This window comes from Monodon monoceros, unplaced genomic scaffold (genome assembly GCF_005190385.1).
Source record: "Monodon monoceros isolate NGI ecotype Baffin Bay Population unplaced genomic scaffold, NGI_Narwhal_1 Super_Scaffold_18, whole genome shotgun sequence".
In the NCBI taxonomy this organism is placed as follows: domain Eukaryota; kingdom Metazoa; phylum Chordata; class Mammalia; order Artiodactyla; family Monodontidae; genus Monodon; species Monodon monoceros.
Window position 1 is genome coordinate 34,413,639 of NW_021703774.1, and position 70,745 is coordinate 34,484,383.

General features: G+C 36.6%; 1 protein-coding gene across 4 annotated transcripts; it reads left to right on the top strand.

The window, feature by feature from the left end:
• The first annotated feature begins 16,854 nt into the window (after nucleotides 1–16,854).
• Nucleotides 16,855–42,881, top strand: CD55 (CD55 molecule (Cromer blood group)). Of its 4 annotated transcripts, none has more exons than XR_003794497.1 (11): nucleotides 16,855–17,210; nucleotides 18,031–18,213; nucleotides 19,625–19,816; nucleotides 20,208–20,307; nucleotides 22,209–22,294; nucleotides 26,334–26,522; nucleotides 30,254–30,937; nucleotides 34,499–34,519; nucleotides 39,287–39,359; nucleotides 41,065–41,164; nucleotides 42,044–42,881. XR_003794497.1 is itself a non-coding variant. In XM_029229272.1 (11 exons), exons 2-11 carry the CDS (start codon nucleotides 17,111–17,113, stop codon nucleotides 42,117–42,119), a joined length of 1,704 nt encoding a protein of 567 aa, XP_029085105.1. In that variant the 5' UTR covers nucleotides 16,907–16,921; nucleotides 17,007–17,110; the 3' UTR covers nucleotides 42,120–42,881. The 4 variants fall into 4 exon arrangements, 3 of the variants coding, with proteins under 3 accessions (XP_029085106.1, XP_029085107.1, XP_029085105.1); XM_029229272.1 differs by lacking the exon at nucleotides 41,065–41,164 and having other exon boundaries at nucleotides 16,907–16,921; nucleotides 17,007–17,210; XM_029229273.1 differs by lacking the exon at nucleotides 39,287–39,359.
• Nucleotides 42,882–70,745: the final 27,864 nt, after the last annotated feature.

Here is a 70,745-nt window from a genome sequence, read left to right on the forward strand (position 1 = left end):
AACACACCATTGTAAAGCAATTACGCTCCAATAAAGATGTTAAAAAATAAATAAAAAAGAAAAAAAATACTACAGTACTACATGATGGTTGAGTCTGCGAATGGTTGAATCCATGAACCCTACAAGGTCTGTCTGGCCATCGTCAGGGTCTGAGCTGTTATCCTGGGAGAGACAGGAAACTGCTGGTACGTCTGAGCCGAGAGGGTCTGTGCTTGCTATGCTGAGAACATACTTCTACAGAGTCAGGACAGACCAGGAGACCTGAGCGGAAGCAGTCATCCAATCTAGAAATGAAGCCTACTCAGACAAGACTGTAAAGGGTGGAGGTGGGGAGATGGAGTCAGATTTGGGATGTATTTGGATGTAGAGACAACAAAATTTGCTGATAGATTCTACGCAGGATGTGCAAAAAAGTGAAGCATCAAATAAGACTCCCAGGATTTTTGGCCTGATCTGGAAGGATGTGGTTTTCATTAACTACGATGGGGAAAACTGATGTTGGAGGTGGGGTAAAAAATAGGAGCTCGGTTTTTTACCTGGTAGGTTTGAAATGCCCATTAGATCTCCAAGCAGAGTTGTCAATTAGACAATTGGGTAGATATGTTTAGAATTCATGGGAGTGATTCAGACTGGACATATAATTTTAGGAATCATACCAACCATTTAGACTAGATGTCATCAAGGAAGTACGTGTTGATAGAGAAGGGAACAGGTCAAAGGACTGAGCATTAAAGCACTGTCTTTAGGACTGGGGGAAATTCAAAGGAGGCAGCAAAGCCAACCGCGAAGACACAAACAGAGAAATAGAGGAAAAACCAAGAGAATGTGATATCCCAGAGAAGAAAGTGCATTAAGAAGAAACAAGTGGTCAACTGTGCCACGTGCTGCTGCCAGTCCCAAGAAATGACCATTAAGAAGTGTGAGCATCATTAATAACCTGGATAAAAGCAGTTAGTAAAGCGATGGGGGGAGGGGCAAAATCCTGATTGAAATAAGTTCAAGGAGGAGAAAAATTAGGCCCAGAAATTATTTACAAATCTTTTGAAGAGTCCTAAGGGAAATAAAAAATGAGGCAGGGGGACTTCCCTGGTGGCACAGTGGTTAAGAATCCACCAGCCAACGCAGGGGGACACAGGTTCGATCCCTGGTCTGGGAAGATCCCACATACCGTGGAGCAACTAAGCCCAAGTATGCCACAACTACTGAGCCTGCATGCTGCAACTACTGAGCCCGCATGCTGCAACTACTGAAGCCCACGCGCCTACAGCCCGTGCTCCGCAACAAGAGAATCCTCTGCAATGAGAAGCCCACACACTGCAATGAGGAGTAGCCCCTGCTCGACGCAACTACAGAAAGCCCGCACAGCCACAAAGACCTAACGCAGCCATAGATAAATAAATAAATAAATAAATAAAATGGGACAGTGGCTGAAGGGAGAAGTGGGTCCAGAGAGGACTTCTGTTTCTTTGAAAATCAGAGAAATAAGAGTATGTGTGTATGTTTGCAGGAAAGATCCAATTGAGAGAAAAAACTGATGATGCAGGTGAGAGGGGAGACAATTGCTGGAAGAATGTCCTAGAGTAGGAGCGGTAAAGATGGGATCCAGGGCCTGAGTGGAGGCTTGGAGCCTAGACAACAATACACACTGAGTCCTGGGTCCAGCATGCAGGCCGCAAGTTTGCAACATCGGCACATTATATCTGCTTATCCTGAAAATATACTAGACATTGTGGGCCCTTCACAGCAGAAAAAGCTTTCTTTGGAAACATCACCAACATTCAGATTTTCCTCGTTGTAAACATTGCCAAGATAAAGCTTCTGCCCATAATTGGTGGGACTTTGAGGGAATCATGTGCTCTGGAAATAGCTGAATTTGGGTTCGAAATGAAGAAATAAAGCTTGAAGTGATTTCAAATTGCATCATCCACACTAGAACTACTTACACTTCTTTTTAATATTTTGGCCTTAGTTCACCAGGAACAGATAGCCACATAATTTCAGCCCCTAGATTAATACCACTGACATCTCTCCAAGAATCTGATTTGCCTTTTAAGTGCATGTTGATATCATCACAGAAAAATTCTTAGTTTGGGGACCTCCTCTTGGAAGCTTGGACTTGTCACATATTTGAAATGATAAAAACTTTATTTCTGAAATAGTACTTCAGTTAGAAGTAAAAATATTAGTGCTCTGTGCACAGATTGAGCTCCTGTGATCCTTGGCAGCCCTTCTGTATTGGCTGCTTTAGAGAAGGAAGGCTCTCCTTGGGTCAACATGCCCCATTACTTTATCCATGGTGAATAGCACTTTGTCAAATGATTTTATTAAGAAACGTGACTAGAACCTGAAGATTTTCTTTAGTAACTCACAATTGGCTTAGGAGGACATGTATTGATGCACTTTGTTGCATTTGAGGTAATATTTTGGATAAGAAGAGCTTACTCTCTAAGCCATTTAAAAGGAAACAACTAATCCACAGTTTGCCTTACTTGCTGAATGTTTCTGTCCTAAGGACAAAGAAGATTTTTAAACTCTTGACTCTTTTCTCTATTTTTAATTGATATATCTAGTTTTCTCAAAGTTCCTACCCAGATGCTAAAATAAATATTGGCTGATAAAGATGTTTCTGTTCTTTAAGTGATAATAGCATCACACGAAATAGTTAAGTGGTAAATACATATATATATACACACACACACACACACACACACACTGACTTCTGGTTTAAAATGATGAAAAATGAACATTCATGTTTATTATACTCTTTCCCAAAATGCCACTAAAGTGATAGAAAAGGAATTTTTAAAAATAAATTTATTTATTTATGAATGATTTATTTTTGGCTGCATCGGGTCTTCACTGCTGCGCGCGGGCTTTCTCTAGTTGCCGCGAGCAGGGTCTACTCTTCGTTGCAGTGCGTGGGCTTCTCATTGTGGTGGCTTCTCTTGTTGCGGAGCACGGGCTTTAGGCACGTGGGCTTCAGTAGTTGCAACACGCGGGCTCAGTAATTGTGGCTCACGGGCTCTAGAGCACAGGCTCAGTAGTTGTGGCACACGGGCTTAGTTGCTCCGCGGCATGTGGGATCTTCCCAGACCTCGGATTGAACCCGTGTCCCCTGCATTGGCAGGTGGAATCTTAACCACTGCACCACCAGGGAAGTCCAGGAAAGGAATTTTTTTAAGGCAGAAAAACACAAGAGAATGACCATGGGTGAGGATATGCACACAGGTGTCCGAACGGTAACTAATTTAGCAGAGAGTAGGAAGTTAAAACCTAACTGCCTGCAGAGGGAGAAGCTGGTCTGTTTATGCTGAAGAACCTCAGAAAAGCTGAGAAACTGGAGGCACCAAGAACCTCTGAAGATGGGGGAAAGAGGGTTTGAACTGAAATTAGGAGAATGGGTTGAAGATATACGTGAAGTATATAGACCTCGAAGGATCCTTCTCATATCCAGAGCATCCAGGTGACTACCTTGGCAGGAGGAAGCGGATATTAAGTGGAAAAATCAAGGCAGAATAATTCTCGACTCTAAGATAACAGAAAGCGAAAGAAGAGGGGTAGGAAAGACAAATATTAAGACCCCAGGATGTTAGTAGCCAGGCTTATACCTCTCTGTTCCATCCCAGGCAAGGCTTTGGAGGATTTCTTTCTAGAGAAACAGATAGACCTAAGAGAAAGTATTTTCAGACAATAACATATGGAGCTACTTCCTACTGTCAATAACTCTACAGTCAAGCCAACGAGGAAACCAACCTGGACCATACACACACAGAGAGATTTGTACCAACTTTTTGGAGCCTTACTTTTCAATATTAAAGGAAAATTACAAATCATAAGAGAGCTGAGAAGAGCCTCCAGCATGAGAAACAGAGGCCAAAACTAAAAAAAACAGAGAGAAAAAAAAAAAAAAAAGGAACTCAGAAGACACATGCAGACAGCGCAAACAGTGGAAGAGTTACCCACCACCAAAACCAAACCAAACCTGCATAATTAATATCATCATCTATAAAAAAAGATATCATATCTATGAAATGAGAAAAGGATGCTGGTAAAAGCAAAGGAATATTCAGAGACTAAGTAAGAGCTAATGGTAACTGAAAAGATCATAGCAGTAATAAAAGTTCAATAGAAGGACTGAATGATAAAATTGAGGACATCTTTAAGGAAATATAACAAAAGGACAAAGAGATAAAAGATAGAAAAAAAAAGATACAAAGTTTAGAGAACTAATAGGAATCTTAGGACTAATGGTCTAACTAATAGGAGTTTAAGGAAGAGAATACAGAAAAGAATTATCAAAAGAATAATATAAGAATACTTCCCAAAACTGGAGGATATGAATTTCTAAATTGACTTGTCCAGCAGAGTGAATGAAAAAGTCTAATACAAGGCGTATTGAGATAAAATTTCAGAGTTCCAAGCTCAAAGAGAAGAAAGTATAGCTTTATAGAGAATCAAACTGGGCCAAACATAAAGAATTTGGAGTCAGAATGACATCTAAATTCTGGAAGTTAGTAATCCTGAAAATAGATGACAATAGGGAAATGCCTTCAAAATTCTAAGGAAAAGAAATTTCAACTTAGATTTAAAAAACCTAGACAAACTTTCAGTCAAGTTTGTGGGTAAAACCAAGATTTTTCAAACATTCAAAAAATTTAGAAAGAGAAAATTACCTCCAATGCCCCCCCTCCTCCTTTCAGGAAGCTATCAAAATGAGGAGAAACTCAAGACAAGAAGACAGAGGTGCAGGAAGCAGGAAATCCAATAACAATAATAACAAAAGAGGCAAAGTTAATTCTCAGAATCATGATAAAAGGAAGTCCCAAGATGACAGAGGTATAGATTGGTATAAGATAATGAAAGACTACAAAAGTTTGTACTCCAAGAGGAAGAAAAAAATGGAACTCATAGTTTATTTAATGTCTGACCATATTTTAGGGAGTTTTACAGTTCTGTGTAAAGTTAGTGAGAGGTATATAGAAAAACTGAGCAAACAGTAGAGTGAGGCAATTATCAATGGAAAGAAATATTTTAAAAATTAATGCAAAAAGAAAAGTTAATAATAATGTACTACATACTAATCTGTTAATATTTATAGTACTAATATATAAATACAGAATATTACTTTAAGTAAAGATTGTTATATAACTATATTGAGAACATGAGGGAGAGAGACGGGAAGTATGTGGGGAGAGTAGGGGTGTAAGAGAGTTAAGTTCTAATCTTCCATAAGAAGAAGTCAACAGATAAGGTCTAAAATTGATAAAGAAATAGTAAGACATGAAGAATAGAGTTATGGAGGTATATACCTGAAGATATAGTTAAAAGTGCTGAAAATTGCTACCTTTTAGGAGGATGCTGGGTCAGGGAACTACTGCTTCATGCCCTTAAAAAGTACTGTTTGGATTTTTTTTTTTTTTTTTTGCGGTACGTGGGCCTCTCACTGTTGTGGCCTCTCCCGTTGCGGAGCACAGGCTCTGGACGCGCAGGCTCAGCGGCCATGGCTCACTGGCCCAGCCGCTCTGCGGCATGTGGGATCTTCCCGGACCGGGGCACGAACCTGAGTCCCCTGCATCGGCAGGCGGACCCTCAACCACTGCGCCACCAGGGAAGCCTGTTTGGATTTTTAAATTGCACATACACACACATATAATCTAAAATTTATATTAAAAGTCACATATAAAGCCATGTAGGGAAAAAGATTTATTGTGAATATTTAGTAAAATAATGGGTGTACAGCACATAATATAGTGTTGATACATCATAGATTATTAATAAATTCCTAAGATTTACCAGTTTGTAATATAAAGGTGGTCTCATTAACAGAATAATCAGCAAATACATGTACATCTTTACTCATCATTCTCTAGTAAAACATTTTTTTACTAAGAGTTGTGGAAGATATAAAGAACTATGAAACATAATCCTCACACTAAAATAAGCCATGACAGCTAATATTTAATTGGTGTAAAATGCACACCAAGCATGGTTCCAAGTACTTTAAATTAACTCACTTAATTCTATGAGTTAGATACTATTATTATCTCCATTTTATAGATGAGAAAACTGAGGCCCAGTAAAATGAAGTAACTTATCCGGGTCATGGAGCTCGTAAGAGATGGCGCCAGAATTCAAACCCAAGTAGAAGGCTTGAGAGTTGATGCTGTTATCCACTGTGTCAGACTGCTTTATATCCTAGTTGAGAAGAACAAACAGAACTAAATGACCTTATGAGATTTAAAAGAGTTCAACATAATGCTAGAAGAGATGTCTCAGATGCATGTAAGCATTATTTTAGGGAAAATAAGTGTATTACTGTAAGATTCAGAGGAGAGTGAGAATCCTTCAGGCTAATGGTCAAGGAAGAATTTACTTGGACCAAGCTGGGCAGGGAGGGCATTCCTTGTGAGTAAGTCAGGATGTGGAGGTGGGAACTGGATGCCAGAGGTCAGCAAGGAAGGTGATTTGACCAGGGCATTGCAAGTTTTGTTCATCCACACACGAGACCAGTGAGAACAAGGCAGGAAGGACCTAATGTCAAATTACAAAGGGCCTTGATGGCAGGCTAAGAAAACTGAACTTGATCCTGTGGAAATGGGAAGTCATCACTGAGCAGGTGGGAGTTTAATCTGGACACGGCACCCATAATCAATGGATAGGAGAAGAGAAAGTGGGAAGAACATGGAAGGGCTTATTGTGACAGTTTGGATGAGAGTTTTCAAGATCAGACTGGGGTTAGCGAGAGTGCAAATAAAGGGCTGGATTCTGGATGGGAAGAACCATCAAGACTTGCCAAAAAATGTTGGATTTTGTCTTCTCTACCAAGGAGAAATTTTTTTCAAACTAGAAAGGATGGAACTGATATGATCAAAATGGAATTAAATTGCAAGAAGTTCAAATAAATAAGTTCAGATCACTAGATTCAAACAAGTTATAACCCAACACAATCAAATACTGAGCAATTATGATCTTGAATCAGCAGATAGGATTTCTTTTAAAATGAGAGTAAGGATTTCTAGAATTAATAGTAATGTATGCTCAATAGAGAAAATAAATTAAAATAGAAAGAAGAAAAAAATCAGTAAGCATACTCCACAGATATATCCTTAGTTGACATTTGGGTTTATTTATTTATTTATTTATTTATTTAACATCTTTATTGGAGTATAATCGCTTTACAATGGTGTGTTAGTTTCTGCTTTACAACAAAATGAATCAGTTATATATCTACATATGTTCCCATATCTCTTCCCTCTTGCGTCTCCCTCCCTCCCACCCTCCCTATCCCACCACTCCAGGCAGTCACAAAGCACCGAGCTGATCTCCCTGTGCTATGCGGCTGCTTCCCACTAGCTATTTACCTTACGTTTGGTAGTGTATATATGTCCATGCCTCTCTCTCGCTTTGTCACAGCTTACCCTTCCCCCTCCCCGTGTCCTCAAGTCCATTCTCTAGTAGGTCTGTGTCTTTATTCCTGTCTTACCCCTAGGCTCTTCATGACATTTTTTTTTTCTTAAATTCCATATATATGTGTTAGCATACGGTATTTGTCTCTCTCTTTCTGACTTACTTCACTCTGTATGACAGACACTAGGTCTATCCACCTCATTACAAATTTTTTTTCAATCTCTTTTATATATAACTTTGTTTTTATGTTGATACATAGATTGATGATCATAATATGTATAGAATTTATAATTTTTACCTTGCTTGATAACATTGTAATAAAACATTTCATATTCTGTTACAAATTTATTTGTATATATAACTCAATCACTACATAACGTTCAGTATTGTGGGTATACATACCAAAAGGTATGTAACCAAATATCATTGGATATTTAAGTACTTTAAAAAAAATTTTTTTTTATATAAGTATAGTATCTTTTTGCTTAAAGTCTTTTTTTCTGAATTGTGAATTGCGTCCTTAGGCTAATTTTCCAGATAAACATCTTTAGGAGAAACAAGAGGGTATGAAATGAGCAGCCAGTTTAAACATAACTTCTATTTAGGTGGAGGTGAAAGAGTTAAACTGCAAAACCTTAGTGAGACAACAAAATGACCCTTTGTTTTAACCACACTGCTGCCCCTGAAGGACAACTGATAATGACACATGGGAAATAGCTCATAGAAAACATCCAAGTAGGCACAACTATGGTCTGATAAATGACATCAGAAGCACACTCTAGTTATATCTATATTTATGTGTTTTTATATTGCATTTACCTTTACAGGTATTTTCTAAGATAACTGGGAAAATGGACATAGTACGTTCTTAAGTGTGGGTACAGTTATTCTCCTAATTCATCCTACTGTTGTTTAAAAATCCTGAATTCATGGAAACAGTAAAGATTATGGGAAAGAGATATCTGATCCAGTTAGTATCCACTGACACTTAGAGTGAAAATCATGAGCTTGGAGTGGTGCCTGCAGGAGTTGCCGTTTCATTTTGCGGGACATATATTGTGAGGTGTGAGTGGTGTGATGGACCAAGTGAAAAATCTGTAGTCAGATGATTTGGGTTCAAGTTTCGCCCTGATCATTACCAGATGTATGACTCTGGCCTAGTTAGGTAATTCTTGAAACTCCCTTAGGGGAGGATCATAGCACCTATCTCAAGGAGACGATGGAGGACTAACTGAGATATCAGTGTAGGGCACCCTAGAGGCAACGAGACCCTCCAAGCATCTGAATTGTTGCTGTCATCACATCTGTCCCCCACATTATGCTGGCACAAGGTTTAGTGGGGATTCACTACATGGGAGAGGTCATTGGAGGAGAGCCAGAAACTCTCCTCGCTAGCTCTGAGAAATCAGATTAGTGGCTTGTTCTCACAGCTCCTCAGATGGAACAGTGAGAACAAGCAGGGGTCAAAACTATACAGTTAATGGAATCTTCCTGGTTTCGCTTTGATGGTAAGTCACGCTGGAAGTTCCCACGGATGTTCCGGTAATGGTGAGCCCTCTGATTTGACCCTGAGCCTCTCAGAATATAGTAAACAACCAGGATTATACTACCCAAATCAGAAGATTGATCCAACATGCTTATAATTTTTTGTCATGTTGTCAATTTTCTCATATATAATAACTCAGTTTTTTGGAAGTCAGCAAAGGCCACTACTGTTGTTCCTTATAGGCTAAGATTATTGCACAACCAAGGCTAACACTACTTAATTAAAACTGATCTACTAAATTAGGGGGCAAAAAGGGAAGAGGTACGTTTGATTGTGCTGTCCTCGACATAATGATTTACTTGGTCCTTGTTGCTAAAGTCCACCAACTCCAGAACTGAAAACTTTGATCTCATTTTATGGTTCTTAATCAACTTTATGGAGGTGCAGTTTACATAAGCCAAATGGAAACATTTAAAGTATTCAGTTTGATGAGTTTTGACAAATGCATACATGCATAACCACCACCCTGATCGATATACAGAGCATTTTTGTTGCCCTCAGAAGTTCCCTGTTGCCCTTTTACCAGTCCTCCTACCCCTTTGCAGTGCCCACTCTAGACAGCCACTAATTTGATTTCTTTCACAGTAAATTGATTTTGTGTGTTCCAGAACCTCACACAAATGGAATCATATAGTATGTACTCTTAGGTGTCTAGCTTCTCTTGGCTCACCGTGTTTTTGAGATTCATTCATGTTGTTGTTTGTATCACTAATTTGTTCCTTTTCAATATTGAGTAGATATGGAAGTACCAGTGTATGCAGGCACTACAATTTGTTTATCCATTCAGCTGTTGATGGACATTTGAACTGTTTCCAGTTGTGGCTAATTAGGAATAAAGCTGCTAAGAACATTTATGTGCAAGTCTTTTGTAGACAAGTTTATATTTTCCCTGGGTCAATACTTAGAATTGGAATTGCAGGGTCATAAGGTATCTGTTTTACTTTATAAGAAGTGACCAAAGTGTTTCCCAAAGTGGTTGTACTATTTTACGTACTCAGTAACAGTGTATGAGAATTCCAGGTGTTCTTATCCTCACCAATAAAAGGTCTTTTTAAACTTTAGTCATTCTAATGGGTGTTTAGTAGTAGCTTATTGCCTTGTTGCTTTTCATTTCCTTGATGAATAATGATGTTGAGCTTTTCTTCCCCCTGTGCTTATTTTGGCCATTCCAATACCTTTTTTTTTTTTTGTAAAATGTCTTCAAGTGATGAAAGCAATAGATGGCGAGGCACCTAAATCTGGGTGGATAAAGATACCATTCTTTGAATGAAGCAGGTTTGAAGTAGAAAGAGAGGTGATTGATCGAATATAAAACTGAGCTCACTTCCATATAGTTCTCAAATAAATTCAAAATCTTCTTTATAGTTCTTTTATCCTGGAAAATTCTTTCCTCTCTTTTCTACCTAGTGAAGTTCTAATCTGATACAGAGGTCAGGGAAGATTTACCTAAACTATGAATTACGAGGGAGGAATGGCCAAAGGTTGGAATAATGTTTTCAGTCCTTATCTTACTTAATATATCTGCAGTACTTATTAAACAAGTCAATAAATTCCAGGGTCATAAAGAAGATAGACTGGTAAATACAACTTAACGACAATTTATTCAGTGCCTACTCTGTGCATGGAATTGCACTAGGGAATAAAAGATAAAATGATAAATTAGATCTTATACTTGCCATCAGTAAGTTCAAATCTCCTTGCAGTTTAGACTTGTCCTACAATTAGCCCATATGTGGCAGAACAGACTAAGGAAGTACCAGCAGGGAGAGGCCAAGTGCTTCGAACCACAAGGATTAATGTGTAGGAGAGGGGAAGAAAGGATACCATGGAAGTCTTAGAGGAGGTGGTAATAGATGGAGACCTTGAGGAAAGAGCATTTTCAACAGTGATTGCAGTTAATGCTTGTTTGAGGTAAATTGCCTTCTTTATAGCAAACTATTTGGCTTTATATGAGAAAATACAATTTATCCCAAGGAAATGCTCATCTTTAGGTAATTGGGTTTTATTTGACAACTAAAAGAGAAGTGGTAGGGAAATATTTACCCACTAATGAATACTTCTGAGAAATATCAAGGAACAGTTAGCTTTAATTATATAGCAACAAATATAAAGTAATGTGTAGTGGAAGTACCATTTTTAGTAGGCGGGCCTCTCACTGTTGTGGCCTCTCCCGTTGCAGAGCACAGGCTCCGCACGCGCAGGCTCAGCGGCCGTGGCTCACGGGCCCAGCCGCTCCGCGACATGTGGGATCTTCCGGGACCGGGGCACAAACCCATGTCCCCTGCATCGGCAGGCGGACTATCAACCACTGCGCCACCAGAGAAGCCCGGAAGCACTATAATTTTAAATCTACTTAGACCTGGATTCAAATCTTGGCTTTGCCATCTGTATCCTTTGGTCTGATCATTTTCTCCCCTGAGCCTCAGTTTTATCATGTGAAAATGGACATAATAGTAGTTTACTCATGGCACTGCTGTGATGGTTAAGCAGTTAGGTTAAGCCTCAAACGAAGAGTAGCACATGTTATGTGATCCTTAAATACAAATTTCTTTCTTCTCTTCTCACCCTTGTGCAATTCCAATGAGCTCAGATTGTAGTTCTGCTTTTTAATTTGCAAGATCATAAATTAAGGCAAACAAAACACAGATGGGACTACAGGGGAGGGAGGCAAGGAGGACAATGTTTAAACAAATCTGGATCTTTGTAAATGATGTCATCTTTGCCAAAGAAGAGATTCTACTGGGTGGGGAAAGAATAAGGAGAATAACTGAATGATCTCAACACTATTAGCATCTCCTTTATATTTCTTTTATAGATTTTTCAAATTCTCTGTCATGACATGCTCTTTTTATAAATTACATGAAAAGTGGGCACATCCTGGTACATGAAGTGTTCATTCATGCCTGTCATTGCCATCAATTGTTGCCAATATTTATTGAGTATTTATTGTGGGTCAAACAATATACCAAATGCTTTACATACATCATCTCACTTGTCCATCACAAAAACCCTATGAGGTAGGCAACATTATCACACCTGAGTTATAAATGAGCAATTTGTGTCACAGAGTGGTTGGATACCAGCCCACACAGAAAGTAAGGGAGCAATAGAGTCAGTATTTGAGACTAAGTCAGTATGACTTCCAAGCCTGCCCACTCAGTCTTTGTGCTATGTTGTCCCCCATCACACACTCATGCACACACGCTAATACACATACACATATACTCACACACACATGAACATACTTACATACCTACACATGGATGTACATACACACACCACACATCCACATCCACATCCTCTCAGATGCACAGCCACACACACATTAATGCACATAAATACATGCACATAGACATATACTCAAACACACGCACACACCACACACAAGTTTCTGGCTCCTGCCACCACCTCCACTTTGGCAAAAATTCATGCTGTCTCACAAAATTAGGGCTCAGCAAAGAAACATTTGTTTATGTGAGTCAAGCATCATGCTTCCATTTGGCTGCTGAGCCCTTCCTCATACACAAGGAAGCCAGAGGCAGGGCAGGATGCCATTGTGCCAGGTGACAATGTCTCACGGTATTAGGTCACTTTTACTGGGTATTGCTAAACTTGCACCCAGTGGAAAAAAAGAAAGCTGTATCTGATGTAGTAGACTGATGCCTTGATTAGTGAGTTCCTGGAGAATAAACTCACTTTATAAGAAACGGGAGTCTGCTCATTTGTTTTCACTTATTTTTTAAGAACACACTTTATTTATTCTGCACAGCACAGCTGCTCTGGTTTGCAGCTGCATGACAAAATACCTCAATAAAAAGGTTTTGTTGGCCATTTTAAGACTGATTGGAGATAATTCTAGGCTGAGTTATGAAGGCAAATATGAAACAGACTGATTTTCTAGAATTGAGGCACTGAAAGACATTGAAAGACCGGGGTACTTTGGTACTAGGTCTGACGTCATGGTCAGGGAGGTTTCCCAGAGGAGGTGATGCTGAGCAGTGTAACAGGAGTTAAGATCCTAAGCCCCAGCTCCACCCCTCATAAGCCAAGTGATTTGAGGCTAGTTACTTCCCTAAACACCAACTGTCTCACTTATAACTAGGGTGATAATATTTGGCTCATGGTTTTGTGTCTCTAAGCTTTCAGGAAATTACGTTCTCCTCTTCCCTTTCCACTATGGTCTCCTTCCACTTTATTATTTGTACTCTAATGTGGGGGGTGGCAGGGAGGGGGGGTAGCAAGGCTCACTCCTCTGGCCTTTGAGTTTCTGTTTACACTCCTTGCCTTGGTTACCTCGCCTTCAAGCCAGGTCTCATCCACGCTTCAGCCTAATCTCTCCTACATTTTCATCTCATGCTGTACATCTTCAAATGGACACCCTGCCCAGGCATTTTGTATTCAACAAGGGCTCAGCCAAATTTTTATTTCTTCCCTAAATTACCTCTTGACTTTGGAATAGAAAATTCTTTCAAATAGGGCCTCTAGTCTCACAGACACCAAACCACTGAGCCGGCTTTAATGCTTTTTTTCCTTGTTCCTTATCAGCCACCAAATTCTGAGTTCTTCCATTGAAATGTATTTGGTAGGAACAAACATAGAAACTCAAATGGCTATAATAATTGTGTCAGGGGATTTTAAGAGGAATAAGATTGCTTCCTTAATATAGATTTATTAATTTAAAATTAAAGACGTTTCTGTCCTCCAATCTGAAGTCACTGGACCATTACATAGTTAACTAAATTGAGTCTTTACTCACAGTCATTCCCACTGCAACATCTTACACACAACTGCCAAATTAACCTCATACTTCCTGCTTAAAATCTTCAACTGGCCTCCAATGCTTCTGAATAGCATAAAATGTGGAAGCCTTCTGTTTAAGGCTCTCTCAAGTCTGTTGCCAGCCTATCTTTCAGCCTTTTCTTCCATTAGTCCGATTCAGTTCCCCAAGCTCTCCCTAAAGGAAACTCCTTACTATTTGTGGAATCAAATGAGATTTTCCTGACCCCAAACCTTTGCTCATACCATTCTTATCTTTTCTCATATTTTCCCTATTGCATTGATATTCATTTTTCATATTTAGCTGAATCACTAGGCCGTTAGCCTCTTCCACCCCAATTGCCATGTTCCTTTTTCTCTTTTCTGAACCCCCATACTACATTGATTGTGGCATGCTCACAGTATTTATCATGTAAAACCTCTCTCCTAGGTTACAGATTCTGGAACACAAGTATTGGTACCTTTTTAGTGTGCTTCTGAGTACTAAGTGGCCCTCAATTTATTAAAAACCTTTGATGTAGTCATTGGATGGTTCCTGGGACAGCGGTGGGAGCCGTGTTTTCTAACCTCTGTCAAAATCATAGATCTATTTTCTATTTTGTTGAATGTTTTTCAATTTAGTTATATAAACACTGTTTGGGAATTGGAGAGCTCTATAGAGACTATTTTAGTCCCAAACTCTTTCTTAATCAATGGGTACATGAGTCCCTGAGAATACATAGCTGGTTTTTGGTAGATCAAGTATGAAGGCTCAGCACCACTGCTGACACCAGATGCAGCTGGGTCTCAGATCACCTTCCCAAATTGCCTAATTCAGTGTCCTCCACACAGAAGAAACCTTTGCTGACTGATTCCAACAAAAACGATGTAGTGTGGTAGGGTAAGATAGGTAAGTGTACTTTTGGGAATCAGACAAACTGGATTTAGATTCTGGCCTGGTCACTTAGTAGCTACACAGATGTGGGTAAATTGCTTGCCTACACAGCTTGTTTCCTCATCTATAAAATGTGGACAGTTGTCTCCACTTCATGAAGTTGTATTGGAAAAATTGTATATAATGTATATGAAGTGACTGGAACACAACAAATTGAGGCCAAAACAATCTTCAGTAAATTATGAGTTTGCATATTTAATTTTTCTTAATCATGTATAGATTTTTGTCATAGAACCTTTTTCTAAATTGAATAAATGGATAGTGGATTTCTTTTTTTTTCTTTTTGCAACATTCTGAGGAAATGTTGAAATTTCCTGGGAGTGGTATTACTAAGTGTTACTAAAGAGTCCACCCAGTTATTTCTCGTAAAAGTTCCTTTAAATAATGTATTATCAACTAAGTAGTTTGGAAGGTAAATGCTTAGAGCATTTAGTGTGGCTAAGCTGGGTGAGAGACTTTTTTTTTTTTTTTTTTTTGCAGAGCTCATTGTTTTCTTCGGATAAAAAGCTATTATATTCACTTAATAAAAACTTAGAGAGCTCTAAGTTAAGTCTTAAGCCTCAAAGTGAAGTCTTCTAACAGTTCCGTAACTGGACTTGACCTTCAACTATTTTTTATGATGCCACCTTGCCTTTCACACCGATTCTATGAGCTCAAGCAGGAATGTACATTACCTGCCTATGATGGTGTGGCAGAAGGGAGTGGTAGTTAAGGTCATGGGAGGCTCTTTGGAAGAATAAATGAAGACCTGGTATTACTTCTAAAACACTGCTGGGCCCTGATATACTTTGTGTTTTTATGTCAAATATGGGAGTAAAAATAAGGTGTTTTAATATCAAATATGAGGGTCATATTAGATGGTTTTAAAAGCACCTCCCCTACCCCCCTTCTAAACTCTAGAATGTTTTAATACTGATAGGTCATGAAAGCCTATAGGAGTTCCTTTCCTGGAATCTGTACAGGACTGGAATGCACTGGGTGACACAAGGTTCCATTCAGTACAGTAAGCATGAGTTAGAGAAAATGCTGTTGTCAAAACTGTTGTTTTCCTCTTTATAAAGCTCATACAAACCAATAAAGAGTGATCAGAAAGCACTTTGGAAAGGATAGGGGGCATGGATTCCACAGCTGGTCTGTGGAACAAGGCATAATTCCAAGTCAGGGATTCCATTTAATTAGGTAAAGCGTTTGAGGGCATAAGAAACCTAGGCTAGGACTCTGCTAACCAGATCAGGTAAATTACTTAAGGGAAACATGTACTTTGAGTTACTCTCCTTGAAGATGAGTAAGTGGCCTTCTCATCAGTGTCCTTTAGTGTTTTTGACAGAGACAGTCCTGGGCTGGGTGGATCTTCACTCTGACCAGCACCATATAGCTCTGTGGTTCTCAACCTGGCTGCAAAGTAGAATTACCTGGAGCGCTTTAAATAATCCTGATGCCTGGTCCTATCTCCAGAGATTGTAATTTAACTTGTCAGGTGTAGTTTGAACATCTGGATTTTAAAAACACCCCCCGCCCCCGACACACCCCATGCGATTCTAAGGTGTGGCCAGCCTGGCAAACCCCTGACATATACTTAAGGTCTTCTAACAAACCTTCCTCTTAAAATCCACCATACTACCATTTAGCTTTCTGGCGCTCAGTTTTTGTTTTGTCATCTTTCTCCCGGCCCGACACACACGCATACTCCACAGGATGGTGATTTTCTATCTGCAGTCACACTACAATAGTCCCTAAGTTGAATTCAAGAGGTGTCCTTGGTATATAAGGAAAACCCTGGAGACGAAAGCGATTCTCATGCAAACACGGTAAAAACAATGTTCACTCCCTGTTGTGTTTCTTGACCTGTTTTCTGGGGTGGTTTCCCACTTGCTGTTTTCATATTACAGAGTTTCCTAGGAGACAACACACTGTGGTTTTTATTCTCCCATCCTCTTGTTGGCATTTGACAGACCTCCTAGTTGAAGACACCACGTCCCTGGGTGGGCCCTATTTCTCAGCTCCGGGAGCAAAGCCTGCGCCACTTAACCATTCCGCTCTCTCTTCAGTTCCCCCATTATTTTGTTTACTTAAGAAAGCAAATATTTACATTTCCACTTGGCGACTCATTGCAGCCCCCCCGCCCCCCCCCCGCCCGCCCCACCAGCGTCCAGCGCCGGAGAGCTCCTCTCCTTGCCCAGGATCCCTCTTTCCTCTGCTTGGGTCCCCAGAGGCCAGTGACGATGGAGCCCCCGCCCTTACCCAGCCCAGCACCTGGTGTGAGCAAAGCCCTTCTCCACCCATCTCTTTTGGAGATTCAGAGCCCTGGCCCCGCCCAAGGCACTAATTTAACTCGAATTGCAGAACTACCGGGCGCTGCTCCTACTTCCAGCTCCTGGCTCGAGCCTGCTTGGTCTTAACCTCAGAGACCGCGGAGTCCCAACGCCGGATCCCCGTCCCCGCTCGCCATGAGTCCCGCGCGGCGGAGCGCCCCAGTTGTGCTGCGCCTACTGGGCGGGCTGGCCCCGCCGCTGCTGCTGCTGCTCCTGCGTCCTCCGGCTGCGTCGGGTGAGTGGGGGGTCGGGGACCCCCCAGGGACCCCCCACCCCACCCCTCAGGCTAAACCTTTAGGCAGTGTGGGAGGGGCAGGGCCCGTCTCTACAACAACCGGAAAGTCGGCGGACCAGGGTCGCTGAGGAATGTCGGCATCCCTAATTGTTCCCGTAATCCTCTACCTCTATCAGCGCTCCTACTGGCACGATCCCTGGGGACGGTAAGAGGCTCTCCGCTGCTAGCCGGCAGTTAGGAAGCTTGCTGTGCTGGACCTCAGCTGGCAGGGTTTTAGGAGTGAGGCGTGGAGGGTACAGGGAGCAAGCACCCGGAAGCCAAAAGGTAGGGCTCGAATAGAGTGAATCCTCAGCATCTCCTTAAGGGTGGAAGGCCAAATAGTTGACCACTCTCACCTCTCAACAGGGTCCAGTCGTGTACAGACGTGGCGCTACAAGTTTGCGCGTCATCTCCTCCAGGTGTAACGTTCCAAGGGGGCGTCTGTCTTTATTGTGTGCCTAGCAACAGTATGTATGTGAAAGTCTAAAGCACTATATATATATTATATATGTACATATGTGTATATATATGTGTGTGTGTGTGTATATATATATATGTATATATTAGATAACGAAGGGCAGGAATTTATTTTCGACTATTTTAGTTTTGAATTAACTGACACAGGAAGCCTAGCAAGTTCTCGGTATGTCAGCTGAGCATTGGATGGGAATGTTATGTGGGCATAGAAAGCCATTGCTGCTTCCCTTATTCGTCTTGGGAAGGGAATGCTGCAATGAATTGAAAAGTTGTATTTCCTTCAGTTCTGTTTTTTCCTCCCTAGGTGACTGCAGCCTTCCCCCAGATGTACCTAATGCCCAACCAGCTTTGGGAGCTCTTACAAGTTTTCCCAAACAAAGCACAGTAACATACAAATGCAACGAAGGCTTTGTAAAAGTTCCTGGCAAGGCAGACTCAGTGGTCTGTCTGAATAATAAATGGTCAGAGGTTGCAGAATTTTGTAATCGTAAGTTTTTCATTTCATTTTAGAAAAGTTATGGGAATGGAATGTTTCTTAAGTTTAATTTTATCCCTGTTTGGAGTGACTGGTAATAGATAGTTTTCTAGCATTATTAATCGCCAGGGTATACCTGTTGGCACTTCACAATCTAGCTAATTGACGGCATTGCTTTCTGGAATAGGTCCTGCCCTTCGTTAATGGTTTTTTTTCCCCCCTTAACACTGTAACTCTTGAACTGAGTAATAGCAAAAATAAACAATAGGTACTGTCTAGGGAGTAAATTATATATAACTACATTTGGCAATTACCTTGAGACACATAACAGAAATCCTCTGTTTTCTTAAATTTCATTTTGTAAAGTAGGACTTACCCAATACAACTCTGTAGTGATATTTTTAAAAATTCTCAATTTTTATCTCAAAATCTATCATTATAGGCATAGCCCTAGATTAGCTTTGACGTATACAAGTAAAGATAAAGGTAAGACTTGATTCCTGCCTTTGAACAACTTGGAGCAATGGAAGCTACAGTAAAGATAGAAACTGCCACAAGTATTTTCTGAAATCAGGTGTGAGATCAGCTTTAACTTTTTATCTATCCATGATACAAGGCAGGAGGTTGAAGTACATAAGTCTTTGCACATGTATCATGTTTTAGAGTTTATAACTCTTCTGCATATAGTACTTCATCTAATCCTTCCAACAACTCCCTGAGGTTAGTTAGGGACTTATCCACATTTTACAGTTGAGAAAGCAGCCCCCAGTTAAACAATTTCCTTGAGATCAGGAGCTCCCTTATGCAGGAGAGCCAGGGTGGAAACCTGAGTCTTTTGACTATAAATCCAGTGCCCTTTCCATTATACCGGGCCACTATAAATTCACATTTGCCTGGATGTTTACAGTTTGTAAATACTTTTAGGTCCACCATTGGCTCATCTGATCCTTGTCCCCATAGGTTGTTCTGAGGATTAAATGAGTTTATATGTGTAAAACATTTAGAAGCACTCAATAAATATTAACTATTATTAACTATTATCGTTGTCCAGGACACTAGCCCAGGGATCTGGAAATACCAGTTATCATCTACCCCTGTGCTACATGGGGCAGGATAAGGGAACTGGCATTGAGTCAGTTCCAGAACTATGCCAGGCAACTTAAATGAGTTATATTTTCTAAATTGTGGGCATAGTGACTTCTATGTGCCAAATCTACTTCACAGGCCTCTAGTAACTAGGAAATGAAAATTTATATGTGAATATGCTTGATACACTGTCAGTGCCATAGTGACATTAATATAAATACCAAATATGTACAAAGAAGTATAGAAAAAGGAGTGATATAGGACCAGATAATTAAACATAGGTTATAAAATAAAGTGATATTAATTTTTTTGTTGTTGCTTTTGTTAATACTTTTAGGTAGCTGTGATGTTCCAACCAGGCTACTTTTTGCGTCTCTCAAAAAGTCTTATACCAAACAGAATTATTTCCCAGAAGGTTCCACTGTAGAATATGATTGCCGTTTGGGCTACATAAGGGACCATTCTCTCTCAGGAAAACTAACTTGCCTTCAGAATTTTACGTGGTCCAAACCTGATGAATTTTGTAAAAGTGAGTATAATTTTTAAAGAGTATTCTTAATCATACGGTGTTTGGGGAAAATAGTGTTTCTTCCTTCACTCATAGTGGAAGTCTATGTGTACATGTTATTATTTAGAATGATTCTTAAATGAACCATTGGAGCCATTTTATTTTAAATTAGGGAAACTAAATACCTGTGAGCTAGAAATATTACTTTACTCACTGATTTCTCATTTAATTAGTTTAAGGTTACCTAAAATCAAATAGTGTATAGTCTAAATATGTTGCTTTCTTGAAACTGATAAAATGAAGGTACGATTTAAATAGTCTAAGGATAAGTAATATCAATGGTTCAGATGATGAATTTGCATAGATGTGCCTGATAATTTAATTTAAAAAATCAATTTGTATTCTCTTCTAGAAAAATCATGTGCTAACCCTAGAGAAATAAAAAATGGTTATGTCAGTATAACACATGACCTATTATTTGGATCGCCCATCCGTTTTTCATGTAATACAGGGTAAGTTTGGGTATATGAAACACTATATTTAACAAATGGAAAAACAAATTAGGATTTAAGATGGAAGCTTTTAGATTTGTAGCCAGTGTTTACAAGCTAGTAGCAATAAAACCACCCCTCTATTCAAAGATCCTTTATCATGAACTCATCACAGTTAAATTTAGTAAAATGGGGCAAGAAAGGAAGATTTCTTATACTACCACCAAAATTCTCTCAATGGTTAGATTTCAGTACATATGTGATTCATTATAAAATTTTAAGTGTGATATGTATAGGAAAATACTTGTGACAAGTTGATGATCCTTGGAGAAATTAAATCCTTTCAGTGTTAAATATGAAACCATTCTTTACCTAAATAATGAATTTGCATTTGTTTTTTCTATATACGAACAATCTGTTATAAAATATCATGGGTTAAAAACAATTATTCCTCGTGTGAAAATATCATTCTGACCTAAGATCTTTTATAAGTTCTCTATGCAGGGAAAAAGAACTTACTCACTGAGTATTGTCAGTGTCTCAGGTGCTGCTAAAAGCTTTATGCTCATTCTCTCAGTTTATATCTGCAAATTGAATTACGATATTTTATTCTGTGTGTGTATCCCTGTTCTTTATAAAACTATCATTATCACTTGTCTCCTGTACTAAACATAGATGTTTGGATCAATAATATCATTAACATTAAATCTGGGGGTACTTTGAACCCTTTAAATAGAAGTACATTCTATTATTCTATGGTGTCTGTAGTGATCTTTTAGAACTCAGAAATATAAAATATTTAAGCATCTGTATCTTTTAAAAATGTTTTAAAACACTTTACTATTTTCTAACATGTGCCCTACCCAAATCAAAAATATTTTGCCTGTCTTATACTTTTTTTTTCTTTTTTTCTTTTTTTCGGTGAATATTTTTATTAAACTCTACTATGTAAGAGAAGCCTGGGGAGAGCTGCTGGGAGGCAGGCCTGGAGACTCCTGGAAGCACATGGGTTTTCAGTTTCCTTCTGCTTGAGACGCTGCCTGGCAGCCCCAGGTTCCCAGGTTTTGTCCAGAATGAGTTTGTTCCTGCCACCTCCTCAGACAGAAATCTGGGTCTCTGGACCAGTCCTGAAAGGAGGTCCCTGAGTGGCTTTGGAACAGGTCCGCAACCTCCACTGAACTGATGGTCCATTTGCTTTGAAGTCACAGCTGGGTCTTTTCCTGCCACATTTTATTAGGAAGATAAAACTATGTACAGGACACATCAGTGTCGGGGGTGAGGGGCTCACTGGAATTTCTGCAAGAGGCCCACAGCTGGAAGAAGTTCTCTTGTCCACCTGGTGCCTGGAAAAGGGCCGGGTGCGGCCCAGTACTCAGTTCCTTCTTGCTTGTCATTGATGGCCACCCAGAATCGCTCTTCCAGCAGGGAGAGCTCACTAACGAGGCCTGTGATGGCATTGGTGAAGGCCTCCTGGGGGCTGTAGTCCCTCTGCATGCAGATGACGATCTTGTGTTCCAAGGTGGGGGGAGGGGTGTGCTTTGTAGCCAGCAAACAGCCCCTGTGGGTCCTTCAGCAGCTGCGAGTCCTAGAGCTGTTTCCTAGAGTGGTCTTCCTTGTTGATGGTGAACAAACAGGCATTGGGTACCTTGGTGTCCTTGTAGCGAGAAGGACTCAAAGGTGGGAGGGGCGTTCATCCTAGCGTCGCAGCCGCCTCCAAAGCGGCCCTTTTTTATTCTTTAATGTCACCCTTTTAGATATAATTTTTTCTTTTCCTTTAAACTGCCACATGGACTTTTATCAACCATTGTTTTGTCTCTATCTACTGGTGTCATAAATATTTTAAGATGATATTCTGGAGAATTTAAGGGAAGTCAAGTATGTGTGAATGGAACTTAACTTTTTTTCTTCCCTCATTGTTTTAGGTACAAATTAGTTGGTGCAACTTCTAGTTACTGTTCTCTTGCGGGAAATACTGTTGAGTGGAGTGATCCGTTTCCAGAATGCCAAGGTAAGACTGAAAAATTCTAAGCACTCAGGTGTGGGACTGAATAATTAATAATAAATTGCTTTCTGCTCTTTAAGAATAACCCACAGTATGTATCTGTAGTACCCTCACCTTCCAATGTGTGTGTGTTTTATGTAATTTAAAAATCTCTATTAGTAATGCTTCTTAATTTATTAACTGTGTGGATAAAGGATTAAAAACAAACTAAGGTTTATATTGTTCTTGGTCATCGTACCATTCCTTCTAAGAGTCAAGTAAAATAGATATGGGTTTTTTTCCCCCATAATTTTTAATTTTATGGATTAAAATGCTATTGATCAGAGGGTCTGTATGACTTGATCCTGTATGCCAAAATAAGTGGCAAAAGAAAGCATTTAACCCAGATTTCTTGATTTCAAACCCATAAGTCTTCTAACGCCGTGTTACCTATGTGTTCCTTTAAGGATTATTAACTGAGGTAGTTATGTAGAAGTGTTTTAAAGTGTGGTATATTGTTTTATCATTAGAGAAATAACCTTACATAATAAAGAAGAAGTATGGTTTCTGCACTTGAAAATCTTATCTTCTCAAGGGGGGAATAGGACACAGAGATAATTTCCTAAATGGGTATATCAAGTTAAATGTATGTGCATTAGAGACATATGTCCCCTGAAAATTGAGAGGAATAAATATATGTAATATTCTAAAAAGTAGGCTTTAGTTCTCTCATTGTCATTAAAATTATTGCTAAGTGCAAGTTTTGGAGGTTTTTAGGAGCAGGAGACTAGAGTAGATGCAGTGTAATTTATCAAGCATTTATTGACTGACACTCTATGGTAGGGAATGTGTGGGGTCAACTGATATGAAGACAAATAAAATGAAGCCTTGCCAACCAGGAGTTTACTCCAGCCACACCCATCTGGCACCCTGCCCTCCCATAGCTACTATTTCTCCCTTTTCCTCATTATTATTTTCAAATATCCATCATTACTACCCACCATCACCTTTCCTATTTCCACCATCCAGTAAGGGATGCTGTAAATGATACTGAACCAAATATGGAAAGCAAGCAGGGGCTGGACCATATCTTTTTCTAACACAGGCAACAACTTGTCACAAAGCCTGAACAAGTGGTTTCCCAGTTGAGGCCAATATCTTTACAAGCAATTGCTGTCACGGGTGTCACAAATGTGGACACCAAGCACATATTCCAGCATAGTAGAGCTTTTGCACTGCAAACCCACTCTCTTTTCGTGCTTGCCCGCGGCTAGGACAGGTCCTACTCTCTGTCTGGTATCTTCAACTCTGTGGTGAACATCCTGATGTTCATATTTTCCTCTTTGATTCTTTTATCTGTCTCTGCAACTCAGCAAGCACTGACATCTGAACCCTGCAGGAAAGAGCCCTTTTTCCTCAGCAACCCCAGTGTCTTCAATTATCCCTATTAAAGCCCTACTTCTCCTAGGGTTGATTTTCCACATAACTTTCCTGTTTTGACAGTACCAAAAACATCAAGTGGAAAGTATAAATTCTTAAGCAATGAGCTGTTTTACCTCAAGTATGCAGCCCTGGCCTCTATCAACACATAAGACAGCATTGATGTCCATGTGTGGATGTGGATATGGAGGTGTGGATATACAGAACGAATGAACAATGGGCATATTCAGAAATTATTCTTGGTTATAAATCAATCAAGAGTGATAGTTGTTCACCTCTGAACAAAGCCTCAGTATCAGAAAGATCTGTTTTCCTCTCTCTCTGCCAATATTTTCTTTTTCAAAAATAATTTTAGTAGACTGCTAGTACATGCTAGCCTGGAATCAATCCCTGCTATATAATATCTGTCGTCCCAGGCCCCTCTCTTTATCTTCTCACTTCTAATCACTAAATCATTTTCCTTTACTCCTTAATCTATTTCTCAAACCTGTCTTTTTTTTTTTTTTTGCGGTACGCGGGCCTCTCACTGTTGTGGCCTCTCCCATTGTGGAGCACAGGCCTCTGGACGCGCAGGCTCAGCGGCCATGGCTCACGGGCCCAGCCGCTCCACAGCATGTGGGATCTTCCCGGACCTGGACATGAACCCATGTCCCCTGCATCGGCAGGCAGACTCTCAACCACTGCGCCACCAGGGAAGTCCTCAAACTTGTCTTTTATCTTCCACCTATAACACTTTTAATACAGTTTATTATCCCTTGTCTGGACTATTGCAATAAGGGCCACGCCTAACATTTTCAGGATCCAGGACAAGGGTATAAATGGAAGTCGCTTGGCCTAAGACACAGACTTTCTCAAGTCAGCGCCCCCTTCTTGCACTGTGAGGGGTCTCTGATGCGTGTAAATGGATAGCTCAGCCTACACACCCAAGTCACGTCCCCTGTAACCCTTATCCCTACTCCATTGAACTTTGGCCTAAAGGTGAACACATCCACAGTATAGACCATCCTCAAGAATATGGACCAGGCGAAGACTTGAAAGGGGTGTTGGCACAGGGAGTTCTGGCTGCCAGTTCCTGGAGCATGATTTAGAATGGGGTGGGGGAGGAGCTCTCATTGAACATACCCCCTCAGCCCTGCAGATTCCCCATCTAGTAGAGAGAGGCACAGCCAGAGGAGGGCCAGAGCATGGCCTTTTAAGCTGTGGGAGTTAAGGCAGGAGTCCCATTTGCTCGAGTTCAAAAGTGATACTGATTGCAGTGGCCTCCAGCCTCCATTCTTACACTCCATTAATGTTTCATCTATACTCTACCTAGTGATCCATCTAAAACACGAATGTGACTTGTCTCTTTCCTTCTTAAAGCTTATTAGTGTCTCCTCATTGTGTACAAAGTCTAAACTCCTCCATACAGTGTTCAAGGCTAGACATGGTCTACCTGCTTCTCCATGCTTACGTCTTGCCCTCATCCTTTGCAAACTTCTGTAGTTGTCCAGATACCTCAGACTTCTTCATGCCCTCCCATCATTCCTTGTGACACTGCCTCTGCCTGGAATGTCCTTCAGCCCCTTTTTTGCTTAGTTTTTTTTTTTTTTTTTCTCTTAAGGGTCTGCTCTTGTAGTTCTCCTAGAAGCTTTCCCTGACCCCCCAGGCTGGTTAACTGTCCCTCTTCTCTCTTTCCACACCACTGTGCATGCTTTTGTGATAATCCTCACCATTTTGTATTGAAATGATCTCTTTGAATGTCTTTTTCCACTGTATTTTAAGACAGAGGAACTGTACCTTATTCGGTTTTTCGCTTCTATTTATAGAACAATGCCCGGTATGTATTAGGTGCTCAGAAAATGTTGGAACTGAACTGATGGTAATATGTGTTGTCATCGCCCACCCAGCCCAGTGTAAATCAGATTAACTTGTTCTTGTTCCTTGCTTTGATCAATGGCCTAAAAGTAATTCGTAAATTGCTAGTATTCTCTGGGTACTTAAGAGTATTTGTGTAATATAATTTGATGTTCACATGTGATCACATTGCTTTCCTGCTTAAAAAAAAAAAAAAAGAGAGAGAAAGAAAGAAAGAAAAACAACTTCATGGCTCCAGAGAATGTGGAACCATTGAATTTTTTATCAGGGCAACTGCGAGGGAGAGGCTTCTTTTTATAATATAACAAGCAATACTCTGCTTGTATTTGTCTTACAAATTCAGCTGCTCAGTAAGATTTACTTTAAATAAAAGGCCAAGAGTTAACACATGCTTAAAAAATTTTTATCCTGAAAGTCAAAGTCTAATCCTGACATTTAAAATCTTTTGCTCTATCCAAAATTCCTGTTTCCCAAACTTGCCACTTAACATTCCCAACTCCTTTCATTTGGCATCTTTTCTCCTTGGAATGAAAAGCAGAGCCCTCTTCTCTGCTTTAAGAAGAAGGGTACATCTTAGGTTTAAACTCAAGTCCATTTACTCCCTAAATGGAAATCTCTGCCCTGCTTCATCTCACTTCTGAGATGAAATGCTTAATTTAGAAGAATAAGTTTTTTTCTGTAAATAAAATCTTTAACAAATTTTAGTCTTACTTGTTTATAAAAATACTTTGCCAGTTTAATTAATTTAAAATATGTTGGAATTTTTTAAAAGAAATTTTATGTCCAGAACCACCAGAAATTGACCATGGAATGATTGAAAAGAAACAAAACAGTTACGCATATAGACAATCTGTAACATATAAATGTATGAAAGGCTTCGCCCTGCATGGAGAGAGCTCTATCAATTGTACTGTAAGAGATGACCAAGGAGAGTGGAGTGGCCCCCCACCTGAATGCAAAGGTAATCAGTTTGCAGAGTTATATTTCTGATTTATTCTTGCCTTTAGGTCTATATATGGGCATCTGAGAATCTATGAACTCCCTGAGAAATGAATGTAAAATGTTGTACATATGCGTATTTGCATCTTTCTGGGTGATACAGTTTTTCATCAGAATCTACAAGGGGTCTATGACTTCCAAAAAGGACGAACCACTGATGTGGAGAACATATGGTAACATATAAATAAATAAATACACACATGACCTTTATGAATACACACACACACACACACACACACACACACACACGTACACATACACATTATATGTCTCATGTTTTTAGTGAATTAGCTTAAATTTGCTGTTTCTTACCATGTTACTTTCAGTAAGCCAATATAGATATCTCTTTGTTTATACAAAGAGTGTATAAAGTGGTTTATTTTATTTAATTGGGAGAGAATCTTAGATTGAACTAAGGGATCTAGATAATGATTATATATGTTGTAACAACGAGAGAAACTCTTGCCTACTTGTTGACTTCATTGAATTATATTATATTTGTTTTCTGCCTCCAGAATTTCTCTCTTATTGAGAATGCTCTCTTCTTCATCTTTCTAGACCTCTTCTTCCCTCAGTGCTTTTTGATACTTAGGCTCTACTCTCAGAATCTTTAGAACTGCTTTTTAAGTATATTTTTGAAGAGATATTTAGAAGATCAATGAAGCTAGATTATAACATTGCACAGGACCAGGAGGTGGCATTTATTTAAGCAGTGTCATATTTGAATGCCAATATCATTCAAGCAAATACTACTTTTATAATTATACTTGAATTCTATTAGCATGAATTTTTAAATACTATTGCTTGTTAATAATAGTTTTTTCATATAAATGGTATACATAAATATAGTGAGGTAATATTAAAACCATGTCAATGATTGTATAAAATGAGAAGTAAAAGTCTCCTCCGATCTTACTCTCAGAAGTAGCCACTGTTTACAAATTTTTGTGTTTTATTCTAGAAAATAAATATACATACACATATTTCTTTTTTAAAATCATATTCATTGTATGGATATATTATTTATTTAACCAGTCTCCTATTGAAGGGAATTTAGTTTTTGTTCTAGTTTTTTAAAAAATTATTTTACAAAAGGTGCTACAGTGTTATTGTATATCTGTTCATTGTACATGTGTGCAAATACATTTTTTACAATAAATTCCTTGCAGTATAATTACTGTGTCAAAGGTATATGCATCTAAACTTTTGAAACATTAACAATATTGTTTCCAAAGAAACTGTACCAATTTACTGTCCCACCAATATTGTATTTTTGTTCTCTGCACCATTAATGAAAATGGTTATTAAGATATGGAGATGTGATAGTATAAGTGGTGAAAATTTCACTTAATTGTTGAATTCATTTAATTGTGAGTAAATTTTGATATTTTAAAATTTAGCCATTTGATCCACTTCATATTTACTTTCCCCTGTTTTATTAAATCATCAATTATTTAGAGCTTACAACTCTATGGCAATGCCCAAGGAAGTCATGGCAGGCCAGTGCTCCCATGACAATGACTGCAAAACCTGAGTAGATTTTTTTTTTTAATCATATTTTAAAGGCATAGGTTGTTCCCTCAGGGGAACAACTAGAGCTGAATGAACTAAAATTCCTGGGGGTAGGGAGTGAAGACAAACCATTCTGAGGCCCATCTGGGCTGAGGATCCATCTTGACACAGATAAAAGACCATTGCCAGGAAAGAGAGATTCTAGCAAAGCTTTCAATAGTTGTGGTGAGCTAGGATAATGAACTGGAAACTGGAAGTCCTCAAATGCTGACCCAGTTTTTCCCAAGAGCCATTTGCTGATTTCTGGGAGTGCAGGTGAGACTGGGGAGCTAGACCTCAAGCTTCCAAAGTACAAAATGAGATCTCCCTGAACCTTATGGTATTTGGACAACAAACCCATCACAGGAAGAGGCTTGTATCAAGCATAGAGCCAGTGTCCTCCTTACGACATTTAAGCTCATTTTGAAGCTGTGTGGGGAAGGAGGCTATGTTGCTGGACTGGGACACTGCTGAAGGACAGACCTGGCTCTCCTGCAGTCTCTCAGGGCTGAGGAAACAAAGATCCACCAGGCTGTCAAATCAAAAACCCAGAAGGTCCACTTCCAAGGAGCAGAGACAAGAGCAGAAGTAGACTGAGTCTTGCAGAATCAGTCCCTCATAGGCTGAGGATGTGATCACTTCAAACCAATCTGCCTATCAGAAAAGGAGACCCTCCCTGTGGTGGATCATATCATCTGAATTGTATGGCATATAATAAAAACAATTAGATATGGAAAGAAGCAAGAAATTATAACCAAATTAGGAGAAATGAAAATCAAATTAAAAAGATCTGGATAATTGAGTCAGCAGACAAGGACTTTAAAATAAGTGTTTAATATATTTAAGATACTAACGGAAAAGATAGAGAACTTCAACAGAGAATTGGAATCTATAAAAATGATGTAAAATAAACATTCTGCAATGGGAAAATATAATATCTGAAGTTAAGAGCACAATAGATAGGTTTAACAGTGATTTGGATGTAGCAGGAGACAGTATTGGGAACTGGAAGAAAGGTTAATTAAAACTGAAGAACAAAGAGAAAAATGAATGTAAAATATAGATCAAATTTAAGAGACATTTGAGACATGTTAAACTCTTCTAACATATGATAAAAAAGAGGGGAGAGAGAGAGAGAGCGAGGGAAGCAGAAGAAATACTCTAAGAAATAATGACTGAGAATTTTCCCAAACTGATGAAATACATCAACCAACAGATTCCAAAAGCTCTCAAGACTCTAAGCAGAATAAAACCAAAACCACTTCCAGGCACCTCATAGCAAAACTTTGGCAACTTAAAGCAATGGTAAAAGCACCAAGAGACATTGTTTTCAATTCTCATTTTACAAATGAGAAAACAAGCTTAGAGAAGTTGACAACAGTCTCTAGTATGTGGTCAAACAGGCTTAGGCACTGCTCAGTACTGCCTTATGATGGAGACTGCATAAGCAACCCAAAATCAAACAGGCACTGAAGGCCTAAAATTTTAATGTTAGATTTGTGACTCTCAGAATAGGACCTTCACATAATTTGCACTTGAGATATTTATTATCTCACCTAAAATCCAAAGAGGAACTAAACTAACCTATGTAAAGTTGGTAACCAACACAAGAGGAGAAAAAGGGAGTTATTTTATTCTAATTGAATTTATTGCTTTAAAAAAGAAGTGAAACAAAACAAGTTCCCAAGGTCACTAACATGTCCTGAAAGCTTTGGAAAAAGTAACTATGTTGTGATTATCTTTGTTGGTTCAAGGTTGCATCCTGCTGTTCTTTGGTCTTGGCATGAGGTAAAGAAGACAATTTATGAGAAAAACTATCTTTATTTGGGGTGTGTCACTGAATGAGATCACTGCCAACTCTGACTTTGGTTTCCTTTTTCACATAGAAAACAGTTTTAAGAACCTCAACACTACTTGGGTGTAAATTCACTTTAGTTGCCTAAAGGTATAATTTATTTCAAAGCAAAGACAATATAACATTTTAGTTCTTTGGGAAATACATGAGAATACTTGGTTTCCTAAAAATCATATTTAGTTGTTTGTGAGGAAAGAGAAGAGTCATAGAGCAAACAATTGGTTCCTAAATTTTAACTTGGACAACATTATTTAGCTAATTTTTTAAATAACATTTTTCCTCCACAGAAACCTTTCAAATTTACAAAGTCACACCAGCAGTTCAGAAACCCACCAGAGTACATGTTCCAGCTACCAAAGCCCCATCATTTCCTCAGAAATCCACCACTGTAAAAGTTTCAGCTACAGAAGCCCCACCAACTCCTCAGAAACCCACGACTGTAAAAGTATCAGCTACAGAAACCCCACCAACTCCTCAGAAACCCACCACTGTAAAAGTTTCAGCTACAGAAGCCCCACCACCTCCTCAGAAACTCATCAAAATAAATTCTTCAGCTACAAAGTCCCCACTAGTTTCTCAGAAACCCACCACTGTAAATGTTCCAGCTACAGAAGTCTCATCAGCTCCTCAGAAACCTTCCACAGGAAATGATTCAGCCACAACAGCCCAAAATTCCCCCATATCAAACACTGTCTCTACAGCAGCTCAGAATCCCATCATGGCAAATGCTTCTGCATCACAGGCCACACCAACAACCCAAAGATTCACCGCGGCAAAATCTTCACTTACACAGAATCTTAGAGCAACACAAAAGTCCACTGCTGTACATACCCCAGTGATCAAGAGTCTCCATGCAACACAAAGATTGACCTCTGCTCATGTTACAGCAACAAGGAGTCCAGCTGTTCACAGGGCAACCGCACATTTCCATGCAACAAGCACACCTAAAGGAGGAGGAAACTCTACTTCAGGTCAGTTGACTACTCTGTTCAGGTTTCCAAGTATGGATTTTATGTGCTATGGTGGAAATTTCAAATTGATTGGGATTATAAAATTAAATAGTCTCTGGTTTATTGTAGCAGAGTTTCTTCATACTGATGTTCTGACTTTCTTCAGAGGCAGACTTGGATTGTGCTAGGGCACACCTTTAGGAAAGAAACATTTTGCAGTAATATAGAAAAATGTTGTGGCTCCATAAAAGCAATGCTAAATTAAGGTCAGTGAAGAAATTCTGTTTTTGATGTTAGCTTTAGGGAGTCACTGAATTCCTCAAGACCCCTCAAAGATTCAAATATGTATAATCCTTAAGGTTTATTTCTGGGTCTGATTCATTGACAGAGACCCATCCTTCAAGCATGCTAACGGAACTCTCCAGATTCCCTAGAGTTACTAATTTGGTAAAGCACCTTAATAGTATCTTCTAAGTAATTAAAAACAGAGTTCTTTGAAATAGTTCATATTAACTCTTTAAATGACAGTTTTCATGAAAGCAGAGTAAAATATGCTGTAGATTTCAGAAAAACCTGTTGAGTGAATGAAACCCCTCTTACTAATTAATGCTGTTTCAGACCACCCAGATGTCTTCTTGTTTTACAACTTGCTTAATGTATAGCTATATTAATAGACATTCTTGTTCTCTAATAGAGATATGTGTTTTTTGTTTGTTTGTTTGTTTAGTTTTTTTGGAAAATCTCAATAGGACTGAGCCAAGAGATAATTTTAAAAATTATTTTCATTTTTCATTGATGTCAACACACAGAAAACTGTGTGAAATATACATATAAGGCTTAATAACTTTTCTAAAGCAAATATTGGTATAACCACCACATATTTCAAGAAATAGAGCATCAGCAGCCCCTCACTTTCCAGATGCCCTGTTGATTCTGAACTCTATTCTCTGACTTCTCCAACCAGTGAGACTGTGGCTTTCTGCTCCCTGCACCAAGTGGCCTAGGGATTTCCCCCTGCAGCATCCATGCAAATCTCACTCCCTGCAGCTTAACCCCTGCCTGAGCTCTTCAGCTTTGATTAGTTTCTGTCTGAGTTAGTTCACTCTTCCATGCCTTCAAATCATTGTTATTGTTGTTTTTAAAATATTTTGTCCAGATTTCGTAATTGCCATGATCAAGTTCATTTGGCCATTACCCAGAATCTTTAAGAACTTAAAACATTACAGGTATTATTGTTGAAATTTCCTTTGTATGTTTCTTCATTCCTTTAGGTAAAAGGCCAAATACCCACAAATACACAAACTCTCACTCCATTTAGTTCCCCTTTTTAAAAGGGGAACTTCAATTCCTGCCTTCTTAAAAAAAATTTTATTGAAGTATAGTTGATTTACAATGTTGTGTTAATTTCTTCTGTACAGCAAAGTGACTCAGTTTTATATATATATATATATATATATATATATATATATGTATATATACATATACATATGTATGTTTTCTCATATTCTTTTCCATTATGGTTTGTCACAGAACCTGCCCGCTTTTGATCACTCTTCAGTGGCATCAGATAGTTGTGTTTTTTAGAATCGTGTTTTATACATTATGACCATACTTTCATAATGACTTCATACATTTAATAATGGTTATCTTGAGGCCTATTTTGCCATTACCTGAATATTTTTAGGAACTTAAACATTACAGATCTTACTGTTAAAGTTTCCTTGCACATTTCCCTGCTCCCATTTCTCTTGCTCTAAGGCAATCACTGCAAGCTTCCTCTCTGTGTTTTTATTCTTATGCTACATGTATGTCACCATAAGTAGTATATATTATTGTTTTTTAAAAAATTTTATTTTATATTGGAGTATAGTTGATTTACAGTGTTGTGTTAGTTTCAGGTGTACAGCAAAGTGATTCAGTTATATATATACATATATCTATTCTTTTTCAGACTCTTTTCCCATATAGGTTATTATAGAGTACTGAGTAGAGTTCCCTGTGCTATACAGTAGGTCCTTGTTGATTATCTATTTTATATATAGTAGTGTGTATATGTTAATCCCAACTTCCTAATTTATCCCTCCCCCCAACCTTTCCCCTTCGGTAACCATAAATTTTATGATCTAAGTCTGTGAGTCTGTTTCTGTTTTGTAAATAAGTTCATTTGTATCATTTTTTTAGATTCCACATACAAGTGATATCATGCAATAGTTCTCTTTCTCTGTCTGATTTACTTCACTCAGTATGACAATCTCTAGGTCCATCCGTATTGCTGCAAATGGCATTATTTCATTCTTTTTTATGGCTGAGTACTATTCCATTATATATATGCACCACATCTTCTTTATCCATCCATCTTTTGATGGACATTTAGGTTGCTTGCATGTCTTGGCTGCAAATAGTGCTGCAGTGAACACTGGGGTGCATGTATCTTTTCGAATTAGAGTTTTCATCTTTTCTGGATCTATACCCAGAATTGCTGGATCATATGGTAACTCTGTTTTAGTTTTTTAAGGAACCTCCATACTGTTCTCCATAGTGGCTGTACCAATTTACGTTCCCACCAACAGTGTAGAAGGGTTCCCTTTTCTCCACACCCTCTCCAGCATTTATCGTTTGTAGAATTTTTGATGATGGCCATTCTGACTGGTGTGAGGTAATATCTCATTGTGCAAGCTTCCTCTCTGTTTTTGTTCTTATGCTACATGTACGTCACCATAAGTAGTACATATTATTGTTTTGTATATTTTTTATAATTTAAACAGTATGCCATATATTTCATTACCTAACTTGACTTTTTGTGCTCAACATTGCTTTTGTGGCTTATATTGATATATTTAGATTCAGTTCATTAATTTTAACACATGTGGTTACTGACTTCTTAAAATTTTATGGCATCTCTGGGCCTAAAAGTTTTAGGTTGAATACATCCAATTTTTAATAGGGCAAGGCAAAGAGAAACAAGTTCCACCTTATGTAAATTTGTTATAGAGCTAAATTTGTTGAAATATTTTTTTCTGCAAGAATACAAGATAATTTAACAAATTTAACCTAAACCTAAGTCAATTATTATGATAAAAATGCAAACAAATATTTGGGATCAAATTTCTCTCGTATACAATTAATTTACCCTTTAAATATTATTTACTATTTTTGCTCTTATTGAAAAAATAATAGTAGCTACTACTTACTGAGTGTGTTCCATAGTGTCATGTACCATGCACCTTCCATTTGTTAGTATTAATCCTTACAATAACCTTGACTTGCCATCAAGTCATACAACCAAATTTACATGGTGTTTGTTTCAGTATTCAATAGCTCATTATTGTATTTTATGTTTATAGTGTTGACTCTGTTTAATAGAGATAGCACTGCTATATATGTTACTTGATTAAGTTAATAATGTATAATTGTTTTCATCAATTTATTTACAATTATTTCTTTTAGTTATGAAAATCTGAGTTACTTTTGAACTTTCACGTACTGTTGTTGATAAATTTATATATTTGTTAAATTGCTAGCAAATCAATGACTTTAAAATATTTTTAGTTTTGTAATTCTTTTCTTTTTTTTTTCCTTTAGTTGCTAGCATTATTGCATCGGGTAAGTGTGGCTCTCTGGCAGTTAACAGAATTTGTCCTCACTTTCGGATGTGTAATCTATGTTCCTGGAAAATTATATTGCCTTTTAAGTGTCTTAGGAATACTATTAAAATACAGTGTTTATGGATGCCAAAGAGAAAACAGGTAAATGCATTTTATCGATGTGTTTTGTACTACCATCAGGTGCTTGGTACGTTCCTAAGTATTCCCCACCATGTTCTTGTTCCAAGGTAATTTTAGGACAACTTCAAATCATTTGGCCAATTGATCAAGTATTACTGTGTGCCTGTTGTCTCAATACATCTCATTCTAGTGGCTAAAGAACCACAAGAGGAGAGAGTTATCAATACAGTTTCTATCCTCAAGTATTTTATAATTAATCATAAACTACTCCTTGACCATTTCTGGATGTCTGTCTTATCCCAAGTAAAACGAAGAGTCTTACCTTTGGTTATATCCTCTTCATTTTCCCTTCCCTGTCAATGGTTTAAAGTTATCTTTAAAAAGTATTCTGTTTCTATAGGCATGAGGCCAAAAACATACCTGTGTTGCAGTTTCTTCTAGCATTTGGTCTAGTCCTTTTCTTGTTCGTAAATAAATTATTTGATGTTATGCATTAACAAGAAGATTAATAAACTCCTAAAGAAGATGGTAAAATAAATGTTTGTTAAGAAGCAATACAGCTAAATAGGCATATATTGATAAGTAATGTCTAATGGAAAACATTAAAAAATGAATTTTTTGATTTATGTGTTAATAAGCTGAAGTCTCCTATCTTATGCATGCATGAATTAGCCAAGGGACTATAAAACTGAAAGCAGGTACTTGTTTTATTATTTTCATTGTTATTTATTATAGTTTTTATATTTTAAATGAACCTCTTTTAAGCTAAAAGATTTATGTTGAAAGATTACAACAGTTAGAATTCACTTTGTTCATTCTATATTTTAAATAAAAATAAATGTATTCTAAATGAAAATCTCATGATTTAATGATTTGATGACATTTTTAATAGATGAGCTTAAAAATTTAATAGGTGAGCTTTTTCTTACAGCTCAGTGGCATTCAATGAAGGTTTGAGGTGCTTATTATTTTCTCTGAAATTCTTTAAGTGTATACTGTGTGTTTTCCCAGAAACCTTCCCTTAGGGTTAGTTTTAATTCCAACATGTGCTCAAAAATAAAGAGGAACTCCTTCCCTCTTCTATCAGACATATGACAATAGTTTTCTTTAGAATCCTATACTTGTAAAACATAAACCTGAAAATTATTGATATTTTTACTTCTTAAATGTATTCTGTGAATGAGGTCACTTTTCTCATTTTAAAGATAAACTCTATAGCAAGGAAGTTGCTTTTATTGATTACACTGCAGTGCACATGAATGATACACATGATATTAGAACTTTGCAAGTATTTAATATTTTTCCTATTTAATTCTGCTAAGAAGTAGAGACTGACGACTCTTCCCAGAACTTTCTAATCTGCTATGTAAGTGAAGCCTGCATTTTGATTTTTAAAGCTATTCTCTGCTGGCTCTGTATCAGTGTTTTTCAAAAAAATTTTTTTTCATTATTACCCTCTCCCCCTCAAGGAGCTTTTAAGGCATTTTTTCTTAATCATCCCTATGAAATAGTAATACTACAGATGTAATATAAATCTATTTATGTACTGTATGCACATTTGTACTTTATACATAAAAAAGTGAGATTTTTTTTTCCCCTCTAGGGATGATACCAACCCCATTGAGAATACATGCTCTATGTATTTGTGGGGTTTTTGTTTTTGTTTTTGTCAACAGTGTCATATAGAAGGAAGACTTGTGCTTTGGAGTCAGTCAGACCTTGGTTTCAATCCTCTTTTGGATTTTTTTTTTCCATTTAGTAATAATTCAACCCAAGTGATTTACTTAATCTCTCTGACTCCCAATTTTCTCATTTATGAGATGGTGATAATGATTCCTATTTAAAGTCTTGGAAGCTTAATGAGATAACGGATGTGAAAACTACTAGCATAGTGCTAAAAATTGAATAAATCCTTGCTTTAAGAATTCATTTTTATTTTATCACTATTTTCCTAAGATGGATTTCTGATAATTTTATCATTCTCTCTGGCCACACCAAAGAATAAGAACAGTCCTTTATTAGAGCAATATTTGTGTGTTTGGTGTGTGACGAGGACTGTACTGAAATATGCCTATGTATTATTTCATTTACTTCTCACAACAATCCTATAATGTAGCTATGTTCCACTTTTTAGCCGAGAGAACTGTGGCTTTGCAAGATTCTTAACTTGCTCAAGGTCACACAGCTATTAGGCTCTTAAATAGACGCAGATGACTAGCTTCTTCAGCACTAATACTTGAAAGGATAGAAAAATTCTTCTCCTAGAGCTGCAGAACTCAAATTTGACAATTAAGATAGTCCTGATTCTTTACAAGTATTGCTTTTTTTCCCTCCATTGCTGAAATTCTATATTGTGGCATTCATAAATCCCTTGTGGGAATTAATAGGTCAATTGGAGGAATATTGAAGAAAAAATTAGAGAATGCTCAGTGAAATATCTAAAATACTTTTTCTTTTAAATATCACATGCTTATTGACTTATATCTTTATGTTAAATAGGATTATAAGGAAGAACAAAACCTATTCATAGCTTTCTTAGTTTTTCATAGTATATAGACTGCATTTCCACTTTATGAGATGTATAAGTGAGACCTTTCGAAATGACTGGATGAATCCACATTTCTTCAGAAAAGGAGACAAGCCTCATTTGATAATACCAGATCTTGTAGATAGGTTCTGACTTGGGTTGTTTGGGAATGGAGATGATACTCTATATATTAATGTAATACCCATCTAATACAAATTTTGTTTGAGTAATCTCAGGTATTTTTATTAAGAATATTGCGAACAGTTAAAATCATGCCCTGAACCAGGGGTTAGAAATAGGTTTTCTCTGGTGATAAACTGTTTGTCTTATTCATTTTCAGTCTCAGTGTTCTCATCTGTGAAAAGAATATCATGCAATGCAATTTAATAAATATTTACTGAACACTCTTTACTATTTACAAGTACCATGCCAATTATTGGAGATAATAGGTGACAAATTGCCTTGCAGTGTTTTAAGTACTAGGTAAATATAATTCTACATAATGGGGAACATTACTAAACTACTCCTTTTACATTTTCTAAAATTATGTAGTTTTCCTACCTATGATCTCTTCAATGAATAATTAAGAACATTGGAATCGTAATCATAGTTTCATTTATAATTTTATAGTTTCATGTAGCTCAAGTTGTGTCAATCTTAAATTAACACTGATTCCCCTTTGGGTGAATATTAAGATCATTGCCTTTATACTTTAAAGTTTCCTTTGTTTCTAATTTGCAAAATAATACTCTCATTAATTATTAATTATTGAGGAATCATTTATTTAGAATTATATTTCTCAATTTCTGTAGTTTGCACTGGTTTTCTGTTAAAGCATCAACCTCCACACACTTTCTTCCTGAATCACTTATATGTGCTGATCAGTGTTCTAAGAATATTCCTAAGTTATGTCATCCAGACATTCTGGATTGCTTTAAAATTTTCTATTTTCATTTATCATTCAAACTGAAAATGGGATCTTTCTACATCATTTGAAAATGGTAGGATTAATGGGAAGTGGTGAAAGGAAAAGAAACCCCAAATTTTTGAGGAGCCATGATTTATTTTATGAGTACAGTCTTTTCAAACTAATGCTATGGTGCTAAGGGATCAATTAAAGAAATTGATTGGGTAAAATAGTATAAAACCTGTGGTGGAAACAGCTATTTTTAAAATTATGTATCGACATGGCCGTTCAGTTATGCGACATCTGTAGTATTTTGCTGATTTGGAACCAGATACACTTGTTAGTCATATTACCTTCAGTTGCTTTTCTAGTGTCATCTATAATTTTCTTTGTAGTACAGATCAAAAGAGTAGAGTTCAAGGATTTGGAGGGTGGAGTGGGGAGGTAAAGGGAGACCCAAGGTGGTGAGAGGAAAGGGCAATAGGTGGTTTTAAGAAGAAAGTTTATGTGTAAAAGTCAAGGTATAAAAGTTTTTTGCTGTTATTCAACTTATTTAACCAATTATTTTCTGTTGCTCAACTCAAAATAGTGCATTGAATCTTGAAAGTAAATATTAGTTTTCCTAAAAGAAATTTTATCTGCAACAGACTAAACACTGAAAAGCGTTTCTATAGGCAAAGTATGTTTTACTCTCGGTGCTGAGATGATGATACCTTTCCTATGATGGGAAAATACCTACATCTCTGTTACCTTTATGAACTAAGTAAATGGCCTTCCCATTAACCACATATGGACGCGTCACCTTTCTGAGACTCAATTTAATTATCTACAAAATGAGCGTGAACTCTAAGATGCCTTCTAGTGCTGAAATTATATAATACAGTCATCATATTTAAATCAGTGATCAAATCATTTAAAATTAAGCATGGTGGGGTTGAAACACTTTAGAATCCTCTCAAACCTGTCAAATTTTATTTAAGCATTGTGATAATTCATTCTAAATATTTCATCTTTCCTTGAAAGAAAACAGGATAAATAACATGCAGTATTTACTGTCAGAGTTGTGACATAAGCAAGCAAGCAAAATATAATTCATGTCTCCTATGTTTTAACTTGCCTCATAATTAATATTTTTGTCACTGTGAACTACTGTATATATCATTGTTCATGTTTCTATATTAACTGTCTTATCAAATTCTTTCCCCCTCAAGGATGTGTTGCTGGTACTCTAATAATTGGTACCATAATTCTAGTCAAAATTTTCTGGGGCAGTGGAAAATCAGGGTGAGCAGAAATTCTGATGATTTGTAAAAATTTTTCTTAGCTTCTTTCCAGTAAAACTTGACACTATGCCAGTAGATAACTTTCTTAGCTTAATTGCGTTTTTTGATATGCTGTCTCTTTATTCCTTTTGTCTATGATTACTATCCTGGATGAACAGACTCTGTGTCTTAAAACATTTTTAGATTTCTCAGTATATACGAGGACATTAAGTGATTTGAAAGCCGAAGTCTCATTGCAATCTATTAATCAACTCACCTTTTTCTCTACTCAGTACAATTTATGAGAGTATCTGTGCGTGTACAGAAGCAAAAAAATTTAGAAAGAGAAACTCTAACGTATTGTTAAATTGCCTGTGACTAGGCCTATTAATAAATTGCATTTATTAACAGATGCCAGTCTAGCCAAAATCAGCCCAGTGGTTAAGAGGGCAGGCTCTGGAACCTGACTGCTTGGTTCCAATTCCAGGTCTACTATTTAAATGCCATGTGGCTGTGAGCAGCTTAACCTCTCTATGCCTCAATTTTCTCGTTTGCAAAAATGGGGGAAATATAGTACCTACTTCAGGGGATTGTAGTATCTATTTCATGGGATCAAATGAATTGCCATCTGTAAAGAGGTTAGAACCTTACTTGTCACATGGTAAGCACTCAGGTGATAAAACAACAACACACAGAAAAAAAGATCAGTATTTGAAACATCTGACCTGCATTGAATTTACATGTGTTAAGTATAAAGTCATGGTTGGCTCTGATGTATCCTGTAGACAGAGTATTATTTAAATTGACTGTCTTCTGTTTTGTAGATTTTGTTGTTCAGAAAACTAATTGTGGAGTTCATATAAACTTGAATTCTTTCTGAAGTGCCCAAATACCTATTTTTTCATTACTTAATTTAGAACAACTATATTTTAATGCTGTTACTGAATTGCCTATTTCAATTCTTTGGATGATGTGAGGTATTAAGTTGGTACAGAAGTCTCAGCAAAACTGCTCTGGAAGAAAGAATAAACCACCAATCTTCTCTACTTCCTTACATTTGGTCCAGTTCTCCTTTTGAATTGGAGCATTATTAATTTACTTCTAAAACCATTGCTCTGGGGCTTGGTAGATGAGAAGGGTGGAATGTGATGAGTTGTCTCCCTCTTGGCTGTCTCTTGGCTATCATTACTTTTTTAGATACTTTGGTAAAATAATAGACCATCATATTTTTAATAGAATGAAAAGTGCTGAAATGTAGAAGGAAGGAATATTTGTTTTATATTTTATTGGGATTTTGCAGTAAACCTAATTCTTCTATTTCTGAATCAGAGGAAATTCATGCAAACCTCTAAGAAAGAATTTGCCTTTTTTAATGTGCACTTAAAAACACTCCACTTGCCTTATTTTGGAAGTATAAGATGTTGAGGGTAAGAGCTAACTTTATACATTCCTGGTTATTCTCTCAATTTCATACTGATTTAATTAAAATTTGATCTTAATGAGACAGGAGAAAGAGTTAATGCATGTGATGGTGTAATGTACCTTCACCTGGTGATCCTTTGTGTTTGCCTATCAAAGGATTTATTTACATCTTTTAGAAGTGTTGGATATATATGATAAATTTTAGTTTATGAAAAGAATGTGATTGTAAGCAAATGCTGATACTGCTTTTTGAGTGAACTTAAACTTTTATAGTTCAATCAGTATTTTCCTTCTCTACTATTCAGCTCTTACTACACACATGAGAACAGCAAAGCACTTAATGTTGTTTCATAATTTGTGACTGGTGATGCTACGAAAGTAAGACCTTCTATTAATTTACAACAGGTATATGGTTCAATAAAATCAACTTCTGTATCTTGGAAAATGTCCATTAACACAATTAACTTGATATCTATCTGTGACTATTAAAGGACAATAGAGGCTTAAACCTCTGTTATTGACAGAATTGTTTTTCTTTGTTGAACGAGTGACTAACACATTAAATCTTTCATTAATATGACGTGTCTTCAGTCTTCCACTCTTCAGCAGTATACTCATTATCTCATTCTGTGCTTTATACTCAGTTTATTGAAGTGACTAGATGTTCACAATGCTACAAATATCTGGAAAAAACAAAAGGTTGATACATTAGAGCTTACAAATAGGAATGCCTTCATTGTGACTACTTGCATCATGAGATGATTGGCCCATGTTGTATTTGCTCCTCCGTCTTGCTTGGTGACTTTTAAAGTTTCCAGTGTTTAAGAAATATTAAATCTATTTTAACGTGTCTTTTCTAAGTCAAGTTTACAGATCTTATCTATTTTATGTTGTTAGGCAAAATTATCACGCAAAACTAACTTAATATGTATGTACCTGTGAAATCTTCTAGGTGTCTTCTTTTGATTAAACTTTCTTCTGTTCCAGGGAGTTTTCACTGACTTTTAATCTGAAAGAATCTTAGTTGAATCCAGCTTGGCCACTTAATCTCAAGAAACTAAAAACTCAAGTGTCATGTTTTAGTTGGTATTGCTATAGCTACCGAACTCTAAACTACGCTGGCTGAGGCTGTCCATACTATAACTTACGAATTTTGCATTTGTTTTGCACCCCAAACTAACCAACTAATTCTTTTTCATGGTTTATCACATAGTAACTAAAAAAATAATGTTTATCACCAGTAAATAAAATTATTTTGATTTAAACTTTTTTTTTAACTTTCAGGACATATATGTATGACATTGACAGTTTTGCGTATGATGCTAGTAACTACTGGCTAACTGAGCCAAAGAAGAGTTGAGAAGAAAGTGCCCATGAGTACACAGAATATTTCTAATTTTGTAGAACTTTCTGGTGGAGTGAACACAGTATATGTGGTAGTGTCCTTCGTTTTGCCTGTTATCTTGTCTTTAAGATGCATAAGAATGTCCACGAAGCAAGGAAAAACGAATCTGTCCTGGAATCACATTCTCAGCACTCTTAAGACTCTTGAAAATAGAAGAACTCACAAGATTGAGAGTGATGACTTTCATAAAAGTGTGGGAAAGCGGAGAGATGTGTTGATACTTAGAATGTGAACAGGAAGAAAAGGAAAAAAAGTGAAATTTTTTTCAACAAATATGTAATGTTATTTTTACTTACAAAGGACACAACAAATTAAAAACATTAATTGGATATTGAAACCAAATAAACCACTCTCTTCTAAGAAAAATTGCCAAAGACTGATGAAACATTGTAAAATAATCCTTCCTGACTAAAAGGCATTTTCATCTTTTCTTATTCCATTAAAATGAGTATGAATCAGTTGGCAAAATATTTTAAAGGAAAAACATGCCAATGACCCAAGAGTGTTGAGTTTCTTGGGTTATTTGGTGACAAAGGAGGAATACAGAATGAAGGAATAATTCTTCCTTTGTCATACAAGTACAGATAGTGAATTAGCTCCTTATTTGTCAGATAGATCAGCTATAATTTTGTTCTTAAGATAATGTAAAAAAAAAAAAAAACCAGCCCTGGGAAAGGGTGCAAGGTGTCTTTATTGACGTAATGCCTTTAAAGGTCTCCAGAGATATTATAATATTAATATAAGAAAAGATTCTGTATTTCTAAAGTGAGATGTTCGTATTCAAATTGTAAATCTTATTCTTTTGTAATATTAAGCTTAATTTATATTTATTTATATTTTACATGTATACCAAAAAAGTTCAAGAAGATACGTAAAGAAAAATTTGTTTTCCCTAAATAGAAATAATTGATCACACTTTTGTCTCAGGTGGTATTTGACATTTATTTTCTTAAATGTAAATAATTTAGTTATAAATAAGAGAGTCCCTTCCTGCCTTTCATAAGTAGTTTAGAATGCCGCTCTTTGGTTATCCTAGGGTGAATCATTTTCAGTTACTTTTATGTATCACTTGTTATTGATTTACCTAACTGGCAATCACATCAATTTCCAGATTCTTAATATGTTCTTGTCATCTTGTCAATTACATGTTAAGTGTTGGAATAGACTAGAATATATACATAACTAAATTTAACAATATTTATTTTGTCATATTGCTTCATCTTCTTTGTTGTTAAAGTATTTTAAAATAAATTCCATTAGCATCATGGCATTTCACTATAAATACTTAAATATGCATTTCTAACAATAAAGACTTTTTTTTCCTACCTAACCACTATCATCACAACTAACAAGATTAATGGTAATTTCCTAATGGTTTCTAATTTTAGGAAAGTCTTTTAACTTCCTTAAGAGTTCTGCAAATAGGCTCACATCCATCTATTAATTCATTTGTTTGTTAAATAGGAGGACCTACTCTGCTTACTCTGTGACAATCTGCTGCTTCCTGGGGTAGTAGCAAGGATAACACTGATTCAATTACTCATAAAAATACATGATGGGCTTCCCTGGTGGCGCAGTGGTTGAGAGTCCGCCTGCCGATGCAGGGGACACGGGTTCGTGCCCCGGTCCCTCAAGATCCCACATGCCACGGAGCGGCTGGGCCCGTGAGCCATGGCCGCTGAGCCTGTGCGTCCGGAGCCTGTGCTCCACAACGTGAGAGGCCACAACAGTGAGAGGCCCGCGTACCGCAAAAAAAAACACATGAGAGCCCACTATGTGCAGGTTATAGTGCTAGGTGGTGAAGCTACCAAATGACTACCACACAGTATCTACCCACACGTTGCTTATAAGACTAAAACGATTAACACTTATTGAGAGAAAGAATGTAGAGTTATAAGTGTTACACTTGTACAGAATATGCGGAGTGCCTAAGTTGTCTTTGCTAAGTGGATGAGTGGTGGGCTGAGAGCCATTCAGGACAGGATGAAAATTGAGAAAGGACAAGTAGATGAGATTCACATGGCAGGATTGGGGACTGAAAATAGTGCAGCAAGCTCAAAGTAGGAAAGGCTTGGAGAGAGGACTATGGTATGTCATGTGTTTAGTGTAAAAGTAAAATTATAAATTCCAAATAGTTTATTCTGCTGTGATTACATTAAAAGTTGGAATCAATGGTCACAAGTTTATGGTAGCAAGAATTTTAGACATTGGAAAACATTGAACTTTGACAATAAAACACATTGAGTTAGCCTTGTATCTTATTACTTAGATAAGGGTAAAAGCTGAAAAAATATCTAACAACCAGTTACCTTGAAGAAAATAATAATAGGAACAGGTATGTTAGGGGTAGTGGGATTTTCTTGTAGGACTTATTATTTGTATCCTGTTATCATGAAGTTGAATAGTTTTATATTTTCCCAAGGTAAGCTCTCCTATAATATTATACTTTATTTTAAAAAATATATTTATTTGGCTGTTCTGGGTCTTAGTTGTAGCACGCGGGATCTTCATTGCCGTGCGTGGGATCTTTAGTTGTGGCATGCAGGATCTTAGTTGCAGCATTTGGGACCTGGTTCCCTGACCAGGGATTGAACCTAGGCCCCCCGCACTGGGAGCGTGGAGTCTTAATCACCAGGGAAGTCCCCTAAATATTATACTTTAATTGCCAAGATTGTATTGCCTTTACTCTCGAGACTGATAATTATTTGTTGTAAGAAATTATACTTGCTCACCACAGAAATTTGCATTTTATAATAGTTAACCCACAATTACTATCAAATTTCTTGGAACACTTGAACATTAGTAGTTTTTGTCTTATCACATCCTGAGACTGTTTTTTGGTTAATGCCCAAAGTGGAAATGCCTCATTTTCCACTCGCCCACCTTGAGTGTTCCCTCCACCCCCTTGCCTAAATTAAAAACAGCATCTTCCCTAAAGTTGGTTCTTCCTTTGCAACCCATTCCAGTGGTGGCTGGTTCATTTTCAGGCTTCAGATGCTTCAGTGTTGAGAGGTGGTGGTGGTGTTTTCCTTGCTTCCCCTTGTCACTACTTCCATCTCAAGTCTCCTATACATTCTTTAAAAAGAGTAATTGTTCTTTTACTCTGGTAGGGTAATTAATTTACTAAAATGTTAAAATTTTTTCCCTGTAGTTTTTCCTCTCCCAATTCCAAGCAGCTAGCCAAATTTTGGTCTTCCTTGCCATGGGAACCTCATGACAAAATGGAAGCAGAAAACTTAAAGAAGCTTAAAGACAGCTCTCTTCCTTGTTTTTTGTTTTCTCTCTGAAATCCTAGCTTTCACCATAGACTAATCTGTGGGGAGGGAGGTAGAAGCAGAACCAGGAAGAGAGAAGATTTCAGCAAACAACAAAGAAGACAGATGTTGCTCACAATCTCAAAGTCTCCAAGCCAAGCATCCTGAGGGTTTCTGGGGTGGAGAGGTAAGGACCCAGAGATGAGTGACGGGAATGCATCTTTTGAAGTTGCATATTTTGAAGTTAAGTTTAGCAGGATTTGCTAAAGCATTAGGTGTGCAGTTAAAAAGAAAGGAGTCAAGGATGACACCAAGATTTTTAGCCTGAGCAACAAGAAGGAAGAGGTTGCCACATACAGAGCAGGGGAAGACTTTGTAAACAAAAGATCAGGAGTTTGTTTTTTGTTTTTAGACATGGTAAGTTTGAGATACCTTTCAGACATCAAAGTGGACATGTTGTACAAATAGTCAAAAATACAAATCTGGAGCTCAGAGAAGGTGTCCAGGCTTGATATACTTGGGAGTCATCAATAGGAGAACATGTGTCAGGGAACCCAAGAAAGAAAGATGAAGATGAATATTCAACTTTCAGGTTTATAATATGGAGGCTATTGGTGGCCTTGTCCAAAATTCTTTCAGTACAGTGGTTGTGGGTAAATGCCTAGATTGAACCTTACTGACACTACATTAATCAACTGATCAAAAGTAACATTACCAATAATGGGACAAATAACATGAAGTTGATCCTGATAGAACACCTTGAGAAGAGCTCAGCGTCATTTGGGTGTGGTATTCCTGCTAAAAATATATACTCTAGATCAAGTTATAAGGAAGCATCAGAAAAAAACAGTTTGAGGGACATTCTACAAAATAGCTAGCCTGTATACTTCCAAAGTGTTAAGGTCATGAAAATCAAGTCCAAAAAAAAAAGGAGATGATAAATATAAGTGCAAAAATCTTTGAGATAGAAAGCAGAAAAATAATAGGAAAAAAACAATGAAATCAAAAGTTAGGTCTTTAAAAAAATCAATATAACTGATAAAATTCCATTTTGACTGATAAAGAGTAAAAGGAGACAAAAATTACCAGTATCATAATGTAATAGAATACATCACTCACTACAGAGCCTGGTCATTAAAAGAAAAATAATACCAATAAATTCAACTTTATACCAATAAATTCAACAAAAAATTGGATGAAATGTACAAATTAGTTGAAAGATGCAAATTATAAAGTCTGACCCAATAAGAATACAAAACTTGAATAGCCCTATATTAATTCAGGAAACTGGGTTTTCATTTAAAATCTTTCCAAAAAGAAAATCTTATGCCCAGATGGCTTCACTGGTAAATTCTAACATTTAAGGAAGAAATTATACCAATTCTACACAAATTCCATCAGAAAATAGAGGAAAAGAGAATACTCCCAAACTCATTTTATGAGGCCAAAGACATCAGAAAAGAGAACTATGCACCAATATCCCTCATGAAAATAGACACAAATATCCTTAACAAAATTTTAGCAAAACAAACCCAACAATATATAAAAGAATATGGTGCATTATGATCAAATCGAGTTTATCCCAGGAGTAAGAGGTTGATTTAGCATCCAAAAATCAACCAGTGTAATTCACCATATTAATAAAATAAAGAAAAAAACATATGATCATTTCAATAGATGCAGAAGAGAGGTTTGATAAAGTGCAACACCAATTCATGATAAAATCTCTCAGCAAGCTAAGAAGAAAAGGGAAATTTCTTAATCTAATTAAGGGCATCTTTAACAAACTTACAACTTTCATTGTACTAAACAGTGAAAGACTCAATGCTTTCTACCTAAGAAAAGGAACAAAAAGTGGAAATCTATGCTACTACTTCTATTCAGTATTTTACTGGAGGTTTTAACCAGTGCCATAAGGCAAGAAAAAGAAATGAAAGTCAATGAATTGGAAAGGTAGAAGTAAAGTTGTCTTTATTGGCAAATGACATGATTATGTATATAGAAAATACTAGAAGTAATAAATGAATTTAGTAAGGTCACAGGATACAATGTTAATATACAAACAATTATAATTTTATGTACAAGTAATGAACAATTAGAAAAAGAAAATTTAAAAATAACCCATTTCCATTAACATCCAAAACATGAAATATTTAGAAATACATTTTAAAAAACATATAAAAGAACTCTACAGAGAACACTATAACACTTTGCTGAGAGAAATTATAGGTCTGAACAAATGATATATCATTTTCATGAATTGGAAGACACAATTATAAGATGTCAGTTTTTCACACATCAATCTATAATTCCAGCAGGGATTTTAAGAAACCGATCCTAAATCTATATTAGAAACATACATTTCCTCTCTTAACCCTCTTTAAAAGTGTTATTTTTAAAAACAGGTCAGAAAACTAAGAACTGTATTTCTCAGATTCCACTGAAGCTGGGAGTCTGGAGGCAAATGACGTCTACCATGTAAAAGCAGTATTTGGAGGTCAGAATGAAGGCATAGGCCAAATTCCTGCTGCTTCTACTTCTAGAAAGCTAAGAGCGGACAGAGGTAAATGTTTGTGGTGGCCATTTTCCACTTTCCTTTGTCTAGTCACAAACTTCATGGGAATAAAAATCTGTTGTGAAAGATAGTGGTATAGCAGTAGCTTCCTGAGCTCCAGCTCATGACTTCAGTGATGTGGCTTTGAAGTCAATAGTCCAAAAATGGTTCTCTGACTTCTAGCCTTCCCAGCTTTCTTTTTTTTTTTTAAAGAAGCAAGGGAATTTCTGTTTTCTGCACTGAAATGTGGCTAATCCAATGTTCCACAAGTCTTAACTATTTTATATTAATCTGTTTCTTCTTCTTTGCTATGAAGTATGGTCTTCCAACCCACTGATTCTCTCTTAAACTGTGTCAACTATAGAGGTAATACAATTAATTGAGATTGCAATTTGAAATGATTCCATTATTCATTTCCAAGTGTTCTAGTTGTTTTATATCTAACAGTCTGTGCTTCATACCTGCCCTATTTTAGTTTAGTTATTAATGCATGTTTATACTTCATTAATTTCCCAAAATACTTATTTTGGTGTTTTTATCATAGTTTTTTATTTTAAAAAATTTCACCCATAGTGAATTCCTGTCTAAATGTTGACTTCCATTGGCTGTTTCCTATAACATTACATTTTTTAGCATATGTTACACTTGTGATCTGAAATTTTTTAAAAAAGATAGCCTCCCTTGACCTAACAGCAAGAAGGAGTTTCTCTCTCTAAATTTCTGAACACTCTTTTTATGGAAAGTTAAAATGCATTTACTTTTACTATTTTTTTACTTTTTAGTTGAAGTTCACAGCATGTATAACACCTTAAAATACAATTTATAAAAGTTGTTAGATAAACTGAAACAATAACAAATTCTGCATACTACATTACAGCATACCCAATGTCCTTTTAGATAAATACTAAATTTGATATGTTACTCTATTTTTTTTAATTAAAGTTTTTATTTTGAGATCATTGTAGATTGACAAGTTTTTTGAAGAAATAACCCAGAGAGATCCCCTGTTCCCTTTACCCATTTTCCTCCAATGGTCACATATTGCAGAACTGTTGTACAATATCACAACCAGGATATTAACATAAAATCTAATACATCTTATTCAGATTCTTCAGTTTTACTTGTACTCATTTGTTTGCATATTTATTTAGTTCTGTGCAACTTTATCATATGTGTAGGTTCACATCTTTAACACCGCAGTCTAGATACAGTACAAGTTTCATCACTACAATGATCCCTCCTGTTGCCCTTTTACAACCACACCCATCTCCCTCCTGCTACCCCTCCCTGCCCCCTCATCCCTGACCCATGACAACCACTAATTTACTTTCCATTCTACAACTTTCTCATTTCAAGAATGTTATATAATGGAGTCACACAGCATGTAACGTTTTGAGATTGGCTTTTTAATCTGAGTACTTTCTAGAACTGCAGTCTATGTTTGAAGACTGCTTCTAGTACTTTGTCAAGTTACTTAAACATTCCATGCCTGAGTTTTCTCACCTGTACAATGGGCACAACAATTTCTACCTCATAAAGTTGTCTGTAGCATGGAGTATTATCTGTCCCAAGGCAAGTTGGTCCCACCATTGTTGTTGTTCACTTGACTCATTTGCTACGTTGGATTGTGGGCATTACATTTGCTTGTAATTCTAGATTTTTCCTGGTGGGCAAGAACCTGATTTCCTGTGGCCATGATAGTTTATTGATTCCAGGTGTTCTGTATTGTGAATAAAGGAGTCAATGCTTTGATGTCATTTCTCTAATTTCATTTTTTGTTTTCAAGATCCACATATCTCATGAGAGGGAAAAAAGGGATATAAGAATTTATTTTTGCAAGTTAACACTCCTTTTAATAAAATATTAATTTCAGTATACAATTTTATTTTAGTTTTTTAATTTCAATTGTATGATCCAAATCCTTATTCATAATGGAGGCATGTGTCTCTCTGAGCTCATTATGTACAAGATGCCCTTTGTTCATTCCTTCATTCAATAAACCTATCATTGATTAGTTACTATGTAACCAAATACTGTGAAGAATAGAAAGAGACAGGGTGGGAGAGACATAAAACCAGGATGATAGAAGAAAGACTTCAGCTTTTGTATCATAGAATGCAACTAGTAGTTTTAATGGTAGTGCAATTTTTTCATGCTAAACACTTTTATAGCTAAGAATAAAATTTTATTACAATCTCAGTATTAGTTCAGCTGCATGTAACATAGAACAAAAATAACAAGGGCTTAAGTGTGATGAAAATTCATGTATTTCTTAGATAAACTGACTTCCAGCAAACTGACTTCCAGGTTGAACTCAAACCTGGTACCAAAATCATTAGAGACCCCAGTTTATTTCGTCTTGTTTCTCTGTCATTCTCAAACATAATTTCCACTTATGATCCAAGATGGCTGGTGAAAATCCAAAGATTATGTCTGCATTGCAAAGACAAGAAATTGAGAAAGGACAGAAAAGATACACATCTCTTCCTTTTAAGGTCACGTTCTGGAATTAACACATACTAGTTCTCCTTATATGCAATTGACTTCTACTTAGTCACAAGTTTGGTAGATACATTGTCTATTGCAGGTGGCCCTGTACTGATGCAAAAATAGAGAATTCTACTCAAAAGAAAGAAGAGGTAAATGGTTATCGCATCCGTCCTGTATCCAGTTGCTTTCACGAGTGTTTTGAACTTTAGAGTCACATATTTTCTTGAAAGCTCTATTAGTGTTATGCTATTATTTTGCTGTGTTTAGAGTTGCAAAGGTGTAATTTGTTTTGAAATTTGATTATTGGAGGATAACCCAATTAATTTGCCTGGATGTTTATAGCATCTTTTTTTTATTCTGCAAATTTGAAAATAATGTCACCGTATGTGGTTTATCTTCATTAAGCTTTCCTAAAACACAATGTCCATTACTAATTTTCAAAATAAGGAAGTGGAATTAGATATAAAGTTCACAGTGGTAATAAATATGTCACAGAATGTGGAGGAATAATCTCTGTGTCATGGAGCTCTTTACTGTGTTTGGGTGAATATTTCCAAGATCTTTGATTTTCTTCTAATCTTGGCCAGGCAGATCGTCTTCCTTTTCTATACACTGTTCTTCTCCAAAGAGCATAAAATTAGTTGATTCTGTTTCCATTCCAAAAATTATATTTAAGTTCAAGATTTGTGAGATCACAAATGTACACCTATGTGACATAGATAAGAGTTTTGTGGATTGCAAAATACTTTAATGATACATTGACAGACATTTTAAAGATTTATACCCATCCATTATGTATGGGTATATTTCTACCTTAAATCTGAGTCAAGCTTTATTTTCTCATTTTGAAGGGGGAGTCATCATATACTTGCCATTATGTATGACAATCTATAGCTATGCTTCATTCTCACCCATCTGATAATACAGAATTTTTAGGGTCTTGTCCTTTTTTTTTTTTCATTGTTTTAATGGGGATTTGGTAGAGGATTGTGAGGCTTCTGAAGTCTTGATACCACTTTACCTGGTGATCAAATAATTTTTTCTCTTTTAAATAAATTTAAATTTTATTAATAAACTTAACAGGTACATATGGTTGTAAAAAGTAATGTTTTTTAATTAATTTTTATTTATTAATTTATTTGGTTGCACCGGATCTTAGTTGCAGCCCACTGGCTCCCTTAGTTGCAGCATGTGGGCTCCTTAATTGCAGCAGGCGGGCTCCTTAGTTGTGGCATGTGAACTCTTAGTTGTGGCATGCATGTGGGATCTAGTTCCCTGAGCAGGGATTGAACACTGGCCCCTTGCACTGGGAGTATAGAAGTCCCAAAAGTAGTGTTAATACTTGAAATTATTTATTATTTAGGAGATAATGCATCATCGACATATGCATTCCTCAGACCCTTGTAATAATGTCACCACTGTGACCCTTTCACTGGCGTCTACTGCTTATAGATTAAGAACATAAACCAATCATCAAGGTTTATAAAAATTAATAATTTACTAAAGATACATTATCCTTTCCTGTTATCCAAGTGTAAGTTTGTAAAAATGTAATATTTTACCTTGTGTAACACAATTAGAGAAAACTTGATATTTGTCATTAATGAAACTATACAATGTATTTTACATAATTAAACATTTGTGGAAAGAACCGTCATATAACTGTATGTGATGGAAAAAATATCACCCTTGCACAATCACACAATAGCATGATTGCTTTCTTCTGCCCCAGACTCACTAAAATAAAAGCTTTATGGGAGCATTGCACTGTTTTTCATTATATGTCCATTGCATAGATGGAGCCTGACACGTATTATCACTCAACACACATCAGCTTAAAAAACGAACTCTTTGGAAATGCAAATTTGAAATTTTAGGAAACCATTTCAGTAAAGCATAAATGACTAAAATTGACCCCAAAGGACAGAATGCCTCAAAAATGACAAAAAAAATTAATCAGAAATATTGTTAAAGATCTGTAATTTCAAATGGCCCCAGTTTCAAGACTGGATCGTTTTTTAAGTGAGTTTTTATAAGATATTCATTCTATTATTCAAAATATTTCAAATCATATAAATTTGGAAAGCTTATCATTTTATTTTATAGAGTTAACAAAAGATAACCAACACATCATTAAGATTGCATGAAAAAAATCCCTGCAATTGTACTTTTACTTATGAATAAAAATGCAAAACATTATTAAAATAGAATAAACATTATTAATATAAGTACAAAATGGTATAAATACAGATGAAATTATTATTTAAGTACAAAATATTATTATTAATATAAGTACAAAATGGTATAAATACAGATGAAATTAGCATACTTAATTCTACACTGTATTAAAAGAAAGCTCAATCATGATCAAACACGGATTATTCTGGGGCATCAAGGATGGTTCCATAATATGAAGTCTCTCAAAACAAACCACTGTAAAATCTGGGGATTTGGAGACCTTCACTGGGCTTTCTCCTTCTTCCTTCCCAACTCCAACCTAGTTGCCTCATCTGAGCCAATGGCTACTGTAAGCTCCAAACAGTTAATTGTTATCTGAACTTGTGATTGCTTGAGGTTTTCGCTAGATATATTATAAACCTTTATTCCCTGTCTTGAGCAAGGTATTGAAGAAGATATTTGGTGCCTTGAGACAAAGGAACAAAAGCCATAAAACCCAAGGAAAAGTGTGATGTTCAGTGATCTAATGCAGGGGTCCCCAACCCCTGGGCCACTGACCATTACGGGTCCACACAGCAGGAGGTGAGCGGCGGATGGGCTAGTGAAGCTTCATCTGTATTTACAACCGCTCCCCACTGCTCACATTACTGCCCGAGCTCTGCCTCCTGTCAGCATTATGGTGAGTTGTATAGTTATTTCATTATATATTACAGTGTAATAGTAACAGAAATAAAGTGCACAATAAATATAATGTGCTTAAATCATCCTGAAACCATCCCCCCTCCATCTGTGGAAAAATTGTCTTCCACGAAAGCAGTCCCTGGTGCCAAAAAGGTTGGGGACTGCTGATCTAATGAACTTGCTTAGGAAGACTGATATTTGCTCCATGTGATTTTTCTAGACTCTTTAGATCCCCCAAAGGTCAAGAAGGCACTAAGGAGGTAGGCTGAATCTTCCCTGACTCTCAATAAATATAGACCGTTTTGGAATGTAAGTTTTAAATAATGACTTTGTGAGACTTTAAGGATTGAGGAAATCTGCAAAAGAACAAAGTAACATTATTCCCGAAAGCCTTATCAGTAGAGAAGGACAGAGAATAAAGGAAGGAAGAAGAAAGAAAAAAAAATGTTCCAGAGATCTCATCTAGTTTATGTAAGAAGAAATTTGGGCTAATGCAGCTGTATGGAGAAAGATACACATTCATATATTTCTGATCTTGAGAGCATAATGTGAGCAATGAAAGGGATGAAAACACACAACTAATCTTTGAAAGAACAAGTGAGATGAATTTATACAAAAAAAAAGAAAGAAAAGAAAAGAAAAAGTTAAAAGAGGAAATAATGAAATAAAATAAGTAACAACAAAAATAAGTTACAGGTATTATATAAAATGTGAATGGACTATCTTATCCTTCCATTAAAGCACAAAGACTGATGCTCTAGGCTAGAAAACAAAACTTGTCTATAGGGACATGATTAAATCAGTAAAGAAAGATAGAATATAAAAAGATGGGCAAATATAAAATATTGATATAATAGGAAAATTTTACAAAAAAACACTCATAAATATGTAGATATCAAACTACATAGCAGCTATCTAAATATATAAACAAAATTATTAGTAATTCACTAAATTTGATAAAATACAATTATAATGAGATTTCAATATACCTCTGCCAGAATCAGATATAGTAGACAGAAAGAGATGAAGGGCATAGAAAAAGAACCTTATATCACTCAAGGAGAGAATGTGATGGTTTTCCTTTACTCTAAGACACTTTGATGCTGGTGTTTTCTTGACTTCTTGATCTTAGCAGAATGTGTGAACTGAACGTTTTACACAATTGCATCACTATTTCTATGGGTTGACAGCCATAATTGCACCTCAATTCCAGAGAGGTAAAAATGTGGGAGAAAATGTGTTTCAGAATAAAAAATATTTTTTATTTTTCATATGTCCATAAAACTTTTGTGCATGGACATCATATAGTTGGTCACAAAGTGTGTTAACTTTTAAAAAAGGCTACAATAGTAAATATGAAATGATAAGAAGAAAGAAGGTGATCAGCAAAATCTTTTCTTGGAAATTAAGAAACACACTCTTAGATCACCCTTATATTAAAGATAAAATTGAAAAATGAACAATTTAAAAAACAGTGAAAAGAAGAACAATTTTCACCAAACCATGTGGAACACAGAGAAAACTGTTTTTGCAGGCCTTTGTTATTAAGAAAAAGGATAGATTAAAACTAAAGTTGGTGAACGTTTGGTAATGTGGGGAGAGTGGCACACCTGGAGAGGGCATGGAAGCTCCTTACACTTTCACCATCCCTTGTCCCATGCTTCTCTCCCATTGAGCTGTTCCTGAGTTATATCCTCTTATAATAAACCAGTAATCTACTAAGTAACACTGCTAGAGGTGAAGCAGGGTGAAAGTGGAAAGCAAAGTAACAATTACTATATCTCAATACAGGAAACTGTGAAAAAACAAAAAGACTTTAGTAGGAGCCACAATGATCTCCATCATGCTAAAAACTGAGGGAAGAGCATCTCAGGCAGGGGACATAACAAACATTGTGGTAGGCTGTGTGAGACAACAGCCTGCTCCTCCCACCTTATATTTTGACAAATAACTGGCCTCATTTAAAGATGGACAGGATCTCCCTAACAGTCCAGTGGTTAAGACTTCATGCTTCTACTGCAGGGGGCATAGGTTCGATCCCTGGTCAGGGAATTAAGATCCTCCACACTGCGTGGTATGGCCAAAACTAGGAAAAAAAAAAAAAAAGATTAGTAAAGATGGAAAGGAAAAGCAAGCAACCTAAGCCCTCCAACTCCATCAAAGAAAGATCAAGAAAATAGTGGAAAAGTTCAGATAAATATAATTCTTTTGAATCTTAAAGAAATTATAACATGATCTCTGAAAGAGAGCTCAAAAAAGAGATTTTTAAGCCAACAGACAACATTTACAGAGAATGATATAAGTAAAATGACAGAGCTTTGGATAAAAAAGGAGATAAAATAGAAATGAAAGCCTCTTTAGTCATAATAAAAAGTGGACTAAACACAATGAAAAATACAGTCATAATTGTAATAGTAGCTAGAATGGAAAAGGCATGTAAAACAACATAAAAAGGTCATAAAAAAAGGTACTGTGATTGAAAAACAGTACCTGAGAGATGATAGACATGAAAGACAAAAAGAGATCTAACATATGCATAATTGTTTTTTCAGAAGAAGAAACAGAACAGGAGTAAACTTTTTTCCAAAGGTTTAACAGGAAAAAAAGAAACCCTAAAATAAAAACTGGTCTAGGACTTCCCTGGTGGCGCAGTGGTTGAGAGTCTGCCTGCCGATGCAGGGGACACGGGTTCGTGCCCCGGTCCGGGAAGATCCCACATGCCGCGGAGCGGCTAGGCCCGTGAGCCATGGCCGCTGAGCCTGAGCGTCCGGAGCCTGTGCTCCGCGGTGGGAGAGGCCACAACAGTGAGAGGCCTGCGTACTGCAAAAAAAAAAAAAAAAAAAATATGGCCTTGGCACCTGGAAAGGGAGTCTTATCATTGAAGGAGTACTTGCCTTGGTGTCCCAGGAAAAAATGCATTTAACCTTTAACATGGACATTATTTCTGGTCAATGTGCCCTTTTCCTAATAATTAAAGCAGATTGCAATACATGTTTGATAGACCACAACCTGGCTGTTTTAGTTGGCATAAAATTCAAGTTAACTCATGTATAATCCAGAATGTCTTGCCCATACCTCAATATGTGAAAATATCTTTTATCAGCTTCAAGCATAAATCCTCCTCTGGCCACTCCCCATCTCCATTCATGTTGGCTTTCACAAACGGTAGGGAGGAAATGACCCTTAAACAGTGACTACACTTTTTTTCCACAGAAAAGAAAGAACTGTATATACTCAGAACAAGTTTAGGTAAGCAGATAAAAGGTCATCTTTCTGCTTGCCTGCTTGACACAGGTTCAAGAGTGAAGCACACATTCAGAAGAAAAAATACACACAGCTTTCCTTTTACGCAGCTCCCCTGAGCTTCCACTTCTGCTAACCAGATCTTCACCTGCGTTGCATTCTCACTCTCCAGATGGTGGCAATTTCTTGTGGTGAGGAACAGCCTCCTACTAAAGATAGGAGTTCACCAGAGCTTCAGCTCTGTACTCCTAGTCTACCTGTAGTGCTAGAAAACTTTGTCTCCTGAAGCTGTAGGTCTCACAAAGGAACAAACTTCTTGCCCCGAAGTAGATAATTCTAACCTAATCAGCTCTCAAACACAGAAATATCTATTCCTAAAAGACAGACATTAAACACTCGTTCTCTTATCCTGATGCTAGCAGATCTCTTTCACTTTGTGGGGGAGAAAGAAATTTTTCTCCATCCTTCTACTTTTTTTCTGGCTGGTCTAAGAATTAAATTGGCATGAGACAGGTTAACAAGAGAAAATCACACAAAAGTTTAGTAGCATATATACCTGGGAGAGACCCAGGAAAACTGAATAACTCACTAAAATGCCTGACCCTCATCTTAAATACCATCTTCAGCTCAAGATCAAAGAGGATGTTGGGGTAGGGGTTTGGGGCTTCAAGGGGGGAGTGGGGAGGGAAGGCAATTTAGTGGGGATGGAAAAGCAAATGTTTGGTAAACAAATGTTTGCTGGGCCAGGCAAAGATAATGGGACACAGAGAGGAATTTTAACAAACAGACGTTGCTAGGTTCCTCCCTGTCTATCATGCCTAGTACATACCATAGTTATCTATGATGATAGCTCCCTTCCTGGAACAGGTCCTCTATCTACATTCTTTTAAGCAGTTAGGGGGAAGGTCAAAATTCTTCCTGAGACTTTTGGGCCTTAAAAACAATCAGCCTAGATTAATCCTTATGCCAAAGAGACAATTTGGCGTGGTGAACTTTGCTCCCCTAAGACTTCATTAAGTAAAGCAATAAATTAATTAACAATTGCATGCTGAATCCATCTATACTGTGGTTCCCTACAAGTAAATGGGTAGAAGCTACAAAAATACAATCTCTCAGTGCTTCTGCTTTCCCACAGCATGGTATCCATAGATTTTCTCAGCAGATACCTCATTTAAGGTGGTTCAGAATAGTTTACAGTGAAAAGTTAGAGGAAGGCAGGTTCTTTTAAAAGCATTCCCACTGGGTTTTGTCCTCTACTTCACAGTACCAATTGTTATTTTTTAATGGAAACAAGAAAAAGACTTAAAAAAATCTGTGTTTGAATAAATCTAAAGCTATAGTCTCCCAGGCCTTCCCTAAGTCACAAAAACCTGGCTCAAGAATTAACGATTCAAGGAATGTGAACATGTAGTGACAAAAATAACAGTTGCGCCAGGAGAATTAATGCTAAAACCCCCACCAAATGGAAGATGTTAACTACTTGATTACCATGAGCAAGTAGTCCCCAGACCAACTAGAGCCTGAAGATTGATAATGTTAATGCCTGTGACACTATTCTGTCACTTCACCATCAGCCAAACACAGAATTGTGCACAAGCTAATCACACACCCTCTGACTCCCTTCCCTCAGCTTGCCTTTAAAAATGCTTTCTTAAAACACATCAGGAATTTGAGGTTTTGAGCTGCCCTGATTCCTTGCCTGGCACTTGGCAGTAAATGCTTCACTTCCCTTCACCACAACCTGGTGTCAGTATATTGGCTTTACTGCATACAGGCAAGAGGACACCAAGATTGGTTCTGTAACATAAGGGCTTTCCTATGGTTCCACAAAAAAGAAGTAGAAATGAGATACTCTATAGCAGTGCTACTTATCAGCATGCTCTGCTGCCTCTAAAAGTAACTCCCAGTTTCTACCCTCTTTTTTCTCTACAGAAGTTCAAAGTTGTGGCCACTATCAAGATTTTAAATTCATTTTAAAAGAGAAAGAAAACAATAATTATTATCTAAATATTGGCATGGGTAGTCAATATTTTATTTGTTCTAGTCCAATAATATCATCTTATAGATTATGACTAAAATAAATTAGCAAAAACTACAATCCACTTAAGTATCTATTTTTTTTTAACATCTTTATTGGAGTATAATTGCTTTACAATGGTGTGTTAGTTTCTGCTTTATAACAAAGTGAATCAGTTATACATATACATATATCCCCATATCTCCTCCCTCTTGCGTCTCCCTCCCACCCTCCCTATCCCACCCCTCTAGGTGGTCACAAAGCACCGAGCTGATCTCCCTGTGCTATGCAGCTGCTTCCCACTGGCTATCTATTTTACATTTGGTAGTGTATATATGTCCATGCCTCTCTCTCACTTTGTCCCAGCTTACCCTTCCCCCTCCCCATATCCTCAAATCCATTCTCTAGTAGGTCTGTGTCTTTATTCCTGTCTTACCCCTAGGTTCTTCATGACATTTTTTTTCTTAAATTCCATATATATGTGTTAGCATATGGTATTTGTCTTTCTCTTTCTGACTTACTTCACTCTGCATGACAGACTCTAGGTCCATCCACCTCATTAAAAATATCTCAATTTCATTTCTTTGTATGGCTGAGTAATATTCCATTGTATATATGTGCCACATCTTCTTTATCCATCTTAAGTATCTTTTTAGTTGGTAATAGATCTTGGTAATTTAGCGTATTTGTGAATTAGGTACCATCTTAAAAATGACAAAGCTTACAGTCTTTTAAATTATCGCACACACATATTTTAAACATTTTCCTGACCAAGTTTTAAACATGTATGTATCTTCCAACAGAAGTTTTAAAATTATATATTTTTGTCCACTATACCATCCACTTGTCCCTGGAAAAATAGATACATAGATCTTAAGAAGCAAACAAGATTAGCGCATTCTGTTTAAGAATATATCATGATTATTTCTTTCACCAATAGCTTTTAATTTTCATAATTTTATATATTTTGTTGTATATGTGTATTTCTATTAAATTAATCTTTCATTTTAATAATGTATTTTTCTCATAAGGGGAAAGAAATGCTTAACATTGCTTTTATGCATTTAAGCTAAGTCTCATAAGAATTCATTTCAGATGCTTAACTATTCTCATCACAAATTTGTATCAAAGTGAATAGAAAAAGTGTGAATGACTTCTGAACTGCTTTTGCACCTCTAACATTATTATAGCCTGCCCACCAACGTATGACTCTTTGAGGTTTCATTATTTATATATTCCATCACTATATTTTCTTATTTTTTTTTAATGTCTATTTGATGTGTAGAAGTGAATACAAGTTTATTGAGAAATGATTTGAAGAGATTCGCTTGATTTAAATCTTGTATTAGATCATTCCAAGATAATTAAATTTATTGTCTTTTAGTGGCAAATTCAAACATCTGGAAATTTTCTCAAATTTTTGCTAATAAGTTACAGACATTTTTCCTAGCATTACACTGGTATTATCTGTCCAGATTTTATTGAATTTTCAAATAAATGTTTCTAATGGAAACCATTTTTATCAAGAAATAAATATAAAATTTTATGTTAATTTAGATGTTATGTTAATTCTAATTCTACCAAAATTATTAAATTATAAGGAATTTTACATTTGAAGTAATTAAATAAAATTAAATGAAATGTCAAATAAAATTTAGGAATAGACTCGGTTCTATGAGGGATCTTAATATATGATTAAGGTATCATATATTATGGTGTGGAAAATGTGGTTTATTAAATTAATAATGCTAAAACAATGGTCGACTGATTGAAACAATAATGTTGCTTTGTAATTTTTCCTAAGGTTTATATTCTCATTTTAGTAGAATATGTGTTGTGATAAGTGTTCCATAAACCTGGGTAGCAATGATAAGATCATATCAATATTTTTTTGAAACTGTATTAAATATTTTACCTGAAAATGCTTCATTATTTTTTCTATCTAATCATAGTGTTAAAATTATGATGGTTTATTTTAACTTGTTTCATTTATTTTATCCACATACTGAAATAAAATATTTTTTCAGAAATTTTGTTATTTCAAATATTTTAAGGTAGAATTTATTTAATATGTGTTTTTAATTTTTCTTTTTGATGATCACAACTTTTCTTTGAGCATGAGTTTTAACAGAACATTTTAGTCCCGTTTTGATGAAATATATGAGTATTTCATTTTTAAAGACAAAACTTTTGAATGACATTTTCTCTCAGTTATTTTCCTCCAAAGAACCTTCACACAAGATGCTAATTTTATTCTGTAGATTTCAGTCTTAATGACTGTCCTGTATTGGTTTTATATAATTTCAAATCCACTTATTTATAACTTAAGTGGAGTTGTTTTAATCCACTTGTTTATGACAAATACAAAAAAAGTCGTTTTTAGAAGTAAAGTTGTTTTGTTATAAGCATGAGGTCAGGATGTCATCATCCCTTCTGTTGTCGTTGATAAGCACTTGCAGGTCAGATGTTGAGGGGCCCCTCTGGGGCGGCAGCTATGTGGGGAAGCAACTATGACGAGGGTACATTTAGACTGAAGGTACAGAGATTTTGTGAGGAGTATCCTAAACTTTGGGTCAGGACAAAGCTACCCTTTGCTGATCTAGCTCTCTGAAGATCTTGAGACATTTGCTTCTGCTGTGACCAGGCTACTTTTGGTGGGCAGTGGTAGTAAACCATGCAACCGTTTCAGGGAGAGAAAGGACATCTGTTCCTGCCCGGCGAGGCACTTAGTCAGTGGCTCAAGCCCGGGGACAGGTCCCAGTGAAAACCCTGGGAGCAGCTTAGGGGGCCGGCCAACACTGGTGCGTCGGTTCCCTAGCAACAGTGCTCTAGCAAGAGTTTTATTTTTTGCGCTGGCCGCTGGACGTCGGTTCTCGGTTAGAAACCAAAACTCTCGAACTAAATTTGGACTTTATTCCTCTTATCTCCCCTTGCCTGGAACAATAGTGTGATGAATTTATCATTGGTTTGGAGTATGTTATTTCTTGATTGACTTATTATTGTATGCTACTTGCTTGTGAAATTCCCGCAGTGAACCTGTGTTAGACTATTGGAAAAAAAACGATCTCAGCCTCTGAGCATAATTTGCCTCTCACCCAAACAAAGCAGAGACATTTTATGATCTGCCTGCCTGCCCCTCTGTTCTAACCACACCTTTCACCTCTCTCTGTTTCTTAATTTATGCTGCACCAAAAGCACACTTTCACATCCCCCACGTACTGTTCCATACAGCTTATCATTCATTGTTATTGTAATTGTATGTTTTGCTTAATTTTATGTCTTATCACTCAACTGTAAACTCCTTGAAAGCAGGAACCATATTTATCCTACTGAGCATTGCATTTCCACCCCTTTCAATGTACTGATCCATTAAAGGTGCTTAATATATATTTATTTAAGAAAAATAAGTAAATAATGACAAAATGAACATATATATATATATTTGTGATGTGATATTTATCCTGCTTTATTGTTGACTGAAAATGATAGTTTTTGGTTGAAATTATTAGTCTATTTAAATTCTTACAGTGGTAAGAATATTTTATAAGCTAGTTTTGTGAGTTATAAACTATTTTATAAGCTAGTTTTGTGAGTTATAAACAGTTATAGATTCTGAATTCTACTGCTGGTTTCCTGATAAATATTTCTTGCTTTATTTTTAGGGTTATCATGCTTCTTTTACAATTTTTTCCTCAGATTTCCTCTCTTCCTCTGCTAGTATTAAGTGTTAATCTAGAGGGCAGAATCAATCAAACAATTGATGAGGATTCAAATGAGGTGCTCACAGAGCTATTAAAGAAGAAATTTTTGTTTCTTCCTAGCTTTTAGAAATATTCTACTTTAGAAGATGAGATAGTTCTCATTAAAAATATCACTGAGATGCATTTAACCTTTATAAATTACCTTTAAAGGAACACAACATAATACGAATGTTCAAAGCCCATTTGCAACTTCTGTGGTTTTATCTCAGACTCTCTCTCCTTTTATCACATAGTGGCAAGTAATCCTCCAGCTTTACAGCAGATTTCCTATAGATGTCCTAGTATACCCATTAGTTTTATATTTAATAAAAAACCAAATAGAATCAATTGCTAATATTTTCTTTTTACACATAATGCTCGTATATTTACAAAATTATCAGACAGTGACAAAGAATTCTGTAAGGCAGTGGTCCCCAACTTTTTTGGCACCAGGGACCGGTTTTGTGGAAGAAAAGTTTTCCACAGACTGGGGGCGGGAAGGGATATGGTTCAGGCAGTAATGTGAGCAATGGGGAGTGGCGAGTGGCAGATGAAGCTTCACTCACTCGATCACTGTTCACCTCCTGCTGTGCAGCCCGGTTTCTAACAGGCCGAGGTCACCGTAGACAGGTAGAGGTCCGTGGCCTGGGAGTTGGGGACCCCTGCTGTAAGGTACTCAGTAATTCCATAAGTTGGCTGTTTATTAAACTCACTGTGTCAGAAATACTGATGCCTTGTTATAGATCCAGATAACTTGAATTAGATTTTCCCGTGGTGAGGAACAGAATCTGAATTTGTAAAAGATCACAGGTGACTCTTACACATAGCCAAGTATGAGAACCACTGTTTTAGACATAAGTATTAATATATGTACAGAATGAGTAGCTAGATGTTTAAGTGTCTTCGGTTAAAGTCTGAAATATCCTGGTACATACATCAGGGGTCCATCTACCCCAGTCTCTGGGTACAAAATGCTGAATTACAGTACATTAGTATTTATGAAGTTACTATAATTGAGTTTGAAACCAAATTTATTTAATTTATATTTTTCTAGATCATTTCCCTTATGAGTTTCCTATTTCTTTAGTTTTTGCAGAATTCTTTCTCGCCAAACTTTTGCAATTCTGTTTTTAACCTGGATACTCCTAGCTAAGTGGCATAGAAGAAAATATCATCTTAAACAAATTCCTTCAATAAACCACAATCAAAATTTGAATAAAATGTCACTTTAATTGAAATAGGCTATTTTCTAAAATCTTACATTTATTAGTTTGCTTAAAATCTTAATGAAATAATAAATAAAAATAGCATTTTCAATCGTATAGTTTTTAATATTTAAAAACCCAAGAAGAAATTACATCAGAAATTTACATATAACACCAATGCTTTACAATTATTAGGTTTTATTTTTCCTGACTTTTTCTTATAATAAAAGAAGCTTAATAGGTGATTTTGATTGTTTTAGTTGTGGTTTTCTTAAGACCCACTTTTGGTAGGTTACAGAAATCAACTCAATGAAACTTAAAAACAATTGTGCACATGTGTGTGAGGGGATATTGTAAGGATTAGGGGTCACATGGACCCCATTGACAATCATATAGCTGTCTTCAAACAGTGGGAACTGGTACAGGAAAAGCAGCCAGAGCTCTCTCTCCAACTCTCCTGTGTGCCTGCTTTTTTTTTTTTTTTTTTTTTTGTCTTTCTTAGCACAGATCCTCCTGCTACTTTGCCCATATATGGCAGGAGACACGACAACCAACAGTTCCCAGGTTTGGCATTTGTTTTCAGGAGACACACCCAGACTGAAGGTGGAATCTCTTCGACCCAACCAAATTTTAGGGAAAAGATGTAGGCACTGGTCAGTCAAGGGCCAATCAACCCTTAGGTCAGTCTCTTTGGCCAGAGACATGAGGTCGCGATGCAACAATATTTCATCACAACATCCAACCTGGTGACTTTGCGGATCAGCTATGTCAGTTTCCAGGGGAGAGGATTGCTGGGCAGAAAATGTGTAATAGGTGTCATTTCCAAAGCCAACTTAATGCATGTGGATAAAGGGTATTTTTTTTTTTTAAATTTCAGGTACTATTTCATTATTTAATGCACACATTGATGCTGAATTAACTTTTAGACATAAAACTTTAACCATGTTACTTTTACTTTCAGAATATTCAATGATTTGAAAAAGATTTCTCTCCATCTGTTTGCTCCTAGATTCTCCACAATTTTTTATTGATGAATATGCCTACTATGCTATTCTTGGATTATTTCATATCCCCTACTGGCAGAAAAAGATGGCAACATTGTTACTACTCTCAGTGCAATGGCTCTTTAGAACCTGTTTATATTGATATAGACCTTCCTATCCCTGTGTTTCCCTAATATCATTTATTCATTGTTAATTATATCATTACTCATTACATTGGTTATCCATTATACTATCCATGATGTAGACTTAAAACCTAAAAGTTGAGAGTTATGTTTTATTCAGCAGGAATTTTTAAGACTTCAAGCCTGGGAGGCAGCATCTCAAGTAACCCTGAGAGAATTGCTGAGGAGGCGAGGGGGGGAACCAGGTTATATAGTTTTGCAACAAAGGGCAGGTAGTGAGGAACATCAAAATATTATTGTAAATTAAAGAAAACCAGATATCCCAAGTTAAGGAATTTAGTGCTTTTCTATATATGGGAAGATGCAAGAGTCTGGGCTCACCAAAATCATTCCTTTGATATGCACCTCAGCTATCTGGGTCCAGTATCCAGATACTGGACACACCCTGAGTTTCCTCAGGGCTCGCCGTAGGAATTGGCTGCAGTCTGATGGCTGCTAGATGGCAGGTATTCTTTCCTTCCTGAGTTTCCTGCTCACGTTGGAGGGCTGAAATTGCTGATGACTGTGACATCCTTTATTTACTGATGTGGCAGGAAATATTCCATTTCTCAATGAACACTGGCTTTCAATGACTCTCCAAGGTCATCAACCTTATAATATTGGCTTCATTGATGATAACTACAAATGCAAGTGTTATCCAGCCAGGAAAAATGTAAATAATACTTCATTCTCTAGTTGTGCTATATTTAGCATTTGGAATTTATTATATGTCTTAGCCTTGGACTTTTTACGCCATAATCACTGCGCTCTTAGAATGGGATCTTTTTTTAACGTGGACTGAATCCCTGCCTTCCATCAGCTGGAGTGGGAGAAGTGAAAAAGCAGCCTATTCCTATAAGAATGCCTATCTCTTCTCCAGAATGGTCTAAGACTGTCCAAGCATAGCACAATATCACTATGTGGGTTGGATGCAAGAGAGAGAATTGAGAAGATCTCATTGGCTTTGTGGAGTAATAATCTAGAAAGTTCTGAGGGAGGGATGGAAGTGGCCACCCCTGAATAATGCCTTACACATGGACCAGTAGAGGAAGTGGGTGACTGTTCTGGATGCCATAAAGAGGGGAACAGAGGATAAAGGACATTGGCTACCACTCTCACCATCCTCAGGTGCCATATCCCAGAGGTGCCAGAGGTAGCACCACAGTTGGAACAAATAGGTGAGAGCTGTCCCAGGGTCCCGTACACATTCATAAGCCGCAGGGTTGGTGGTAGTTGGTAGCCCAGAACTCTAAACTGGAAATATATAAATAATCTCCAGTAGATCCAATACAATAAATAACACAGGCTCAGCTTCTTCAATGCAGTGTTATTGAAAAAAAATAGTTACATAAAACCTATATCAAAAATAATTGGATCTTTACTGATTAAGGAGGAGTTGCAGGATTTAGTAGCATCTCAATGGTCATTTCACTGTGGGAGTGTCACTTGTAAGATGGCTGCTATGGGCTGGTTTTGTCCTCACCAAATTCCCAACCCCAAATGAGATGGTATTTACAGATAAGGCCTTTGGGAGGTAATGAGGTTGAGATGAGGTCATGAAGGCAGGGCCCTCATGTGCGATTAGTATCCTTACAATATGAAACCCCAGAGAGCATGAACTTCCCCCTCTCTCTCTCTCTTTCTGCTTTCCTCCTTCCCTCTTTACTGTATGAGGACACAGTGAGAAAGTGGCCATCTACAAGCCAGGAAGAGGGCCCTCACCAAAAACTGACCATGCTGGCTGGCACTCTGACTTTGGCTTCTACCTTCTAGAAAGGTGAGAAAATTAATTTTTGTTGTTTAAGCAACTCAGTCTATGGAATTTTGTTATGGCAGCTCAAGCTAATACAACGGCTAAGTATAGTATTTACTGTTTATACTGTATTAGTTTATAGACGACTAGATAAATTCACTTTAAGTATATTTTAAAAGGACATTTTATATTATTAATTTTTAAACTGAAAATTACAGTTGACCCTTAAACAACATGAGTTTGAACTGTGTGGGTCCACTTATGTGTGTGTTTTTTTCACAAAAGAAATACTATCATGCTACATGATCTGCAGTTGTTTGAATCCTTGGGTGCAGAACCTCAGATCCGGAGGGTTGGCTGTAAAGTTATATAAGGATTTTCAAGTGCGTGAAGTATCCCCAAGTTGTTCAAGGGTCAACTGTACGTTGAGATCATTAGCAGTGTTACTTTGTGCAAGGTATTTAACCTCTCTGTTCCCTCATCTAGAAATCTTATAGTAGAAACTCACAGGATTTTTGTATTAAATTTGTCAATATTTGTAGACTGCTTAAAATAGTGCCTGGGACATAATAAGCTATAACTATATCAAAATAAATATAAGTAAATAAAAATAAAGCACATCTCTAAAGTTATTTATATGTATGTTCCTTGATTAAATGTTATCTTTTTACTGCAGAAAACAGTTTAGGCCTAATGCCTCCAATGTTTTTCTCCTTTGGCCTTTTCATGACTATTAATTACTGGATTGCTGCTAATTAATATGTTGTTTTCCTTTATGTTGTAACTCAGCAATGACACAGAGGCCTTTAACTGTAGATTTCCCTCTTCTTCATCTTTCTTAAAGGATAGAAAGTGTTTACACTAGGACAGAAAAACATTTTCATTCATAATTTCGGTTTTTCTACACAGCTATGTGTATGTATTTTATTTCTCCTCTCATCAAAGTGCACTATTTCTTTATCCAATGATGCTATAACATTTAATAAGTCGGTATTTTTACTTGGAAGGCAACATTTTCAAATAGAGAAATTTTAAGACTTGCTTGTCTGAGTACTAATTTCTTGATCCTATATAAATAATTGTCTTTGCAAACACAGTGGCTGCAATGCATGTACTTAACATTTTCATCTATTCTACAGAGGGTTTTGCTGTAGTTTTATTGCTGTAGTTTCAGAGATAGCACATTTAAAATATTAGGAATGTTATCTTGTTTTTTTAATTTCTTTTTGAATTTTAGAGACTCCTCCCAGATTTACATATGCATTTAGTCCTCTTTTTAATACTAATACTATGGAAATTCCATCGTATTCAAGAGACATTATTGCCTTTCTATTAAAGAAATAGGCACATAAACTGATCTTGATCAACTTTCCCTGGGTCATATTCAGAATACATCAGGGTTATCTTCAATATACTCATTTCACTTCTCAGGAAATATGCAGATCCTGAAACTAATCTGTTTCTAAAAGACTAGAGCCCCTATTTAGAAATCATGAATTTCACTTGGATACCCCATTCCCCACCTTTTAATTCAGGGAAGAAAAACCAATCATCTTCAGTGGTAGAATTCCATCAAATGCTTGTGCAAAGTGGAGGTTATGGTTATCCTTTTTGCCCAAAGAAAAGAAGGGAAAGAGATAACTAACCCTGAAACTGGGCAAGTAGAGGCTGGCATTGCAGAGGACTGTTCTACCCACAGGTTCCTAATCACTGCCAGGAGTGAGCTTTGGGGAACTAGACCATAACACTGGATATTTATCCACCAAGGGGTGGCAGTGTCCTGCTACCAAGAAAAGTATCTGGGGAGGTCAGAGGTTAGTCTACAGAGCTCCAGAGCTCCACTGCTGTCCACTCACACTGCAAAAACAAAACCTCCGTTCTGGGCCCTCACTTTGCCCAAAGAAACCTGTTGCCTGCCTTTAATCAGACTAGGGTTCAAATCAGGTGAGCTATCCCACCAGAAATGCAGAACTTAGGAATTTAATAAACCACCCTCAAGTTCAAAGGCTTGTAGACTTCATCATGTCATTAAAAAAAAAAATCCAACTGGATCCAACCTCAGTAACAAACAGCAACAGGGAGCGATGGAAGCAGACAGCCTTCCCCCTGAGCCCCAGATGGAGGTTGATCTTACCTTTGTCAGCATACACCCCACCTCAGCTTAATCATTCAACCCTCAAACAGTTGTTAATTTAAAAGAGACATAGACTCTTAATTCTCCTCTTGAATAAGGAATTCAACAAAACTCTGGATTTTACTTTATTTTTTGAATAATGGGAATAAACAAAATTTCAAAGCTCTCCCTTAAAAATAAGACTCACAAGTACCTATATCTTTGATAAAACATACATGAATTTGAATATTATAAACAGGGCTAACATTATTAAAATAACCAATCAGAAGCCCATACTTTCAGGGGATATGTTACAAACCATAGAATGACTTTTATGTAATATGGTTCTGAGAGTCTTTGTAGGAGAGATGATGGGAAATACATTTTAACCAGGTTGGCTTTCAGTTAAGCAACCGGTCCAGGCTTTCCCCTACTGAAAGTCCCACTCGGAGAAAAAGGCCTTTCACTAAGTTTAGGTAATTTGTGATAGGACAGTATGCCACACTGCTCCCAAGAAAACAGAATTATTTACTGTAGGGGGGGGAAAAAAACCCCAATGTAAATCAAGACAAAAGAACTATTCATTGTAGAAAAATTATTGAGACAAAAAGCACTGTGTTGTCTTTAGGTTTTAGGAAAACTAGGAATCATCTAGACTTATAATTTCTGATAAATTTGTAATTTATCTTTTCTGATGCCTCAGAAAGAGGAACAAGTGAAATAATTTATCTTCATCATCAGAAGTACAGGAATTATACTGAATTTGAGAGTTATTGTAATTTTCACGTCATTGTTTTATATCTTTATATAATTATTTAAAACAAGATTTTTCAAATTATCATATTGTATAGCTAATGCATATGTTCTTTTCCATATGCAGTTATTAGAGGGTGATGTCCTTTTTTCCTTTTCAAGAGGAAAGTGAATTTTGTCAGTTATGATTATGTCTCCATCTAGTGGTGGAAATATATTTCAAGTACTTGGACAATAAGGAAACATCCTTATTTCCTGTATTTCCACACTGTGAGACATCTGCAGTGCTGAATAAATAGGAATTACTGTGGTTGTTATTGGGTACATATCATTAGGGTCTCCACAATTTCTCTTGCTGTTATAAGGGAGGAAATACTATTTTCTGCTGAGTGATATCTTTATTTAAATTTTACTTTCTTCCGTTCAAATAGTAGCATCAAGTTTTTGAAATATTAGCAAGGTGTTTTCCTAAAAAATGTAAAATTCTAATCTAAAAACATATAGTAAAGATGCTGGTACTTCTTATTTATGTGATGGAGTCAATTAGCTATATGGCCATTGTATCAGCTCTGCCTCATCCTAACATTTAGAGCTAAGGTTTGTTATTAACACTGTCCTTAAAAATAAAAAGTTCCAGGTATAAAATTTAAATACTTTTGTAATGACTCTCCCTCATTTACCAACTGAATTTTTCTGAGCCTTCATTTCTTTACCCATAACAATGTAAATAAACACTTGACAAACCTACAGTACTTCCTGCATTTACACACATACTCTCAACCCTTCCTACAACTTTGCCAGGGGGTAGGAAAGGTGTTTATGACTCTGTCTTATGATGAAGAAAATGTGGTGCAAAGAGATCTTATAACTTATCCAACCTCAATAAACAGGTAATGGCAGAGATGGAAATTTATGGTAGATTTCCAGATTCAAAATTCAGTACTTTTTATAAGACCTCTCCCCACTTGACAATTATAATGATTAAGTGAAATAATACTCATACAAATTCTTAAGCCCAATAGGAACATAAGTTATTGTAAAATTACATAATAAAGAGAATGATGAGGTCCCTGAATGTAAGAAGGTTATGGGCAGATAAGATAGAAAAATACTTCATAAAAGTATGTATGTCAAGTTGAATTGAACTTACCATTAAAATAAAAAAACTCCAGAAATTTGAGAAGATTTTAATACATACAATTTATACAAATATATTTTTTATACCACCCCACTCTTTTCCTATAACCATCTTCTTAAAATACTGTTGGGTGGATTACTGGTAGGTTAAGATTTCTGCCATAAATTAGAAGAGTGACTAGGAGAAGATGCTATATAGTTCAGTAGACATTTGTTTATAATAGAAGAAAGAAAGAAAGAAAGAAAGAAAGAAAGAAAGAAAGAAAGAAAGAAAGAAAGAAAGAAAGAAAGAAAGAAA

What these genes read in the sequence shown, in the direction of transcription:
- CD55 (XM_029229272.1), top strand. Translation starts at nt 17,111, where the DNA reads ATGAGTCCCGCGCGGCGGAGCGCCCCAGTTGTGCTGCGCCTACTGGGC. An exon ending in ACCTGATGAATTTTGTAAAA is followed by an intron (nt 19,817 to 20,207) that starts GTGAGTATAATT and finishes ATTCTCTTCTAG; the next exon opens with AAAAATCATGTGCTAACCCT. An exon ending in TGCTAGCATTATTGCATCGG is followed by an intron (nt 34,520 to 39,286) that starts GTAAGTGTGGCT and finishes TTCCCCCTCAAG; the next exon opens with GATGTGTTGCTGGTACTCTA.